Below are 72089 nucleotides of genomic sequence, written 5' to 3'. Positions count from 1 at the left end.
ACATTAAATTTGTTAATGGTTTGTAATATCCTTTCAAAATTACTCTTAGTTTTTTTTTTTTGAAAAAAAACCAACTTTCTCTTTTCACCTAGTTGCTTCTTCTCAACTAATTGCCACTCATCTTCTCTAATCTCAAAAAGAGTGAAATAATTTATCTCATTAATTTTAGAATTTATTATTTTTTGCTTAAAAATTTTGTCAATTAATTAAGGGTACTAATGAAATAAAAAACAATTAATACATCAAAAAATTTATAAAAAGAGATAAACAATTTTTTTTGAAAAGAGTCTTATAAAAAAATGGAGGGAGTAAATAGTACTTCCTTCATTCCAAAATAATACTCTTTTTAGGTTTTTGTTTTAGTTTCAAAATAATAGTCTTTTAGCTTTTTTAAGCTATTTTTTTTCTAACAATACCCCTAGATATAAATAAAAGGATAAATTAATACTTACATTTGGTAGATAATATAATGTATTTGGTATTGGTGAATAATAAGATAATTTATGAAGAGTAGTTAAAAAAAAGAGTATTTTTGTCTAAATTTATATCACTTAATATTTTTCAATCAATCTATTATAACCTTAAAAAATTATAAATTTGGTTTCTTACCTGCTATAGCTAAACCTGTGTGCATGCACTGAATTGCACGGTTCCACCTATAAACTACATGAAAATATCCAGATTAAATAATTTGTCCCTATCAAGTTGCTACATTTTATTAATCAAACCAAATGATCGTCAAAACTTCTACAGTATCTGATCACTTCTTCCTATATAACTTCTCCAACCCCACATGTGCTATCAGATCTTCATTCATTTTTCTCACCTCAAGTTCCCGTGCTAAACATTATTCAGGTAATTAAAAAGATGAGTGTATCATGTGCCTTAGCTTGTTTAGTTTTTGCATATTATTCTTTGTCAATTATAGCGCAATTCCATGCACTATTTCTTTTAGCATATTCAGAAATGATATTTAGATTCTTCTATATATTATACATTCCATCTGTATTTAGTATTTTTCTCTAATTCTTTCTTCCTCTCAGCTTATATTTTATATATATATATATATATATATATATATATATATATATATATATATATATCATATTTACACTTTTCTCTCTACATACTAAGAGTCCATCCGATGGTGTAAAAAGAAATAAAAAAAATTGAGCTGAAGATTTTAAATTAAAGTAGAGTTTATAAAAAGTGTGTGTTTCACATATCATTTTAATATTTATTTTTCTTATATTTTACTCTTTTTTTCTACAAACCAACACATGCTAAAGCTATTAGGTGACTCGAAACTATCATAATCTCAGCTAATTTTTACTTTTACATTACACATAATTTTTGTATCATCATGACATTAGTGTAAAATATATATTAGTTTTACTTACATTTTCTACTAAAAAAATCTTATTGATTACCATTAATAAAATCTCTTATTCCAAATACATTTTTTATTTTATTTTGAAGACTTGAACCCAAAACAAAATTGAGTCTTATTAATTTTTTTCTCATAAATCAAAAACAATTACTTGGAATAATAGAGGGATAGTTTCTCATTAACTAGGATTTTGCGTCCAACAATTTCTACCCTACATTTTTTAGGATACAAATCTCTCACTCTTCACATATATATATGTGAAAAATGTATGATAGACACTCTAAATGTTATCTAACACTTGGAGAAAAAAAGAAAAAAGAAAAAAAAATATGATGAAGTTTATGATATTATAAAAAGAGAGGAGAGAATGAAAGAAATGAGAGATGTATATATATTGGGGTTGTTGGAAGGTTCTTACGTGATGGCAATTGCAGGCATGTCTAGCATTGAACTTAACGTAAAGCAGCAAGGAGAACCAACCCGGGTTCAGCCTGCACAGGAAACAGAAAAGGGACTCTACTTCCTTTCAAACCTAGACCAGAACATTGCTGTTCCAGTGCGCACGGTTTATTGCTTCAAATCCGGTTCTAGAGGAAACGAGGATGCTGCACAAGTTATCAAGGAAGCCTTGTCGAAAATTCTTGTCCCTTATTACCCCATGGCTGGCACGTTGATGATAAGCTTGGAAGGGAAGTTAATAGTGGATAACCCTGGGGAGGGTGCGGTGTTCGTTGAGGCTGAAGCAGATTGTGACATTGAAGAGATTGGGGACTTGACAAAGCCTGACCCTGATGCTCTTGGGAAACTGGTGTACAATGTTCCTGGTGCTCGAAGCATTCTTGAGATGCCTCTTATGACTGTTCAGGTTTGACCGTTTCACTTTCTTTGTCACTAGAAGAGACAAAATAAGACAAAAAAGTGATTGAAGAAAAGTTGAATATGTATGCATATATTAATAATATTATAAAAATTAGATTTTTATGTGAGTAACACAAAATTTAGGTGTAGTATTTTAGAGGCTTTTAATTAATATTGTTATCTAATAAAAAAAAGAATTTCACCTATTAATTAGTCTCCTCGATAAAGGTTAACATAAACGTTTTTTAAAGGTAAAATTTTAATTTCAAGTTAAGAATAGGAACCAATAATATATTTTAAGATAATGTACCTAAGTTTTCCTTATACATAAATGAACAATTATAAACGTTCATCCTGTTTGGAGTGGATTGAGATAGAGGAAGTAGAAAAATAAAGAAAAGAAAGAAAAAAATGGAGAAAAAAAATGATAGATGTAAGATGTGATATGATGAAAAAGATAGAGAGATGAGAAAAATTATGGGATAGAAACGAATTATAAGACGTGAAATATATTTTTAGTTATACTAAAGCTTGTGTAAATCAAAAGGAATCAAATAATTCATCATCATGGTTTTTTCTCCATCTCTAAAATTAAATAAATAACCTATTAGCTAAAAAAATCACCACTATAAAGAGTGTTAACTTTTTTTTAATTATGTGTCATCACTTTTTAATTCAGTAAACTACTCTACTTTAGTTTTTGGAGAATTGTGTGGGGCACCATTATAGTAGTCACTGAAATTAAAAAAAAAATTGTCAAATAAATTTTTTAAAAAATTCATCTATATTCATTTAAGTTTATAAATTTAATCACTTATGTTATTTTATTCCCTATACGTGTGACTTAAGTGATAATGTTAGGATATGTCTAAGAAACAAAATAACAGTTAGTGATTAAATTTAGGACTTAAATTGAAATATTTAAAATTTGACATTTTTCTAATTTCATAAACTATTACAATAACATCTCATAATTTGAAAATGATGTATCTTGCAGGTGACAAAGTTCAAATGCGGAGGATTTACATTGGGGCTATGCATGATCCACTGCATGAAAGATGGACTATGTGCCATGGAGTTCGTGAATGCATGGAGCGAGACAGCCCGAGGTTTGGACTTGAAGACCCCACCATTTCTCGATCGAACCATAATCAAAGCACGCGACCCTCCCAAGATAGAGTTCCAACACAACGAATTCGCCCAAATAGAAGACATATCAAACACTAAAAAACTCTACGAGGAAGAAAACATGCTCTACAGATCCTTCTGCTTCGATTCTGAGAAGCTCGACATGCTCAAGAAAAAGGCCACGGAAGATGGGGTTCTGGAAAAGTGCTCCACTTTTGAAGCACTCTCAGGTTTTGTGTATTTTTCTTTATCCTCACATGTTGTGAAAGATTAATTTGTTAGTTTTTATTAGGAATCCAACTCAGTGGTCAGTCGCAACCTTTTTTTCATTTTCCTTTTTTTTTAACCATTCAACAAACCTTATATCTCTTCTCAGGTTTTGTATGGAGAGCTCGAACTGCAGCATTAAGAATGCAACCTGATCAACAAACAAAGCTTTTGTTCGCGGTAGATGGAAGGTCAAGATTTGTGCCACCAATACCAAAAGGGTACTTTGGGAATGCTATTGTGCTGACAAATTCGTTGTGTAATGCTGGGGAGTTATTGAAGAACCCTTTATCATTTTCTGTGGGATTGATTCGTGAGGCTATTGAGATGGTCACGGATAGTTACATGAGATCTGCCATTGACTATTTTGAAGTCACAAGAGCTAGGCCTTCTTTAGCAGCTACCCTTTTGATCACAACTTGGACTAAGTTGTCTTTTCACACTACAGATTTTGGCTGGGGAGAACCTCTTTGTTCTGGCCCTGTGACCCTGCCAGAGAAAGAAGTTATCTTGTTCTTGTCACATGGTCAAGAAAGGAAAAGTGTAAATGTTCTTCTGGGTTTGCCAAGTTCTGCTATGGAAATTTTTGAAGCATTGGTGATGATGCAGGTGTGAAGGTGCAGTAGGGTGGTACAAGTGTTAATGAGTAGAGTTGGTCGGGAGAAAGACATCCCTAATGAATAAATCTGACTAATTAAGTGGTTCAAGTATATCCTCAAATTTGTAATAAAGGCATTTTAGTTTGATTGTGTGTCTTGGAATTAATGTGAAGCGGGTATTTCCTATGCCCACTTCTTCTGTTGTTTCCTTGGCTTTCTTAAAAAACAAATAATACACTATATATTGTTTCACGTTCTCTTATATATATATATATATATATATATATATATATATATATATATATATATATATATATATATATATATATATATTAATTAATTAATATTCTAAGAACACTGATTAATAAGATTTTTTAAAAAAAAATTAAAACTTCATTTTTGAAGTGTATTAATAAAGATTCTAAAACCAAACGTCCTTGCATTAATGAAACACAACACGAAGTAAGAGCTCCAATCCGTTTGCAAGCATAATTCTGAGTAACTCAAATGTATACTCAAACATACCTTTATTTTTTCTTATTCAAATATAAGCAAAAAATATCTAATTTTATACTCACTCTATTTCAAAATAACACTCTTCTAAAATTATGACACACTACTGTTGTCATAAATTAATTATTCTATAAATTCTCATATTTTTTCAACCACTCACAATAACAAATTAATACTATAGGACTAATTAAAAAGTAGTTACAACTCTCTCTCTATATATATATATTTTTTTTCTGAATAGTAGTTACAACTATATAATACCGTAGGAGTAAAAGAGAATTCAAAGGCTCCCATCAAATATTAAATACACTCTACTACAGTACTGCCCGCGGATTTATTTTTTTGACCGTGTGTGTTTTCAATGCAAGTGTTAATTTATCTTTTTAAAAAATAACTTTAAGAGGTTAAAAGAACTATTCATTTCTCCTCAGTTATATTTGAAAAAGAAAAAAGTTTTTTCAAAATACGTGTTATATTAATTTTTTAATATAATATTAATTTTGATTTTCATCGATATCCTAATAAATACGTATCGTTTAAATTTTTAATATAATATTAATAATAAGATTAGTTTAATAAAATTATTTTTTCCCTCCATTTATAGATTTTGTGTGTGTAAAATTACATAAACGAAAACCAAAGAAAAGAAATTAGGGGTCTAAAGCAGAAATCAATACTATAACGGGGACCAAATGATGGTAGAGTTAAGAAAGTATCATTTGATATTTTTTTAGTTATTATATAAAAAAAGAGAGAACAATTAATTACAATATCCAAATTAAAATTGATGATTCAAATTGATTCTTTAAGTGCATATACCATCCAATTTTTCACAAATCTAACATGATATTTTTTTAAAATTCATGGTAATTAAAATCTTTGCCTTCTAGGTATGATATCTAGGCATTCACATAAACTTTGGTCCTCTGAACTAATTATTTGACTAATTTTTAATTCAGAACTTAGACACACTAAAAACTTTTCATTTCTCAAATGATCTAACATGGTATTTAATTTTAAAAAAAATAAAAATCATAAGACTTGTAATTAAAATAAGCAAATCGAACTGTAAATTTTAATCTAACCGTTGTAGTTAAATATTTTTTTTTATAACAATCAAGAATTTTCTCTTAATACTCTCTATATTATGAATAAATAAAAATATAAAAATTTTAATTTAATTGATAAAATATTATTTGTTGATGATTATATAATCAATCTTGATTGATGATAAAAGTTGAGTATTAATTAAAATAATTAAGAAAGTTAATATTTTAGTTTAATCACATGATAATTAACTAAGAGAAAATTATTAAATTAAGTAGATATAAAAATTCATAAAAACATGTGTCATAAAATAAAAGAGAAAATATGTAACTATAAGGGAAGAATCTAAGATCGAATAATGAGTATAAAGATTATTTCATTTTAAAGAAATAAATACTTGAATTTATAATATAATATTAAATTTTATTTTTCATTCTTTAGTTGTTGAAAGTCTTCAAAATAAAAGAAAGATTTTAGAAATATATATCGTAGACAATTTTTAATTTTCTGCAAAAACTACTAAACAAAAAGAAGAGTTTTCTTCTAACCATTTTGCTTTTAGTTTTATTTTTTCTTTCGTCTATACCGGAGACTTGGTCGACGGCGGCGATGCTGAGTTGCTGACACCATCTTTGTTAGCTTAGATTGCTGACTCACGGATTTTGAATGTGAATTTCTAAAGAAAACAAAGTAGTCTAATGAAAATGAGGGGTCAATTAACCTCTCAAAATTTGATGCCGTTGACTTGGTTGCTTTAGTAATATTCCAAGTCAAGAAGTTAAAGGACAAAACAGAGGTAAAGCCAAATGTATACATTCTAGAAGACAGTATATTATATATTTGTCTCTTTATTTAGTCCGTTGAGGAACCGGCTTTAACTGATAATTATAGATGAATTTTCATGAGATAAAGTCAGAAATTAATTAATGTAATAACATTTTGAATATGTGCATACATGCACTTTTTCTTTGAAAAAAAATCATATACATGTAATATACTAGTGTACATTTAAGTTATGTTTAGTCAAACATCTTAATTAATTTTAAGTTTTTTTGGTTAAAAATTTTGTTTGATTTCGGTAAATAAGTTTTTTTAAGTAGTGTTTTTTAAAATGTTAGTTTAAGTAGTATTTTTTAAAATATTAATTTTTAATTTTTTATATTTTATTTTCTTTTTAATCTCAAAATATCTATTTAATTTTCTTATTATCCTTTTTAAATATATAATTTATATTATTTTACATTTTACAACTACTTTAACAATTAATTTTATTGAATAGTATGTTTTAATAAGTTAATTTTTTAACTTTCAATTAACAAGTAACTTTTTAAATTTTAGTAAATTTTTCAATTCATTTTGTCCAACATAACTTTACTTCTTTTTTTTCTTCTTGAAAGTGTGCATTATTAACCTCGAGCTACATATATTATTAAGTTATAATTTACTAAAATGTTACTTACATTAAAAATGTTATTTTAAAATCAATAACAGTCATATATGATAGTTTATCATTTAATTATCATAAACTATCATACATAATAAATTTGTTGATTTTTATAATAACTATCTAAGAAATTATATTAGAGATAATTTATGATTGAATAATAGTATTTTTATTTTGTCAACATAATTAAATGAAAGCATAAAATTATTTTATAACATTGTGAATGCATGAACATTAAACACTAAGTAATATTAATTAATAATAAGTTCTAATTATATAATATAAATATTAATTTTGTGCATTCATGTGTATAAGTCATGAATTGAGAAAAATGTTTCTTTTAAAGTGTGAAGAAAGGATTAGAATCATGATCAATAGAAAAACATAATCTTTTATCATTACACATAATTTCTCATAAAATGATAATATTTTATTATCTTTTAAAATATTTATATATGTGATTTAATGATAGTATTTTTTTTATCTATATTAAGATATTCTTATTATTTATTATAATAACATTTTCATTTATATTTAAATTTATTTAATCAGGTATATAATTTTTTAAGAAAATTAAATTATATAGTAAATATACGTAATTAAATAAAATGACAATATTTTTATTTTTTAAAATATTTATATATATAACTTATTGATAGTATTTTTCTTATTTATATTACAATAAATAACAAGAATATCTTAATATAGCTAAAAAATATATCACTAAATCACAAACATTATTTTAAAAGATAAATATAATATATAAAAAAAATAAAACTTATATAAATATATATATATATATATATATTCTAATTTATGTTAAAATAGAATTTAATCTTATATATTATATCTTAAAAAATAATATATGAAATTATAAAAATATAATAAATTAAAAAAAAATAAAATTTAAATTTTAAACTATTTTTACGTAAAATCTATATTAATATTATATTTTACCCAAAATATTATTTAAATGAACAAAGAAGGTGTTTCTCGTATCATCATTATAATAAAATGATTCTCATTTGAAATTATTAATGCCACTAGTCTAGCAGCCTTTCATTCAAACATATCTTTCAAATTTTTAAAAGGTGGATCATGTTTCAGAGGCTGATGTGGTCCCGAGACCATGATTGGATCATGTAACAAAAATCCATGATATATATATTTAGGAAATATGAGCGATGCAATGATATTAGATACACATGTGTAAATAAATAATCTTCTGTCCCTGCTGCAGGTCTTCACCCTCTCTTGCTTGTTGATGATTTAGGAACTGAGTATCTTACTACTCTTTTATTTTCTTCTTTTTCTCCCTTACTGTTTATTGATTTTCAATTCAACATATAAAAATCTTCGCAACAAACTAAAAAAGGCTAACAAATTTATTGCATTCTTTAGGTGCATGATGCATGTGAATATTTCACGTTGGATTTACAAGCCAGAAATATTCTACAACAGTGTATAAAAAAATATACACATTAATTACGAACTTACAAGATACTAATGGAATCGGTTTATTCTGAGCAATTCCGAATCCATAACGCTGCATGACCCATGACCCTTGTTCATGTGACAAAGAAGACGTGAAGGGCTGCGAAGAACGAAAAAAGGAAAAACCTTAGCCATGGTAGTGAAGCTTCTTCGAGAACCATGGAAAATGATGTTATTATTATTATTATGATTCTCTTCTCCATCCATCTCAGCCAACACTTTGTAGAACAAATCAACGTTGCAAGGAAGCCAAATGGGGCCATCACTCTCGAACCCATATTCATGTTCTGCTTCTTCTAGCAGCATCTGAAAGAGTGGGTGGTTAACGTATTTGGTCTTCACAACGAACCTTTTTCTCTCTGGTCCAACATGCACTGAAAAACAACCATGAGGGGCTATTTGACTATTCTTCTTCTTCTTCTTCTCATGATGATCATCATCATCATTCTCTGACAGTGATTTTAGTTTCAAGTGTGGCCTTGAAGTTAATCGGCAACGCTCCCACGCCTTGAAAATCATGTTTTGCTTCCACTTTCCCTTTGCAAGGTCCATTAGTATTCTTGACAAATCCTGCAATAACCCTATTTGGAAACTTAGACAGATAGTTATTATATGAGAAAATAATAAAACACATGTATATATATTCAACCAAGGTCTAGTGGAGTTTTATTTAGCAGTTTGTTTGAGTTGTTATAAACCTAATACCTGTTTGATTCCTAAGAAAAGAAAATATATATACAAGAAATATAGAAGGTATGGAATTAGATATGCATGTCATCCAATAAGGTGTTTATGAAGAGAATGGTTGAATTTATATGGTGTTATTATCTCTTCTCTGATCTTGGTCATCTATGGGTAGAGTATCGAAAAAGATGGCTCGGGTCACTGTGGAGTGTGCACATAATGTATAAACGGTCGTTGGTGTTTGGCACTTTGTCAATGCCGTAAATTTTGAAAAGGGAATTAAACACCAAAGTCAATTTATTTGGGTTTTTCTGCAAACAGCTGCACAAGATGCCAACTATAAAAGAATAGAAATTCTATTAGTTTATTGCAAAAAATATGAAAACTGAAGAAATATGTGGAGCCTAATTGCTTTTATAAACTGCAGTTTTTTCAAGTTCTTTTTTTCGGTGGAACCCTTGTAAGTTGTTTTTAAAGTGCAAATGATGGTATCCGAAGTCTCTATATATATATATATTATAACAAAAGAAAATCCTCAAATTCTTATTTTCTATCTGGATAATTAGATATTGATTAATTATGATGGATTTTGGATATAACATAATCTTAGTATTCAAATCAATTTTTAGGGACAATATAATTTGAAGGAAAAATAATTTGTAGATGTGAAATTGGGTTAAAGAGGAAAAAGGTAAGTTATTTTTAAGTGAAAGTTGATGTTTTGGTTGGTGAGTATTGATGAATGTTTAAAACTATTTTATTTGATTTAATTTATGAATACTAAAGTATAAAATGAGAAATTAACCATTTTATGTGAAAAAATTAACAAAAGAATCAATTTTACTTAATTTTAATAAAAAAATTAAAAATAACTACACATAATTCAGATTGTATGTCCCAGACAAAAATATAATGCAAACATTTTTGTTCTCTTACCTTGAATGTGAATGCTAATACCTTTTATTCTTTTAAGGATGTTAGTTTTGTATGCATGAGTCAGAGTCAAAACCTCCAGCAACTTGTATATTGTATAAGTGCAATTTCGGTCAACGGTCCTTTTGCAAGCGATACACGAATGGCTACCAATGGAATTGAACTAATCGCACACACCACTGAGTGCAATTTTTCTAACGCTGCATGTAATCGGAAGATGCGTCTAGAAAAAACACAAATATATATATATATATATATATATATATATATATATATATATATATAAAGTAAATTTGACTAAAAAAATTTAAATTCTATATTTTTTTAAAGGCTAAAAGTAGAATAATGTTAATGAAAAAGGAGCATGAGTACAAGATGTATCCATACCAAAATGCACCAAATCTCTCTAGCTCGCTCTCTCTCTCTTTATATATATATATATATATTAAATATAATATATAATTAATTTAACAAAATTATTAAATATAAGACATTTCTTAAGTTTATTATTGAATATATAAGGACAGATTATGTATCAAATGAGAATTCATTCTATTGTAAGAGGGAAGAATTGTAAATATAAATTAAACTATTAAACTATATTTAAATAATTAATACTAAAAGAAAAATACACGTGACTTCTTTAAACAATCATGTGACCGCTAAATGACTAAATAACATTAAATTTTGATATTCTCATATATGCTTATATTCCTTGTGGTGTGATCGGTGACAATTCAATTGATACGTGATTGTGATTTTAGATCCTGGGAATTCAATTTGTGGGAAATTGGGATTTAATTGTCAGTATGAATTCTTCAATTCATTTATTCAAAGAGTATGAACCAATGTAATGGCTATATGAATTCTGAACTTTCAGTCTATATTATCAGCTTATATATCATGACTATTAACGAGATCGGAAAAGTATATTCAGCCGGCCTAGTGATTGTCGAGAGAGGAACTGAGCAATTAGAAAAGAAAAATAATATTTGGCTTCAATTTGGATAAATCAATTAATCATTTGGAAGAACAAATTACTAATTTCAATTGACTTCAATCAACGTAGGTGAATTAATAAATTGAATTAGCGTGGTTAGGACAAAACCTTTACATTGAATTACGTGAGTGTTGAATTGGGGAATATAGAGAAATTGTTGTGATAGCCTAATAGGGTTCTAAACGATGATACTTCAGATCACGTGTGTTTGTGTTTTTCTTTTTCTTTTTAGCTGAGACATTTGTAGCCATTGGATTAATTAATTAATTTTAATGGATGAATGAAATTTAGTGTAAATTTTTTTATTTACACACATATATGAGATGTTTCAAATGAGAAATAAGAAAAATTTATTTTAAATCGGATTATAATTAAAAAGAATCAAAGAAATTAAGGGCTGACATTAAAGATTGGGATTTTTAATCTCCTTTAATCCTTTTAATTACAATTTGACTGTTAAAATTAATTTTTCTCATTTTTTATTTTAAATTTTTTTCATTTGAAACATCTCCTATATGTATATATAAAATAATTCCATAAAATAAACATATTTACTTTAAAGAGTTGATATAATGATAAAAGATTTTTATGCGTGATTTTTAACTTAGGACAAAAAAAATTACCGACAAAAAATTATCAAGAGAATTTCAGTTACCAAATTGTTGCTAAGACTTAAAAAAGTATAAGTCTTTTGCTAAGAGAGTGTCTGTATCGTTAAAAGGCAAAACAGGGATTTTAATGACATTTTCTAGGAACGTCAAATATCAAAAGTATAAGTCTCATGACATGTAAGCAAGACTACAAAAAGACTACTTCTAACAGTTACTACGGCTTTGTTAAAAGAATTTTTATGATGACTTCATATCTTCTTATTATATGTTGATAACATGCTTATTGTTAAGAAAATATTTTTAGGATTAACCTGTTGAAGAAGCATTTGGACAAGTCTTTTTCATGAAAAACATGTGTTAGCTGTTAAACAATTTCTTAATATAAGAACTATGAGTAGGAGATTACCTTGGGGAAGAGAATGAGAAGAAAGTAAGAGATTTGAACTAGCAATCCAGGAGAATAGTGTAGGAGATGAAGAAATCATGTTTGGAAGTTGGCATAGAAATGGTGTCTTTGGTTGGGGGAGAGGGTGCTTTGGCCAACTAAAACTAAAGGGAGTTTTGAAATAATTATGCTTGCTGGCATAATTAGTTATTAATTATTGTTTTAGTAATTTGTTAGTTTCTATTTGATTTAGGATCTCTAACTGCCATAAAATTTGATATGGGAAATTAATTTGTTTTTGTTTGACACATGGTGGCTGCTCCTATTCACTGGTGGTGAGTGAAATCTTTAATTTCATGGACGACCTCGTGATAATGTACCTTGTTTTGTAGAGAGATCTCCTAATTGTGTTCCAGAATTTCATCTGGGTCAAATATGAAATATTCTGTCACACATTGACATAAAAAAACCGTATTCACAATCAAATGTGAATCAATGGGAAAAGAATCCAAAAGATACCTGAATGGTCATAAGTTGGCTTCTTTGGAGGAAATATTAGGATAAAAATCTGAATAACCATCACCAACTGCTAAGGATATTTAAGATAAAATTAATATTGTCTTACCTATCAAGCAAGCAAAGAGCATAGTCAGAAGACATCTCATGCTGATAAATCATTTGAAATCATCAGGTGGAAAAGTGATGCAGTATATCCAAGTCAAAAGTCATCAACTTGCTAGTTACCAACGGGAATTGCAACTTGAATAAGTGTTGATGATGCCTAAAGTCTGAAAGGACTGATTTGAAAATGCACTCCACTTTCATTAACTTTATCCTAATTTTATCAAGAGCAATGAATAAAGAAAGAGATTAATTAATTGAGAAGAGGAGGCTTTTTCAGATATCATCTCAAGCATAGCTTAGCTCTGTTTTTTTTTTTTTTTTAATGATAAGGTCTGAAATTAACGAGTTTAGTGAAAAATTAAATTTTAATTTGTGTACAGCGATATTAGAATAATTAAGGAGTTTAACTATTGATTGAGTAGGATAATTAATGAGTTGATCTTAAATTTTTTAGTATCTATTTTTATTGTTATGACAAAAAAAAGTTTTGGAATAAATGGGTTTCATGATTAGATAGTGTATGGAATAAAAAGGTGGAAGGTATTAAAGTATACATAATTTGGAAAGAAACTCTGAATGCTTTTGGACAATTTGGGCTTCTTGGATACATATTACAAAGTGACGAGGAATTGATGGATAAGAATGTTACACAAGTTTGAGCAGATGACAGACAAATTATTATGTGAACATTAGGCTGTGTTTGATAGAACCTGAAAGAGAAAGGAAGGCAAAGTGCGGGGAAGAGCGCATTCTTCCGTCGTTTGGCAGCAGTGAGATAGCCTCGAAATATTCAAAATATCAGTGAGTTCTATGCTGCAGATTTTCTTCTCTAGAACGCCAAGAAATAAGTATTGTGCTTGCAGTGTTACGTAAATACCCCTCGGTCCCGTGTTTTTCTATTGTTTTTCGTCCGATTGCTTTTGGGTGTGCTTTTTTTTTTTTTTGGGTAAAAATGTATTTTCCACCAAATTATTTTAATTTAAATATTTTTTTTTTTATTTTTCTCCTATCAAACAACTCTTATTATTTTTCTTTATTTTTCATCTATTTTTTTCCTTCTCATATATCTACTTCCTCTCCTTTATTTCTTCTCCTTCTACCCAACACACTCCTAGTCATTTGTCTTTATGTTGGAATATGTTAAATCCATTTATATATTTCTTGATTACTGCATATTAATAAACTTCAATTGATATATGCGCACATATAAAAAGTTCGTCTGAACAAATATTTTTTAATAATTTCTAATGTTTTTTTTAAACTTTACTTCAAGTTATATTTTAAAAAAGTGAGCTTTTAGTTTTTTTAATATTTTTTATTTTAATCTTTAATAAATTTATTAAATTTTTTAATTATTATTTTAAATAAATCATAATTTTATTATTTTTTATGTGATTTTATATTTTTTAATTGCTTCAATGTTAGTTTTATTTAACATTTAAAATTTGATAAATTAATTTTTTAATTTCTAACGGTCAACTTTCAACTTTTAACTTTAAGTTAAATTTTTAACTTTTAATTAATTTTATCAAACATAAATTAAGTGTAGAGTTATCTTGAGCTTAGATAAGAGACAACAATCTAGAATCAAGGAGCAAGGGATTAAAAAAGTTAGATAAGATTGAAGAAAAAAAAAATCAATTCATTTGCATATTTATCTTCTTAACTAATAACATGAATAATTTACAATAAGTTTGTAAAACTTAATGATTTTAAACTTTTGATTTTGTAGTATTTTTAATTTTTCATCTAACAAATTATTCAATTGTAATTGTCACAGTATTTTTTTGTTTTTTCTTAGTTATATAGTAAAAAGTTTGATAATTATGCAGTAAAAAAAGTTCAATTATTAATCATCGTTATTATATGAATTTATTGGTTACTCTATCATATCTCTGTATTCTTAAAGGAAGAAAAAGATATTAGGATAAGATATAAAAATATAATTTATGCATTTACTAAAAAAAAAGTATTCTCTTATCACCTAATTTTAATGTTATCATAAGTGATTTTTCATCCTAGAATCTTTGAAGAAACCACTTTTATGATAATCTATGACAGGAATAAAGTTAACTTTAAATATTTTATCTCTATATTTTTTTAACTCAAACATGTCTTGTCTTTACGAAAATAGGGACAGAGAGCGCCAAATACATTATCTACTTGTTCTATTGTTATACCTAATACTTAAATAATAATAATAAATTAGAATGCAAAGTCTTATTAAACACTAGTGCAATTAGTAATCAAACACAATAAAGTATTATTAAAAGTAAAAGAGTAAATTGTACTAACATCCTATCCTTTGAGATTTCTTAAAATTATAAATTTTATGTTTTTTTAACATTTACAATAACTTCTCTTATAGGGATATACATAAAATATTTTTCAAATAATAAAAAGGTTAATGCAATGTATAAAAATAGTGTCAATATAATATATTTTTTTCAGGAGATAAAAAAAGAAATTTAATAAAACTTCATGAGATATTTGTCTAATTGAGTCAAAATAAAAGCAATCTTAACTTTCTAGCGACGGCCTATCTGTGGGTTAAACTTTAGTAAAATTAATATTAATAGAATTATTTTTTTACGTAAGAATTAAAGACCGATACAAAAAAAAATTATAATAATTAGCACATCTATTCAACTAATGAGCTAACTTTTTTTTTAATCGACAAAAGATAAATATAGTAAAAGATATAAGGGATGCTCAAAACCAATGCAGTTAAAAGCTCTATACCATCTATTAAAGGTTATAAAATATTTTACTATCCCAAAGTAAAATATCCTATAACCTCTTTGTTACATATAGCCTCCCCTGTTGCAAAACTTTTTGGTTGATATAATTGATTCTGAAGTGTGTTGATGAATATAATCGAGTTATATATTTATCAAAACTTATTAATAAAAGCATATTTATATAATACTATAATAAGTATTTTTTATGATATAAAAATAATCTTTTTACTTGAGAAAAAAAATGGAGATTAATTCCCCAAAGCTAATGAGGAAACTTGGAAAAGGAATCCGAAAAGCTTTTGGAGGGGTGGGAACTAGGAAGTTCCCTGCAGTGCAAATGATCTTTAAGAAGGAACTACTGCTGGGAAGTGTTCACTGTTCATCGTTAGGGCGAATGTCAATAAACAATGAAAGACCCATGGTTAGGTTAACAAGCATTCGATTGTAATCAATTGTTTTGAGAAAGCATATTCATGGCGCAACATTGGTGCCATTTCTCTTGATTTCAAGTGGAGTGAGTGAACTTGGGACCCGGTGATTCTAATTGAGGTTCACTATGTCACTCCAATTGGAAACACTACATTGTGGAAGTCACTTTCATGTCTGTTAGGTTTCAAACTTGGAGGGTGGAGCCCTCTCCTCTCAACCCAAAACTCTAAGCAAGAGCCATAACATAAATGGGAATTTTTCATACAATATTTGCATGTTCTAATTTTCAAATTTCTTCAATTAATGCAACATGTATTAATTTTATCGAAAACGATGCACATATGCCTTTAGAGTTTAGACACCACACATAAGGGGAGCCACATAGAGTAAAGAGGGGGGGAAAAATAATGATAGATAAAAAAAAAGGTTGTGTCAATATGTAAGGTTGTTAGGCAGCATAAAGAATAATTAATATAATAAAAAAACAAAATACAAATGTGCCTTGACTGGAAGAAAATCTTACATATTTCATCCAAGTGTATTGCACATATGGACGCATGTAACAGAATTTTAATTTATGCTATTTTTTAAATTAGATGGACGATGTTATTGGAGTATGCAAGAACATCTCGTAGTCATGTTATGTGATGGACCATGAAGGTATATAGATTATTTATATTTTAGGACATAAGACGGTGTTTTAAACGAGTGTTTTGAGAGAAGGGTAAACGGAAAATGTACTCTTGGTAGGCATTAGAAGAGGCATGTATAATACCGAGTGGTACTATTGGGAGAGGAATATGAGGAATTACGTAATTAATGTTGGTAGGTATTAGCTAGTGTCTAAGACTCTAAGTCATTCTCAACTATAGTACTGTTATGGTAGAATTTGCATCAGAGTGCCCTTCTACTAGGTTTGAATTGGTTTAGTAAAATCTTTTTATATACTATTTATGGCATTGAGATTACTGGTGGTGATGATTGATGCACATTTGTGTTATGATCTCAATGTAAGTTCACTACAAAAAGAAAGAACAGAAATGAGCATTGCCCCATAATGTAATACTATAATCATGTGATAATTGCAAAATGTAAAGATACTTTTCTCCGGCAACCATGATAATTTACGAAATAAAAAAATGACAAAGTTCAGCTGTCATCTTTCCTCCCTGGTAGGTCATGACATTAATTGGCACCGCTTATCAATTACGAAATGATGTCTTCTCAATATTTTCTCCACCTGATATTATCTATTTTTAAAAAAATGATTACATACTTTTCTAAAATTTCTTTTTTTCTTACAAATGTATTATAATAAATTACAAATTAATGCAAAAAGTAATTAATGTTTTCTTAATATCAAATGTATTTTATTATTAAATTGTATAAATACATCCTTTTTATGCTACTATAAAATATAATTAAATAATAAGAACATATTAAGAAAATATAATGTTATTGAAATTCAGGCCCAGTCCAAAATGGCAAAATGGGGTCAGGTTTCTGGCTGTATAGCATTTTATGCATGTACGTGCACACAAACAAACAGAATATGTCCGCTTGCGTACGTAAAAAACACGACTCTTGGATTGACTGGAATTCGGATCATTAATTCACCTCAATTCTGGTTGGACCGCGTTAACTTCACTCTCCTTTTTAAATACACTACTTTACAATATTCTCCTTGTTTGTTATCTCTCATTATAAAATAACACTTGAGAATATATATATATTTTGCTCAATTCTGAAATGTGTCTTAAGAGAATATTGATAATACAATAACATAATACTAGCGCGACATAATTTTCTTTTCTGTAACTAAGCAATGCTTATGTGACGTGATTCCCAAAAGAGAATCAAGGGACGTTACATTACATGGCAGCGAAATTATCTTGCCTAGCCAAAGACCGCAATTGGATTTTGGAAGGTAGATCGGTATTCTCTTTCCACATCTAATCTTAATAACACGTAATGATTGGTGTAAATTCTTATTAAGCATTTGGTTAAAAATACAAAAAGGAAAAAGATCTTATAGTAATAGAAAAAAAAGCTAATGTTGACAAAAATATAAAGATATGGGATTATTATTTGTAAAATTCGTTAATTAAATTTTTAAGAATTGTTTAAATTATGAATTAATTAAATTAGGAAAAACTATATATAAATCATGTGAAACAGTAAAACCCGTCTAAGAAGTCAGGGAGAAAGCAAAAGGTACTAGACCGGAGATGGCCCAAATATAACTTATGTTTAAATGGGTGAAATTCAATGAATACATCATTTTACTAATTATGTAAAGTTCTTCTGTAAACCATTCTTTATTCAACAGAAAAAAATGTAAACCATTATTTTTAATCTAAATTACACTTTTAATATTTTAATGATTTAATTATCCATTTTAGTTCTTAGTGAATTTTTTAGTTTTAACAATAGAAACTAAAATAAATAAATTTAAAAATTAGAAAAACTAAATCGATAATTAGATTGAAACAATGTGAGATTTTTCCTACACCTAGAAAAGTTATGAATGAGATGGCCCGGTGAGATTATTGGAGAAACACCTGGGATAGAAGAAAGGCATTTAGTTTGTTTCTTTCTGAGAGGTGAATGAAGGAGAAGGAGGGATATGTATAATATAGTAGCTAGGTAGCTGCTAATGATTAAGAAAGGAGAATGAGAATGATAATAATCATATCATAGAGTGATATCCCAGGACCAGGGTTAAGAACCCCACGTGCAAATGCAATGACTAACTCTAACCATGGTTCACTCAACCAAAGTCCTCCAAACCCAGCTAGCGCAGCGACACTGACATGTAGACCGTATGCATAAAACCTCCCCGACACAGAAAAAGGCATAAACACAGCGTCTCCGCAGAATATATCCACGCCTTCCATTTACAACACCAACAAAAAACAAAAGCGACCAAAACCTACTCACCACCACCACTGTAACAGTAAGTAGTTACTATTCTCTCTCTCTTCTCTCTAGTGTGTGTGAGCCTGGTCTGCCATATATAGGGAAAAAATACCTAATGTTTAGTGTTACCTCATAAATGCGTTTCTACTTTCTTTTGACGATTCTCTGCCACCTTGGTCGCTTCACACCCAAACCCTACAACCACGCAGTAAATCACAGTAAATTCCTCTTCCTCTTTTCCTTTTTACTGTTCCCTCTCCTCACTCGTCTTTCCCTTAAAACGCAAACGACACGGTTACCGGTGAAGAACACAACAGAAATGCATGGAGCAATGCAATGCAATGCAATGCAATGAATGATTGTCGTTTTCATTTTCGCTTTGATCGCGAACAAACCGTGTGTGTGATGATGTAGGTTTAGATACTCTAGCTAGCTAGCTGGCTTTTGATTGAATAATAGGAATAAGAATGAAATGAAATGAATGCTTGGTTTAATCGTTTTTCTCTTTTTAGGTCTCACACTCTCACCTTAGCCCCGTGACACTGACTTCATTTTCCCTTTCTTCTTTCGTCTTTTTCTCGAATCGACGGCTATTCGTGCCTCGTTGACTCCTTTCTTCACATGATGTGATGTCTTTATATGAATGTGACCCTTCCTTTTTCTTCTTCTTCTTCTTCTTCTTCTGCAGATCTGTGAAAACTAAAAAGACTCCTCTCTTTTTTCTCTCCTTCACCACCTCTTCCATGCCGTGACTGCTTAGATACTTCCAACCTCCAACTTCCCAACGACGAGCCGTCTTGTTAGTTTCATGGAACCGCGTTCGGTTCGGCGAATCGTCGTCTTCGTAACCATAACCGTCTTCTCCCTCGCACTCCTTGCCGTTTTGACAGGTGCGTGTCGTTCACTTACAGTATGTGTTCGTTTCATTTTCTTTGTACAGCAATAGGTGCATTAATTAATGTTATGCGAATGATTGTTAATAATTTCTTTAATTGTTGTCTTTTTTTTTTTTTGTTCTTCCTTGTGTTGTTAATCGCGTTTGTAGGTTTTGGTGGTGGTGGGACTCTCACCGTAGCCATGGCGGTGTCCGTGACGCGTGGTTCGGAGAAAGGAACCGTCGCTAGTTCGCATCGCAAACTTCTTACTAGTGGTAATTTATTTTTGTTAATTTTCATTTGTAGTGGTAAATTGTTTTTGTTAATTTTCATTATTAATTTGTGAGCAATTACATGGTTCTTATCATTGGAGAACGATTTTGTGTTCCTCTTTTGAGGTTGCCCCCTTTGTCTTGTTTTGTTTTCTTGAGATTATGCCTTTGCCGTATTTCTTTGTATGTTTTCTCTGAATGGGAAATGACCGCTCAAGATCCTGTAATCTAATCATATCATAAGGCGGTGTAACTAAAAAATTTACCCATTAAATTGCAATTTCACTTCAAATTTGGTCACCACAGGATGCTCTTCTTTTCCTTCAAGATCGTCAATTTTATTTTTACGCCATGGTTGGATCAGATTACACAAAAGAAAGGACAAAAATTACTGATAATACTAATAGTGTATTTTTGTTATTCAGTTGATGAGAAAGGAGAAAAAAAAAGTTCAATTCTAAAAATATTTTTTTTTTCCTTTTCATTGTCCATTTAATAGATTATTTTTATTGTTTTTTCTTTCATACTTTTTCTTCTTTTTAACTCCACTATAGGGTTGAAAATAATACTTGGCTAGCTAGTAGCTAGCTAGCACTAGCCTTTCGAATAATGGGCTTTTCACCCCGGTTGAACTTGAAAGTTGCTTTTGAGCTTGTGTAGGGTATTGGTTTTTGGGTTGTGCCTTTGTGGAATGTTTCACTTTTTGTATCTTTTTCGTTCATTATAAAAACCCCTCAATAAAAATAATAATACTAAGGTTTTGTCTCGGTGTGTGTTCCTGCACCGATGGACGGGTTCTTCTGTTGATCTTGTTTCCTGGTGTCTTATATAGCAGCCTGTCATTTTCCTTGTACTATCACATAATAAATCAATATGTAGAATTTTGAAAGGACGATTTTGTATGAAAATTTTGGTGCAGACAATGGAAATGAAAGAGTGGAACCGAACCGAATATGGGGTGAGAAATGCAGCAAGTCTGATATAGTGATCAACCAAGGCCCCACAGCACCTCTTCCAAGTGGCATTCCAACCTACACAGTAGAGATAATGAATATGTGTGTCAGTGGTTGCGACATCTCTAAAATACACCTCAGATGCGGCTGGTTCAGCTCTGCACGCCTCATCAACCCCAAGCTCTTCAAGCGCCTCCGTTACAACGACTGTCTCGTCAATGATGGCAGGCCCTTGATCAACGGTGCCACCATTTCCTTCCAATATGCCAACACCTTCCTCTACCCTCTCTCAGTTTCCTCTGTTGTCTGTGTCTGAATTCTGAAAAATCATGATGACACCCTTAATTCTTTTGACTTGTATATACACATATTACTATAATATAGGTGTATATGATATGAGGGCATCTATCACTTGTGCACGTGATGGGTCTACATTTGAAATTTGATCAGCAGGGGAATGGGAATCTGTTTAAATTTTTTGATAGAAAGGAAATTGGCAGGAGTGAGGACATGGCTACAAACAAACAAAACCCAATTTGCCTTTGCTGTTTTTTTGCTTATGTTTGTGGTTTTTGGGCATGATGATGAGATGATGATATGAAGACTACTACTACTACTTTAAAGTCATTTTCCAATTTCCCGTTTGTGTGAATTCATTAATTGAACTGCACAAGAATCAGCAGGTCTTACCTTACCACTGGCTATATATATAAAGTCATTGCATATATATTGCATTGAAGCATAGAGGATCTTTAAACGTTATTTTTCGTAGTACTGGTCCCCCACCCTTTGTTCGTTGAAGAATTGGATTATCAGGGAGGGGATTTATGAAGCATGTATAAGGTGTGATTGCGACCTCACCTCAGAATGTCCGTGATTTGTCATTATGTCAACCACCGAAATTTAGTTCCATTTCTTAACTCGGAACATTCATTCAATATTTCATCGTGATGACGCCTAAGACAAGGCCGAATATTAGGTTCCACCTTTTAATATTCACAGTTCAATTAATATTACATCAATAGTAGTAGTATTTCTTACCCATTTTATTAGAAAATAAGTATAAGTACTAAATATTAATTTTATATTATAATTTGTATTTCTTAATAAAAAAAAATACTGTAACAAAGTATTGATTTAAGATTATTAAATAAGTGCCATTGGTAGGAATTCGATACTTCTTTGTCTTTTTCGTCCGGGTGGGGTGGGGGTGGTAATGCCGTGGCGTGTTTTTGGCTTCCAAAAAGGATGTTAAAGTCATTGACTTATTAATTGTGATGATAATTCTGTCGCAGCATTAATTATTATAAAGAATCCAAGTTGGATATTTTCTTATTAATTTAATGTATGTTTCTAATGAAGTAGAGAGTTTTATATTAGTGTTTAATCAAATCAATCATATATTGCACGAGTACCTAGACGAAAATTTAGATATATCCCTAAACGTCTTTAACATAATGAAGCAAAAGTCATCCTGTTAAAATACTTAGTTATTTTTGTTCTTGTTGAATATCTAAATACGAAATATGGCAATATGCGAAAACCCTAAAAGTACTCAATACGCAAGTACTTATAGAAGCAGTTATCTACAATATTTGTCAAGATCCACGCTTAAGGTATTCGGCCTAAACATCCTTAAAACTATATTTGAACATAACCAGTGCTTGACATAGTGTTCAAAGTACTCGGCCAGTAGAGTATTCAACCTGACCGAGTATGTGATCACCCAAAGGAAGAAAACCACAGTTAAAAGTATTAAAACATAATTACTTTGTGTAAAGACTATTAAGGCTATTCAGAGAAATCTAAATGATAATTATTAGAACATTCATAATATGATAATGAGGTACCAAGGTTCATAGGTGTGACCCATTAAAATATGTATAAATAGTTATACAAATGTCAAAGTAAAACATTGTTCATTAATATTAAATATGTATTTATTGTTCTAAGTCGATAATTTAACTTGAGCCTCCGAATATCTTTTGTAGGTATCTTCTCCCCATGGACCATCAAATACCAAATACTTAAGGAAGAAGCCCGAAAGAAGAAGTAGGTCTATAAAAAAGATTACCTATCTATCCTTGTACAAGTAGAAATGATATGTTATTTTTTTAAGAGAATAGGAGGACACGCAATTTTGTTTTTCTTTGAAAGAAGTATAATTTTTAAAGTTTTTTTGTGAGATCAACATGTAATATCTTTTATTTTAATTTTAATTTAAGGAAAGGAATAGTTTTTACTTTGTGACTCAAATTGATTTACAGAGTTTTAAGGTCCTATAATTATTTTTAGAACTTTAAAAATGAATACGGGAATTCTAATAGTATCAAGCTAGTATTTTTATTTTGTAACTAGACTAGATAAAAAAATTAAAAACGAGATTCACAGTCCTGGAAACATAGTATATAAATGACAAAGAAAGCAGCATCTCTGTAGCTTGAATGTACGATTGGGCCTTAGGCCCCGGCTGTTTCTACATTGCACTACTGCAGTCTATTATTAATTGCTTGTATAAAAAATACAAACAAATAAAAATGAGAATTTATAAAGTATAAACCATTTCCCATTTTCCGTTGCTTACCTACCAATTTAAAAGGTAGAATTTGACACCTGGGGACAATTGAGGGAAAACACATCTACCTTTCCCTTCTTTTACCTGGGTTTGGTCGTGAGAAAAGAAAAGGAGAAAATGGAAGGAAATTGATAAGAAAAAAAAAAGAGAGAAATAAAATAAAAATATAGTGAAACTTAAGATTGTTTGATAGAAGTGGAAAAAAAATAGAATAAAAAAAAACATTTGAATTAAAAAATTTAATTGGTAAAAAAATACTACATTTATGAAAATATCATTTTCCTTTAAGTATAAAAATATGTTTTAGAATTTTATTGTTTACACAGAATTTTAGAAGAGAAACTATTTTTATTTTACAAAACATTTCCTGGCTTACCTACATTGGTGCTTATCAAACATATATCTCTTTGGGTTTGGAAGGCCAACCAAGGAGAGTTGGTAAATACGACAAACAATTTACTATATTGAAAATGTAACATCCTATTTTTTTAAAATAAATTAAAAAATAATAATAAATAAATAAATAAAATTTTAGAGAACGGTGAAGTTTTATAATTAAATAAATAAATAAAATATTTATAATAAAATAATGGTTTAAGGGAATATATATATATATATATATATATATATATATATATATATATATATATATATATATATATATTTGATTTACTCATTTGTTAGGAGATAAAATAGAGTTTATTTTTATAAAATAATAAATAAATAAATAGAGTAAATAATAAGTTGTAAGTACCCTAGGTATAAATAACATGTTAGGTCGGTTTTCAGACTGACTCTTCATCCTTCTCTTTTTCTCAATTTCTTTTTTTTTTCTTTTCTTCCTCTCAAAATTCTCTTTTTTCCCATAGATCACCAAATATGTTTCAGAAAAATAATGATTTTGGACTCATTCAGCGTTGGATGGTCGTGAAATTTAAGCACCAGCTTCGCAACAAAATTATAAGAATTCTCACCATTGGGAATTTTGAAATCATGTCTGAGCTGAGAGAAATACCCTTCGCATCGTAGCCTTTAATTTTCCTACAGAAACTCAAAACTGTCTTAGTAAAACTACGATCCCGGATTTATTAACCATTGGATTGTCGTCCAATTTTGATATGTTGTTAGAGATTCAACTCCTCACACCTTCACCGTTGGGATTAGCAAGATAATATGCATCAAGAGAGGAAACAGAATCGAACGAAGATAGTACAAAATAGAGACTTCAATCTCTTCTCTTTCTCTTTAGCATTTGGGAACCCTATCAGAGCAATCAAAGGAAAAAAAATTGAGGAATCTCAAGAAATTGATAGAGATGCCACTATTGTTGTTGGAAGACATGTGAGTCCACTTAGAGATAAGGGATGAATTATTCACAATTGAGAATTAGTGATAACATGTGTAGGGATACTTAGAGGATTAAACTAAGGTTTATTTTGGGGTGTTTATTTAAATTATAATTTTTACTTTACAATTATAAATACAATATTACTGTCTTTACGTACCAATTGATGTTCTGATAAGAATTAATTGATAAACTTGGGTGCTCTTATGTTTTTGCATTTTGACCCATGATTTTAATATAATTGTGTGAAATTATTTAAGGAATTTTACTGTCTATGTTGTGATAAACCTTTTGTATAAATTATTATATTGAGATTATGAAATGGTGATTCAAATTATGAATATGTGATAAATTGAACCTGTGATAAATGGTGAAATAAATGTGTATTGAGATATGTGTATTGAGTTGTGAGCTATGAACTATGCAATCACACAATTGTAAGACCCTTTAAGGACAATGAGTATTGTGATGAGATCTACTATGGGAACCTGACGGATTAAAATGATTTTGAAAACAATTGAGTAATTGTATGCATTGCATAGTTCATAGGTAAAGTGTATATGATTCATGAGGTGTGATAACGTGTAAAATTGAGATTATACCATTGTGATTGAGATCAAGTGTATGTGATAAATTAAGTATGTATATGATTGAGATATATATGTGCATTGAGATGTTGTGTGCATTGAGTTCTGAACTATGAATTGTACAATCACACGACCATAAGTCCCTTTAAGGGCGATGAGTTAATGCTAAGTCCCTTTAAGGGCGACGAGTTAATGTTAAGTCCCTTTAAGGACAACGAATTAATGTTAAGACCCTTTAAGGGCAATGAGATAAATTATTTTGAGAACAATTGAGGAGTCGTGTGTTTTGTACAATTCATAGATAGAGTTTGTGTGCTAAAATGTTTTATGGGTTGGATCTGAATCAAGAGGGAGAGGCCCTGACGGACTCTTTGGAGTGTAAGCCTTGGGGGTCACCCGGTTTGAGTGCTCCTTTAAGTCTATGTTGATCCCATATGGTTGAAGCATTCTCGCAAAATACTGTGACCCTAACTGATCTCCCTATGATATTACCTAGTGAGAGTGACTTGACTTGCTAGTGTGTGGTTTGTCTTGTCATGTACTCCTAAGCGCCTGACGAGGTTTTTCACTAACATGGTATCACATTGCATATAGGATTGAGTCTTAGTGTATATGTTGCATAATGTTTGTGTATTGATCGATATTGAATGACTTGGTGATATTGTGAGTTGATCTTTAAGTACGTGAATGTTGTGAAAATGAATGAGACGTGTTGTGTTATGATGTGATGTTGGGTGACAAAGTGGTGAAATGATGTGAGTTATGTTTAAGTAAGTTATATCTCATTTATATGATATGTATATCTAGTTGTCTTGTTTCTCTATTAGTTAGGAATGTGATAACTCACTCCCAGTGTGTTATTTGTGTTTAGATCCTGTAATGATCTTGAACCTTGTGTTTGGATCCTGTGATGATCTCGAACCTTGTGCTTGTGGGAGTAGATGAATAAGTGGATGACTATGAAGAACCTAATGCTAGAGGACATGGTATAAGTTCTATATTAATTGTATGAAATTTTAGACGACCTTGTTTTGAGTCAAAGTGAATTTATTATTTATTTGGACAAGTTTTATTATGATGTTAAAAAGGTGAATGCCAATCTTTTACCCTTTTGAAAGACTTGTATTTAAATGTCTTTTGAAAAAATTTAATTAAGTTTGATTTCTTATTTATTTTATTATTAGTACATATATGTATGAGGTAGAGGGTGTCACAAAAAGTGGACAGGAGGAAGGGGATATTTGATAGTCGTGTTTCCATTTTTTATAGGAAAAAAAACATATAAATGAGAAACAAATCACATAAGAAGTGTCAAAGTTTGGTCAAACAGATACAAGAGAACATATAAAGAAACGTGAATGCGTCTTTTCTTAAAAAATATATTTCAAACATTTTTTTATGAAATGTTACTCAATTGTGAATTTTTATTAATTAAAAACAATAATATTGAAGATAAGATCGAGGCATCGATCGGTTATAACAATAAAATTTTAGTAACTTTTATCATTGATAATTGATTATGTTTATTTTTACATTTGGACAAAATACATTGAATGAATAATACATGTGATGATTAATTTTTATTGGAGAATTTGTTGGACACCTTTTGTGGAACTTTCTTTCAACTATGTTTTTTTTTTTATTTGTACAAATCCAAAATCTTACTTAAGAGGATAAGTTGAATACCACTCAAACCAATAACCTTTTAGTATTTTTTTATGATTTTACATATTTCAAGACAAATATTCTTAATAAACATCATTCAAATGTTATAACATTAGATAAAAAAGGAAACAATTATCACATTCTTTGACATATGTATATGCCTATTTTCATAGTTAAATAAAAAATTTAAATCCAAAAAAGAAATACTCATGCTTTACACTAATAAATTTCAATAGATTTGATATTTTCTTAAGACAAATTCTATTGAATTAAAAGTATAAGCAACCATCTTCTTCTATTTTAATATGATAATATTTAATATGTTATTAAATATTTTTAAAATTTATATATATATACTAAATACTAATATAATTTAAACAACCTGCATAGCACGAGTTTAAAATGTAATTAATTTTTATTTGTAGATTAAAAAATGTAATTCCATGTCGGAAAAGATTAGTGAAGAGTGAAGACCAGGTGATCGTATTGATGGACCGTACAAGATTTTATGAAGGTGTGTATGTCGTGTGTCAGGGAGAACCAATCGTCACACATTCACACCAAAAACTTAAATCCTAAGTCCGTTTCTCTTTTTTCCCAAAGAACATGGCCGAAATTTATGTCTCCAATATTGCTGCATCACTGTTAGGGAAGCTTGCTTCTCACGTTTATGAAGAAGCTTCTCGGGCCTATGTTGTGTATGAGGATCTGCAAGGGATCAAAGACTCTTTGTCAATTGTCAATGGTGTACTATTGGGTGCTGAGGAGAAGAAGGAGCTAAGGCAAGGGCTTCGGGAATGGCTGAGGCAGATTCAAAACGTCTGCTACGATGCTGAAGATGTGTTGGATGAATTTGAGTGCCAAAAATTGCGAAAGCAAGTTGTCAAAGCTTCAGGCAGCACCAGCATGAAGGTAGGACACTTCTTTTCTTCGTTAAATCCTCTTGTTTTCCGTCTTAGGGTGACTCGTCGAATCAAAGATGTTAGGGAGAGATTGGATAAGATAGCAGCTGATGGAAACAAGTTTGGTCTTGAGAGGATTGGTGGTGATCATAGACTTGTGCCTAGGAGAGAAATGACTCATTCCCATGTTGATGCTTCAGGGGTGATAGGAAGGGGAAATGATAGGGAAGAAATTATCAAGCTTTTGATGCAACCTCACCCTCATGGTGATGGTGATGGAGATAAAAGTCTTTGTGTTATTCCCATAGTGGGTATTGGAGGCTTGGGGAAGACCACACTTGCAAAGTTGGTCTTCAATGATAAGAGGATGGATGAACTTTTCCAATTGAAGATGTGGGTGTGTGTTTCTGATGATTTTGACATTAGGCAGATGATTATTAAAATCATCAATTCTGCTGCTTATGCTTCAGCTCCAGCTATTGCTACCCAAGAAAACATTAGCAGCTTAGATATTGAGCAGCTACAAAGTCGTCTAAGATATAAGCTTTCGGGTCAGAAATTTTTACTAGTCTTAGATGATACGTGGAATGATGATCGGGCAAAATGGACAGAGTTGAAAGATTTAATAAAAGTTGGTGCCGCGGGAAGCAAAATCATAGTCACAACGCGAAGTAACTCAATTGCTTCAATGATTGGCACTGTTCCCTCATACATTTTAGAAGGTCTTTCCATTGAGAATTGTTTATCTCTGTTTGTCAAATGGGCATTTAAGGAAGGTGAAGAAAAAAAATATCCAAATCTAGTGGAGATCGGAAAAGAAATTGTGAAAAAATGCCAAGGGGTTCCATTAGCCGTTAGAACTCTAGGAAGTTCCTTGTTCTTAAATTTTGATTTAGAAAGGTGGGAATTTGTAAGAGACAATGAGATATGGAACTTACAACAAAAGAAGAATGATATTTTACCTGCCCTTAAGTTGAGCTATGATCAAATGCCGTCCTATTTGAGGCACTGTTTTGCGTTCTTTTCTCTTTATCCTAAAGATTTTGGCTTTACCGGTGCTCTTATTGCTAATCTTTGGGCAGCACTTGGATTGCTTCGATCTCCAGTTGGAAGTCAGAAGATGGAGAACATTGCAAGACAGTATGTAGATGAGTTACACTCAAGATCATTTCTTGAGGATTTTGTGGATTTAGGTCACTTTTACTATTTCAAAGTACATGATTTGGTACATGATCTTGCCCTGTATGTTTCAAAAGGAGAGCTTCTAGTGGTAAACTACCGGACACGAAACATACCTGAGCAAGTAAGGCATCTATCAGTTGTTGAAAATGATCCACTTAGCCATGTTGTGTTTCCCAAGTCCAGAAGGATGAGAACTATATTATTTCCCATCTATGGAATGGGTGCTGAGAGTAAAAATCTTTTGGACACATGGATAAAGAGATACAAATACTTACGGGTTTTAGATTTAAGTGATTCCTCTGTTGAGACTCTACCTAATTCAATTGCTAAATTGCAGCATCTGCGAGCTCTTCATCTTACAAATAACTGCAAAATAAAAAGACTTCCTCATTCTATATGCAAACTCCAGAATTTGCAGTACTTGTCACTCAGAGGATGCATTGAACTTGAAACATTGCCTAAAGGATTAGGGATGTTAATCAGCCTTCGAAAATTGTATATAACCACGAAACAATCTATTCTCTCAGAGGATGATTTTGCAAGTTTGAGCAATCTTCAAACCTTGAGTTTTGAATATTGTGACAATTTGAAGTTTTTGTTCAGAGGGGCACAACTCCCTTACCTTGAAGTTTTGCTCATTCAATCATGTGGGAGCCTAGAGTCCTTACCTCTTCATATTCTCCCTAAACTAGAGGTTCTGTTTGTAATACGGTGTGAGATGCTAAATCTGTCGTTTAACTATGAAAGCCCAATGCCAAGATTCAGGATGAAGTTTCTGCATCTTGAGCATTGTTCAAGGCAACAGACATTGCCTCAATGGATTCAAGGAGCCGCTGACACTTTGCAGACATTGTTAATTTTACACTTTCCCAGTCTAGAGTTTCTTCCTGAGTGGCTGGCAACAATGACTCGTCTTAAGATACTCCATATTTTTAACTGTCCTCAACTGTTGTATCTTCCAAGTGACATGCTTGGCCTCACTGCCCTTGAAAGATTGATCATAGATGCTTGTCCTGAATTGTGTCGAAAATGTCACCCCCAATTTGGTGAGTACTGGTCCTTAATAGCTCACATCAAACACATTTCCATTGGAGAAACAAAAGCAAGGCAACGACTTTTCCGAATACAGTCCCAGCTGCGGTTGAGATTGTGATTAGTAAAACTTGAAATCTTGCACAGCCAAGGAGACCACAGTTTAAGACCTTACCATGTATGAAATCATCGACCCTGAAAGTTTAAATATTATTTTCTGGCTAAACTTTTCAATTCATTCAGAATATGTTTCGTATGGATCAAGATTCAAGAGGAGAAATCAACGGTTCACCGGTTTTAAAGCCATTCTTATTAGGTATTTGCATTTCTAACCTTGGTCTCTTGAATATTTCAAACTCTTATTAGGTAGTTTGGGAAAGAAAAAACATTATTTTTTTACTTGTATTTGTAGTTGTACTATGCCTATCAATTGCTTGTTACTTACTAGAAATTACTCCTTATATCTTACTCAGCTTGCTTGATAATAAGGTTTGAAATGATTCATGTTCTGAAGTTATTTCATAATTGCTTGCTTGAAAATAAGAAAGTTTTGTCATATGATATTATTATCCATTACGTTTTGATTGATCTTTTCCTTTGGTCCACATCTCAGTTTACTTAAAAGTCTTTACATTTTCTTTTTTATGTAATTTGAAATTATCCATATTTTGACATTGTATTAAAGAATGTTGCCACGTGAATTAAAATGTAGGTATCATGACTCATGAGAATTGTATGCCAAGAAGTTTTATGACTCAAAGTCCGAAAGGTGTCGTATAGATTCTTGGTAATTTGCTAGAATCATAGGTTTGGTGCCTTGCCATATCTGGCCTAGGTACTTTTTATTTATTTATTTGCATAGTAATAATTAAGTTAGATGGTTTGTTCTGAATGTCTGTTCAAAATACAGATAAATGCTACTGGATCATGCTATTTTATGACTCAATATGGGTTTATACATATACAACTGTAACTATAAATGTTTAGTAATGGTACACTTTCTTTCTGAGATTGTTTCTGCTAGCGTTTTGTTTTTTCATTCCAAAATCTTCACAAGAATGTTTGAGTTAAATCCTTTGCTGTTTGCAGATTCTCCGAGTTCATGTTCTTGTAATTTGTTTTCTGTCTTCTTTTTTTTCTTTTCGTTTTGCTGTTTCTTTAGTTGGGTTTGGACAATAGGGTATCTGGCTTGTATTGTTGAGGAGAGCGGAAATCGCGTAGATGAAAAATGAAAAATGGGATTGAAAACGGCATAGACTATGATTCAAAGTTATGAATGACCAATTTTACATGGTTAAAATTTAACTGATTTAAAAGCTTTCAACATTCTACATTGGCATGATCAACATCTTTTAATTTGTTTTTTTTAAGCATCTTTTAAGTTTTAACTAATGTTAAATGTGCTTCCTTCATAGTGGGGGGGATGGGGTTGGGACTTGCAAAAATGACGATGCTATCAGTATCATAGCTTCTCTCTGTTTCGAATAACTCACATTATTTTTTTTATTGAATATGTAAGTTTCAGAAAATGTAACGACTTTTGTTTGTAGTCATTGTATATTTTTTTTTTATGATTTGTTACCTAGTCATTACTTATTTTGGTCCTCATCTTGACTGTAGAAACTAAAAATAGAAATCACTATATTTTGCAACGACAATAACTTATGAAAATAGCTTATGATATGTCCATAATTTGTTTTTGGGATATTTGAATAAGATTTTAATAACTTATGAAGGGAAAGATTATTTCTAGAGATTTCAGCAATATTTGGCTAAAAAAAATTATTTGCAAAATAAGTTATGTGTGTTTGGAACAACAATTAAAATTTGTAAAAAGCCTTTTTTCTTTTGAAAAATATATTTTTTTCTCGAATCTAAATTTGTAGCTTATGATTATTTTTCAAGAACTTTTTTTTTATTTTAACTCTCAAAAGCTTATGATTTTTTTTGTTTCATCCATACAAAATTAATTATCTTAAAATCACTTTTCAACAAATTTACTCTAATTTTGATGATGATAATAATAATAATAACAAATTATACATATAATTGATTATTTAAATAATATAAATTTTGTAATGGTCTCAAACACACTCATATGAAAATAATTTAATTTTGTTTTTCTCTTCTACCACAAAAACAAATTTAACATGAGTACTTATATGATGTGCACTTATTTAAGGGTTTCTACTGCTATCTCTTCCGTGGTCGCCGATGGCGAAATTCATGCCGGAGAAAAACAACTTGAAAGTGGTGGTGCGATGATCTGTTGCTTCTTGTATTTTTTAGTTGTATTTTGTTGCAGGTTTTGGTGATGGACTTTTGGAGTAGACAGTGGTGTTGGGTTTATGATGAGGAAGCTAAACATTTTGTGGTAATTTTAAATCGGCAGAAAACAATTTATAAGCTATATGCCTTCAGTGAAACAATTATTGACAATCCTAAAAATGGCATTTTGGATTTTTTTAACGTATGATGTTAGCTCTATTTAAAAAAAAAATCATTTTGACTCTGTTTAAAAATACTTAAATATTTTTTTTTATGTAATTTAGTAATATTTTATTCTTATATATATATATTTTAGTCCTTATAAATAATATTTATTTGTTTAAAATATTTTAAATAACGCTTTTTTTTTTTTTTACTTTTGAAAGTGAAAACGACAGAACATGCAAACGCGTTCCCAATCCCAAAAAACGACGTCGTTTAATATACTGGCCACAGCGACGCTGTGAAGAGTGTCGTTTTGGCAGCCACTACCTTGGAAATTGCTGCAATCTTATTGGATTGAAAGCGGGAAGATGAAGAGAAAGAGAGAAGGCAAAGAGGGCATGGATAATATCGTGTGGCAGACTCCAGCGAATCCCCCGCACCCTAACGATTACGTCTTTCGAAACGGTAACATCCATTATCGTTAATCGTAGATGTTCCTCACATTCCAGTGATAATGTCGTACCGTGAAAATGTAACCACTGTTTTATTTTCGCTTTTTGGAATTTGTGCAGGGATTCGATACGTTAGACCATACTACTTCGAATTCATCGCTCATGTTAGTTAATTTTTTATTTTTATTTTAAATTCTCTCTTCTACATGTGATGTAAAAACTCTGATTAAACCCTAGAAACGGTCAATTTGTTGTTGAAGGTTAAAAATCGGTGGGCAGGGAAAACCATTGTGGATTTGTTCGCTGAGGAATTCAAAGGTCGACCTTATGAGTATTATGTAAGAATCACGCCTATTCATTTGTTTGATTGCTTTTCGAATTGTAAGCTTCGGTCATTTTTAAGTGATTAAAAGTCTAGAACCCTGAAGTAGTCATTCTCTGTTTCATTAGTTAAATGAAATTCTATCCATAATCAAAATAGAACCTTTCATAGTTCATAATCTCAACAAAAAGTCACATTAAGGTAGTGTAAGTTGCTAATTGTTATGGTTCCTAGATGGGTTTGGTACCCTTTGTGAGCTATGAAACACGGACACCTCTCTTGTTTGAAGGGTGGCTGTGTCGGATACGTTTCAGACACCGACACACCCATATACTTCTTATTAGGTGTCTAATTTGAATTTTTTTTTTATTGGCTTGAACACTTAAGCTGTCACTTTCACACAACTCATACACTTGAAATAACATAGAAGGTGGCTTAAAAAGATGAATATACCATCAATTTAGATATTTTGTTATTTTTGTTATATGTTACTCATATTTTATTTAATTAGAGTCTCTCTCTTTGTGTGTGTGTGTGTGTATGCAGTGTCTATGTATCCTAGATTTTAGACATTAGTCTGTCAAAGTGCCCATGTCAGAGTCCATGCTTCATAGTTTGAGTCGTCAATAATTTATTGAATATTATCACCAACCAATTAAATGCACTGCGGGTACTGTACCTATAAGCAAAGGATGGGTACCAGAGTAATGTCCTGTGATGGTTATTATTATTATTTGCAATAGATGGTTTTAACACTTTTTTAAACAAATGCCATCACTGACTTACACCTCTTTCTTGTTGAGTTGAGCTCTGTGAACTTGATGTTGGCCCAGAGTTTAGTTAATTGATGGTTTATGTTTAACATTGTAGGTTAGTGCAGTGAAATGTGGAAGGATTCAAGTGGATGGTGAGATGGTACCGGTTTCATACATAGTTAAATCATCTCAAAAGATAAGCCATTTCTTACACAGGTTTTGCTTTTAAACTCTATGCTTCCATTTTAAGGATTTGGTAAACCTTGCAACTGATGCCTCTGAGGTTTCAGGCATGAACCACCTGTGATGGCTTGTGAGGTTCCTGTTCTTCAAAAAGATATTGATGTGCTAACTGTTTGTAAGCCAGCATCTGTCCCTGTAAGTATGCATTAACAAGTGGACTAATGTAGTGCCTATGTTAGAAAGCTGTCATGTTAAGTGGCTAACAAAGTGCCTGACAGGATAGGTCATAGGGATGGTATTGCTTTGTTAATTGCTACCACATCACAGACCAACTATCCTAAAAGCTTATTAGGTGAAGACACATAAATGGTTTTATATTAGATTTCTTACAACTCATCCTCATCCTCATTTCTAGCTGTTTCATAAATTTTATTTTTGACATGATGTGAACAGTGAACTATATTTGCTATTCATAATATGCTTTCTTCTGAATTTGTACTACCAATATAAATTCTTGTCTGGACCTTCTATGGATATGTAATTTTGGACTGGGTTCTCAATTAATGTAGCATCTGCAGAAGTAGAAGACTATAATCATAATTCTAATTGTTTGTTTGTTAAACTCAATGATATTAACCACTGATGCTTTTATGTCATTTAAATTATTTTCTTCAGTTCTATGAAAAGAAGTCCTTAATTTTAAATGAATTTTCTATTAAATACCTAACTAATGGTGATATATTAATGATAGTTTGCTCTAAATTTCATATATGCTAAAGCTGTGAATTTTAGTAGGTGCACCCATGTGGTCAATATCGTAAGAACACTGTTGTTGGCATTCTTCAAGCTGAGCATGGGCTGACCCCTCTATTTCGTATCCAAAAATGCCTTTTGGAAATACATTCTGTAATCATCATAAAAATTAATGTCATATGCTGATAAAGTTTACAATTTCCAATTAGCATAAAATATAGCTTCTCTCTTGCCCTTGATATTTTTGCATACCCTTATCTCAGTCTCACAGTCTATCCATTTTATACTTCCATTTGTCCTTTATCTCTCAAAGTTTATCCATTTTGTATTTGCATTTTTACCTTGACACGAACATCTCAGCTGTTCATCGACTGGATCGCCTTGTCTCAGGACTTCTTATTTTGGCCAGAAATGCTGCAAAAGCTGACATTTTTAGGCAACAGGTGACTTTAGGAAGGGATATTCCTTTTGCTCTTCACTCTTTTATTTTCTTATAATATTTAATCTTTAATATTAAATAAAGGTGAATCTGTTTGATTGTAAAATTTAAATGACATATCTAATGAGCAAGTTTGTTCATTACTTCATTTTTGCTTAAGCCTTTGAGCTGTGTAGCTCATTGACATCTTAAATATAAATATTTTTTAATAAAGTAATTTTTTTAACTAAATAAAGGAGGTTTCATTGTTTGTTTAATTATAATATTGTGACTGAAAAGTTTCACAAAAAAAATAAAAAATGAGGTATATTCAGTTGGTACTATTCAGTATTATTTACTCATTACTATGAATTTATTAAAGATAATTTATTTGCCTTCTTTTGGCACTTAAGTTCAATTTCTTGTTCCATGTTATCAATATCTTGACGTGCTTATAACAAGACAGAATTTATTTTGTTTGACATACAATGACTGTATGACTATACCTATTTATAGATTTTTTTTTATACATTGTAAATATAGAATTTGATTGTTACAGATAGAAGCCGGCTTAGTCCACAAACAGTATATAGCAAAAGTAGGTGGAGAATTTCCTGAGGATGAGGTATCTTTTATATGGTCTGGATAAGATATGTTACACATACCTATACTTAATATTTATTGCTCTTTCCTCCCATTTTGTTTGATGTTTAAGGTTTCAGCACATGAATTAAGAAATGGCATTAATATTTTACATTTTAATATTTTTAATTTTATAAAAATTATTATGCTATTTCCTAATATATCCCTCATCTTTCATATTAATTTGATTCTCATTTTTATATATATATATATATATATATATATATTTATTTATTTTCTCACTCCATAATAAATGGTTAAAGATATAATAAGAAAGAAGTATTTAATGCTTCATTGATATTGTAAAATGATTTTCAAAATGGAACATGTTTTTTTTTTGTTGCTAAAACGTCAAATAAAATAGGACTGAGGGAGTATATTGAAGAAAATCCCTGCAATTATTTCATATATGAAAACAATATCAAATCATTAATTTTCTTCTTCTTTTGGTTAACATTGTTTGGTATTATTAGAGGGTGAACCTTGGTGCAACCATAAGGTTGCTGTCTTTTTACCTGGAGGTCACAAATTCAAATCTTGAAAATAGTCTCTCTGTATGTGGGGTTAAGGCTAACATGCATCTATTCTTCCCAAACTCTACCTAGTTGGAGCATTGTGTACTGAGTTGTCCTTTTTATAGTATGGCATTGTTAGGGCTATTTACTGACTATCTTTTCTTGGGCATCCTTAAGGGTTACATACTTACTTTGACATTTGAAGAACATAATGTGAAGTGTTCTTTTTGTAGCCAGTTCAGTATTTGGAATGGTAGGTTCATAATCACAAACTAAAGGAAAAGTAATTAAAAGCTTGAATTTAGCTTGCCAACATAAGTGACTAACAAAATTTGCACATTTTGAAGTTGTACTTCATTTGATTTTAAGATATTGTGGGCATGTTGGTTTCTATTCCTGCCTTTTGGGTTTCCGACATAGTTTTGCAAATTGCAATTCAAGAACAATTTTCAAGGAAGCAAAAGCTATATAATTTAACGGGACCCAAGTATTTTCACAACAATTTTAAAAAGAAAAATAAAATATGTTGGGAATATTAGTTTGCAATCAATTTAGAGCAACTTGCTCAGTTTCAACCATAAATGCTTAAAAACATTTCAAATGGTAGAAACCATGGAGTGACATGATACCAGTGTATTATGGTTCATATTTCATAACAAGGTTTGCTTATAATCATAAGGATGATATATTTGCTACTCAACCAAGTTTCTCACACCTGTTTGCTTGGAGTAAGTGGTTACTTTGTGAATGTGTTGAGAAATCCTGTTATATACTATTGCACATAGAAACATCCTACATTAATATATAACTGTCATATTGACAAAACTGAGCAAGCAGTTGATCTTCTGAGTAGATCTGTTTCTTGGAGAAAGCAACTGATCACATATGGGATGTGTCTAGCCATGGGTCTAAATAGATTAGCTCTGTTTGAGATGCATAAATTACCCTCTTATAAGAAGCTTTGGTCACTTAGGTGTCAGAGTTTTAGATATGGGATGTGACTAAATAAGTGGATGCAGGTAACTGCAGTGTAGCATATGAAGAAGCAATGGTTTTGGCAAGCAAAGTTGTTTATTGTGAAATTGAGAAAAGCGGTGCAGTATTGCTGTTCATTATAAGATTACCATTGCTGGAAAGTGCTAATTCCAATATTGCCACCATGGGATTGGCTGTGCTGGAAATGTTATTTTTGAAAAGTATGAAACATACTTGGTTTGAGTTAAAGAAGTTGATGTTAACATTTGAGTTATTTTTCTAAATCTGAAAACAAGGAGCAACAACCAATTCCAAACAGGCCATGGTTAACTAAAATTTCTGTCTGAGATGTCTAGTCATTTCTTTTTTGTATTTTGAGTGAACTTTCATATGCATAATATGTTGATTTTATCTATAAATAATTAAGTGCAATTCTGTCAGTTAAGATTGTGATAGTTTTCTCGTTTGACCAAGTTTTTACTTTTTAGGTAATTGTTGATGCCAATATAGACTATAATGCAAGAGAAGGAAGGAGCACAGCAGAGGTGTGGCCTTTGGTTCCTATTGTTATTGAGTTTTTGGGTGCATTTAGTTTGTATTTTGTATTCATTTTCAGTTAATATGTTTTCACTAATAATTATAAAAATGTCACTTTGTTGTCAACCCATTTCCTATATTGAATAATTTGCAAAGGAAAAACGATGAAAGCTTTTCTTCACCATTTCCTTTGCAAATTCTCAAAAGCAGGAACAAAGTGCTATATGTATAGTTGTAACTTATAATATTAGTGCATTGAAGGAAAAACACTTTTATGATGTAGCTATTTTTTAGAAGCTACTTTTTTTATCTTCTAAGAAAAATGCTTAAGCAACTTTTTTTTTTTGGATGATTTTGCATTTTTTTTGAAATATAGTCTATTTTTAAGCATTTAATTTTTTTCTCTATAACCTTCATCCAGTTGATTAACAACTATTTAGGACTGATATAGAAGCCTTCCTTCAAGTTCTTAAGCCATAAAATCAGCCATGTAATCAGTCAACACTTGTGCTCATTTAACTCATGTTACTCGTTTGGAAAAATCAGCTTTTCAACTTTAAATATGGCATAACTAAACTTCAGCTGAAATAAATTGTCAGATGCCTTTTAATATCATTGCCAAGAGTTTCACATACTTTTTGAGAGTGAGCCCTGACACAACAGTAAAGTTGTGCCATGGTGTGATTGGTTGGTGACGGGCTCAAATCCGGAAGCAGCCCCTTTACATATATGCAAGGGGAAGGCTTTATACAGTAGCACTCCCCCATAACTTTACATATGAGAATTCCTGCCTTTTGGCACTGGGGTACATTAGTTTTTTATGCACAACATTGCATTTGTCACAGTTCAAAATATATATCTTGGAATCAGAGCAATAGGTTACAGAATTAAAGTTCATGGCAATTATATATTCCAACTTAACAAGGTTAGCATTATAAAAAACACAAATAGAACCAACACCTGGGTTCCTTTGTCTTTGCTAAATGATCCAACGTGTAAAACTTTAAGAGGCATGACAGCACTGCCAAAACAAGCCGACTTTGGTGATTATATTGGCTATTATAATTTTAAAATGTTTCAGTAGTAGCTGACATTGTAGGAAGAAAAAGGATGTTGATACTTTTGTACTTGATAAGTGAAAAGACCAGAAGTATCATGTGGGATAATGTCTTTGTTAATGAAGGTCAGAGGCTCTGCAAAGGGGAAGGCTGCCTCTACAAAATTTACCCGGATTAGTACTAATGGAACTCAAAGTATTGTTTTATGTGAACCAATCACTGGCCGTACTCATCAGGTAAGGAAAATGTTGGTCGTTTTGGATTGATTGTTTCTTGCCATTCAAAAATTCGGCTGCATATTTGAATATGATTTCTATTTTTATATATTTTTTTCGTTTGATGAAGAGAATGCTTTTGATCTTAATAGCATGCTACTTATATATCTGATATTTGGTTTAAACATTGCTATCTTGTGTAAGCCTCACTCCCTGCAGAAAAAATATTCTATTATCTCCATCTTCAATGTGTTGTTTTTGGAGGCTGAGATCTAGCATTAGATATTAATACCATGTGGTCTATTCACTGACACATGCTAGCATGGAAGTGATGTGTCACAACAGTCAGTGACCGCACATTTTTAAGTCACTCGCTAGCCATGCTGTCACTGTATAGGCAATACAGGAAATGGGATTAAAACCGCAGATTCAGTTGAAAATATTAAGTCAACTATGACCAAAGACTTCCTGCACTTTATCTTTGTCCAATTTATTATAATTTAGATATGGTGCTAACAGATACTCACCTCTGGTGTAGATACGCGTTCATTTACAGTATTCAGGGCACCCAATAGCCAATGACATGCTGTACATCTCAGAACAAACTGTTGATCGATCTGTTAAAGGGTTGAGTGCTGATAGATCAGCTCGCATTTCTGGTGTTTCACTGACATCAAATTTTAATGAAAAAGTGCTCAATGAATGTGAAGAAAATTCCAATGGAGACTTTGGCATCGATCCCATGTGTACAAATTGTCCAAATTTGGCACCCAAAGGGTAAGTAACTCATTATCTTAGGAAACAAATTTGCTGCTTGTTTGTATTGTAAATTGTAAAAACACAAGATGCATGGATGACTTGAAGAAAGTTAAGAGTAGATTTTCTTCAAAATTTTTTTGCAGCTGTCTAAATTCTAAAGTAAAATGGGCTTCATAACTATTTGGTTTTTGACTTTTGAGGGTAGATCTTCTTGTGGTCAAGCCTTTTCATTATTGCATCACAGGTAACCATACTTAGAGAAAAATAAAACAGACCTTTATGATTCAATGCTGCATAAAAAATGTGACGGGATTTACAGTTTATCTGCTGTGATCTCTGGACATGAGGAAATTAGAATTAGGTTAAAAATTATTTAGCGAAGTAGGAGCTTAAAGTTGATGATAGTTGTTCATCTTTGCTTGCTTGTGTTCTTGTAGCAAAAAAGCTCTTTCTGTATGAATATGACATAGCAGATGCCATTGTTGATCTAAATAAATATTTATTATCTGTTTGGTGCAACAAATTGACCATTACGAGACATATTAGTTAAAGTACACTTATACTTGTGTCTTGATTTTGTTTTTGTGATTTTTCTTCGTATTTGTAATATGTGGAAACAGTGAGTTTTTTTTTTTTCATATATCAAACGTTCGGTGACTTGAAACATGTAATTTCTGAGGGTTCTTTTCTGTCTAGTAACTATCCTTGTGGTTTTAAGTCTCGGATAGCTTGACCACTAAATTTGCTTCTCTCGGGATTTAATAATTGCAGATATGATAGTGATGAAGAAGGTCTGTGGCTACATTGTATTCGTTACTCTGGACCTGGATGGACGTATGAGTGTCCATATCCTGATTGGGCAAAACTTGGCTAGACAACTTGATATATTTTTCATACGACATTTCAAACAAATATACAACGGCATGTTATCTTGAGATTAAAATTTGAGTTTTGATGGTTAGTGAAAGTTATTTAATCTTTTGCTATTATTCAGGGACACTGGATTGTAATGATCAATGATAACTATTATTGCTATTATTATTTGGTTCACTTAGGGGGGAAGGACGTAGAATAAACAACAGATGTATTCTATTGTAAGATGACTAAATATTTTGTTAGTGCATATGTACTTAACCTTTTTGGTGTTACTTATCAAACAATCTTGAATGCTTTGCATTTACCCACACTGTGAGTGGAACTTAGCCAAGTTTATCAAGTTAAGACGTATGTTTTAACGGCTGTCTGGACTCTCGAGTATGGACTGATTTCGAAAATTAGGTTGAGTGTTTTAATGATTATCTTTTATTTATTTGCATTTTGTGAAAATGGTCGTTACCTTTTTTGTTTACTAGTATATTATATATATAATGCCATACAGAAAAGTGGATGCAGCAATAGATATAACATTTCGGCAACAAGCATTAGTGCTTTAACATTCTAGTCAGGAAGTTGTTTTACAGTACTTTGGGATTACATTGTATAGTTTTCTTTAAAGTTTAATTGCATTTTTGTTACATCTATTATGATTAATGTGTGATAATGGTCTTTTAATATATTTTTGAATTAAATCAAAGTTTTTAACTATTACAATAAAGTCTTGTTAGTTTTCACTTTATATAAAACCATCAATTCCTTGCTCGTATCACCTTAAATAATTGAGGGTTTAGAAAAAAAATAATGGGATATGAAATGAATTGAAAGATTCAATAGTTGGAAATTTGAAGGATCTTAGAGTATGTGACCAGGGCTTCAAAGGAAAATCATTGGGAATTTATAAATGATCCATTAATTGGTGATAGTTGTATTCCATTTAAGTTTATATTTTCTTTAAATCTAGGATTGATTAATTGGTGATAGTTGAATTAAACGTTTATGAATTTGACGGAAAATTGTGTATAAATGTGACATTTTTTCTTCTTCATAAGATGGAGATCAAAACCGTTACAGGGAAGTTCTAAGCGGTAATTGAAATTTAATCCCTACAAAATCAGCCCATAAAGGAAAAGTACAATTTGGTGCTAACACATAGCAACGGAATTTTATTGTGAAAGCTGTTTTAAATTGTATATTTTTAATTCTGTCTGAATTAAATTGGAGAAACTTTTAAGTAACGGTTTGATGGGTATTTTAAAATCGAGTTAAATTTTGTAAACAAGTAGCTTGGTTGTTTTTCAAGAAGAGATATGGTTCAAGAAGAGATGGGAAATATTCTCAATATCGTTTAATTGAAACAATTCCTTGTTTAAAGAAACGTTTCACTTTCTTCAGTATTTGTTTTTCATAAACAACAAACATGAAATAATAAATAGTCTTTTACAATGATTTCGAATAGTTATCTCGAGTTCAAGTTGATTGGTATTTATTTCATCTTATAAAATATCAATTGCTTTAGAAAACTTGTTTTCGTTTCAATTTGTTTATTGCTATAAGCCTATAAACCATCAAGAAAACATGATTGCTTATGATTTTTTTTTAATTTTATCTTTATCTTTAAGTATTTTTAATAGGAGAGAAAATATTAATAGAGTAATAATACTTTGAATATTATACTGAAGAGTAACAGTAAAGATGCTTCCACATTTTTTTAAAATTTGAATCTCAATGTTGTACATTGTTTTAACCGCATATATTTTGAAAGCGTAATAAATTTTAATTTTATGAAAATGTCACTTACAATTTTTATTTTCTTTCACTAATTCCAATTATTCATAATCACACTTAAAGTAGGTATTATTATTTTTGTTAATGTTCAGTTTTATTTAATTATATTTTATTAATTTCTCATGTCAAGTTTGTTAAAACTTGAATTGATTGAAGTCAAAAGGGGTACGCATGCTACTAAAACTTGAATTCATTTATTGAAGTCCCAAAGTCTTTGCCGTAGGAAATAAAACTTGAATTCATTTCCACCTTCAGACCAGAAAGTCCAAAGTCTTTGCATTCATATTGAGCCATTGCACGACAAATTGACAACTGTATTATACTTAGTACGTTGTTTGTTTGCAACAAATTTTGGTCAGGGATCGATGTGATACAGTGATAGCAAAAATGAATGCTAGTGTCTCTTCGCGCAAGCTGTATATAGTAGAAACAAATTCATTAATTAGCGATATGCCTGAGACCGAATTGTCTATCGTTTGAGGATTCTTTTTTTTATGTTCGGTATTGATATTTTTGTACTCAACTAAATAAAATCTAATCATGCAATAATCATTAGGCATCCACATTAGTGCGTTCTGTTCAAATCTACAATTTATATCTTGCTTGATACCATAGGACATGTGCATCTCGAGGATATCTGATATTCCGAAATTAACAAGGTTTCATTAGATTTGTTAAGGATTGAGTGAAAAAATAATGATAAAACTAATGATGCGCTCACTTTCAATTTAAAGTAGATCAAATTTATAAAGATACCTTTTATCCCTTAACTTGAGACTAACAAGGTACGTAGCACATGTCATTGGTTCACTTACTGTAAACTAACAAATTACTTTTAGCTGATTAAAAAAAAAACTTTTAGCAACATAAATCTTTCATTGTTGATGTGTCACAAAACGAGTTGAACAGAACCCACAAATCTCTTGTCACGGTAACAGTGTACGGCACAAGACAAAAAAAGGTAGGAACAATAGTAAGATATGGTTTCTTTAAAAAAAATATAAAAAAAAAATAGTAAGATATGGTGGAATTAAAGCATGAGGTAAGCTAGGCCCGCCCCAAAGTTTATGCATGCCACATGGTATATCGCTAGTCCTTGAAAAATCAAATCAATTATCAAAATCATATATATCTAGGACACCATTATGAGGCAATGATTGGCACAGAGTTAAGGTTAGCCACTAGAAAACATTAAAAAGCAAAAAAATGTAATCATGTATTATATCTTAGGCCTAAGTGGCAGCCCCATGCCCATATGTAAAAGAACAGCGATATTTCATTTCATTGACGTAATTGAATAGCAACAGATAAAGCATTAGAAGAATACGGGTTTGATAGATGACATAGACGGTAAGGGAGGATTTTAGGGAGCTTTAAAAGTCTTCCAAAACAAAGTGGTTTGTTGCATCACCCTTATCTCGGTTTGTAAGATTATTGAGCACGGGAAAAAACCACACCTAACCATGTTCATATTTTTTGTTGGTGCATGGCATGAAGGTTATCTACATCTCAACACAATCATAAGCAGCTTTTATTAAGAATGACATTGTTGTTGGCTCATTCATGATTTGCGTAATGCCCTAGAATGCTTATCTTGAGACGCATGAGTCACCTTTCTTTTGCATTATTATTCTCTCTGTGTGGCCCCATTCTTTGGTTTCACGTTTAGCTAGTGCTTCTTAATTATTAATCTTGCATTATCCTCCGCCTACCGTTTTTTTTCCCTTTCTTTTCTGATTGAGTTTATCCCCACTTCGAAACTTCAATTCAATATTGTGAGACATTTGGAACAAACTCCTTCATATTTTTTTCTTTCTTTTTCATATCTTGTTCAGAACGCGACATCTTACTAAAAAGCGGACGCAGATCAACCGCACAAACATATGTGATCAATCCTTTTCCCACGGAATTAATGTTGATAGACAGAAAGAAAAAGAAAGGAGGGAAAAAAATTCAGATTGTCTTCTTCTACTGTCCACCTACTTTCCAATTCTGAATATATATATATATATATATATATATATATATATATATATATATATATAATGTTGTTTTCAAGATATTGAATAATGTATTTGCTTGTTATTCAATAAATACTTTATAAAGTACGAGAAAAATTATTAAAAAGGGGTTTAAAGATATAACAAAATTATTTTCCTTTGGGATGATCACTATACCTACCCTGTATATTATCGGAAGCTACCATGAAACTTTATATGGTGGGTGTATACAAATCCCCTGGTTTCAAGTCACTTGATATTATTGATAAAAATATCATGTTTCCTTTCCTCTGGGAGGCTTAAATATGCATAAAAGAGTTCATTAGTGGTTACATTTATTTTGGTTATTTACGATATGATGGGTTGGTCAATTGTCTACATGGTGTGCGCATGCACCTAATTAACCAAAGAAACAACTACCAAAATATCAGTTCACTATTCATAACATCTATAATAGATTCTAAAAGAATTGATATTTAAAAATGTTAAATAAATTAATTTATGTTTGTTGAGACGGAGTAATTAACAGAGTGAGGGAAACAGGGAAATGCCTCTCATCACTGAGATAAGGTGTTAAACTCCAAAGAAGTTCCATTATTGAAAGCTGCGGAGATAAAATGGTACAGGAGTATACTTTAGAATTTCAATCAACAACTAATCCACTAATAATAATCAAATGATAAACCGAAACGTCTAAACAAACAAACTCAACTATGGTACATCTAATCAGTGTTACAAAAAAAAATCAGTAGGTAAAAAAAAAATCAGTATTACAAAAGTTGGACAAGTCCATGACCTGATTAAGATATTGAATAGATGAATTATTGATCCAACTAGTAGGTCAGTAATTGAACAACATGAACCAGTATACATAACATAAAATATAAGTATATATATTATTTGTGTCAATTAATCATGGTGGTCTAGTGATAAATTGGTTTATTAAATAATTTGAGTCTTGGGTTTGATTCATGGGTGTGATATTTTTGTTGTATTTTTATTAAATTTTTTTAATATAATAAATAAATATTGGTTCATCGGTTTAACTCCAAAGCCGATTCGATCAGGTCAATGAAACATTTAATTTAATAAGTGACTTAGAGTGATTACACCACTTATTCACAGTTTAAGTGTTTGATCTTAACCAATTTTTACAACTATGCATCTAACTAACTATAATTCTTATAATATTTTGAGAGTTATGGTTTATAAATAAATACAAATTACTAATGGTATTTAAATATTAAAGTAAAACTACTTTACAACAATGTCATAAAAATCAAGTGAGACCAGTCACTCAAATCTATCCAACTGGAAATTAATGATATAAATATAACCAATCTAATAATTCGTCATTAGATCAAATTTTTTATCGAATCAAAATAACACAATTAGCTTTTTAAGTGAACTAATGAGTTGGTTTAACTGAATCGATAACCAAATGATTTTTTTGAATAAAGTAGTGTCTTGTTTTTTTTTTTTTTGGAATTTCTAAAAGTATATTATGAATTTTTCATAATTTGTTAAAAGTATGAATTTTGTAGGTCACAAATTTTTAAGAATTTTTATATACAAGTTCATGCAATTCAAATAGTGACTTACTGATCCAATATCTTGAGTGAATTAATAATGAATTTGAGTGTAACACCATTTTAAGGTATGTATGTTTCAAAATATAAAGTTCTCTTATTTAGTATCTACTCAATCAATTGATTTTTTCCCTCTGGGTCAATTTAATTAACTTCTCATAAAATCAATTTTTAAAATTTTTAATCTCTAGTAGACAACTAATGCTATTATGCCACTACATGTTTATAATGACCATACTATGAATTCAATGGTAACTAAACATTCATGCTTAATCACAACAAGAAAAAAAAGTAACGTTAATTAGAGTTGGTCAAAAGTTGACAATAATAATGAAAAATTGACACTAATAACTATTTAATTTTGCTAAGTGATGACCAAGAAATATCAACAAGTTATTAGTCTGAGTGTATTACATCAAGTGGATCTTAAGCAAGATTTTAAATAAAATCTTGTAAATGAAATTGAAACACTCAAATTTTTGAAAAAACCTAGATAAAGCAGAAAGATAAAAAGGACATCATATGTGCGTACCAATGTCTACCAATGTCTCTCTCTTCTTCCTTCACCTCCCCTCTATGTTTTTTCTCTGTCCTTTTCTTGCTACCATGTTTTTTCTTCTTCTTCTTTCTCTCTTTCTTGGTCATATCAGTGTGGCTTCACTATTCTGATTCTCTTCCTCGAACCACTTTCATTAGACCAAGTCACCCACATGAGCCAACATTGAACCAAAGATTATGGAGGGAGAGGAAGAAATTAGGGTTTTGGTTTGATGGTTCAAATTTAAGAAGAGAGATCGAGGTAGGGGAAATTTTTTGTTTCATGCTTAAATTAAAACTAGAGTAGGCTAACCGATGCTAATAACATAATATTTTTTTTCCAAAAATTAATAATAATTCTTCATTTTTGTTTTAAAAAATTATTAGTAGTTTTTGCCAACAACGTATGACATAAGTTGGAAAATATTTGAAAAAAAACATTAATGAAAATTAGTGTTGGTTTAGATTTTAGCGTTTGGTATTGAAGTCGACACTAATTTGTGTTTTTTATGGATTGCTTAATCTACTAAACATCAAAATTGTTTCAGGTTTGATTTTCCATACTATACATCGTTTTCTCTCAATGGCCATTTCTGCATGTATCCAAGAAACATATACATTATGCTTTGCACTATGTCACGGCTTTGCTTATAAAAAATTAACGTCATGGCCTTCAAATGCAATACCCTCTACTCTTTCTAAGATTTATCTGATAATAATACTGTGAAAATATAGAAAGGAAAAAAAAGGATCTGAAAAAAGTAATTGAAATGAATGAAATAAGCAAGAGGAAAAAAAAAACAGTTAAAAGACAACTAAACAAGTCGGTCTGTGCGTGTTTCAATTCCCTGCGCTTTGTCCTCTAATATATTTGACTTTTCCCCCTCAGGTTTAGCCATACATAGTATCTCGGTGTTGAAATTTAGAGTAAACATCGAAATTAAATAATGATAATCCTCAGATTTGGTGTTCTAATCCTCAGGTTAATTTAGCTACTAATTTCAAACAATAATTGACATTGATTTAAAAACGTTTCCTTTTGATATGATGAATAGAATGTAACGACTTCCGATTAGCATGTTACAATCGTAGTGTCAGGCCTTTTTGCCAATGATTGTTAATTAGCTTCCGTCATGAAGATGTGCATTTTTTTTTTTTTTTTTTACTTTTTAGAGTGATCTTTATATCTGTCCCCTTCTCTATGACATCATAAAAGAAGAGAGAAGACCTTCCTCCACTATCTACATCGCTTTGATGCATAATTTAATCATGATTTACCAATAGCAATATAAAATTCATCAACATTAGGATAACGATGATTGTAGCATATGAAAACAAATAAAAGTGTGCTCTTTAGTCTCATGGATTGCATAATTAGTAAAATAATAATTAATTAATTCCATCACATGAACATATATTACGCGTACAAGAATTGAGGAGTTTGACTGAGGGTACACACTGAAAAAGAAGATAGAGAAGATACGTTGTTACACGTTTTACTACAATGAGAGAGTGATGGAAAAGGCCAAAGAGAGACTCTCATGCTAACACAATTGAAAACCTAACATATTACAGCTACCCGTTCAGGCAAATACGTTAATCAAAAGAAGAACCCTTAAATATTAATACCAAATTACACGTACGTACGTTCTTGCGTTGAATGAGGCCCCACTTGGCAAAGTAATTAAAGTAATTGTACTTTTAGATTAAATATTTTGGGACCTCATTTTTTTTTTCCTTTCCTTCTTTCTCTTTGGACTTGGTACATTATTGCTTCTAGTTCACACATTGCTAGCTGTCTCAATCACAGGCACAGGACCATTTTTTGTTACATGATTCGGCTTCACAACGTCAATAATATGGCCATTTAGTTCCTGAACCTTCGTTGGCTCCTCTAATCCTTGTGGCTTGGCGTTTCTATAAATCAAATACAGCACCATCTGGATTATGCCGAATAGAAACCCAAGAGTATTTGGGAGCTGCATCATCCAAAAGCAAATATTCAATCATTATTTTTTCTTAACGAAATTATTTCTTTTTGGTAGGTCAAAACAAATTGAAAGGAATAAAATTAAATTGCCTAGCATATAAACAATTAAGCCTTTCTTAATTAAACAATAATATAGAATAGGGGCGCATGTTTCCTAATTGACTTTTTTTATTTCATGGGAACTCAACATTAATGAAGTGCGCACACATTTAATTAATTGCTCTAACTAAATTGCCATTATCACTTAATTATACGGACATAACGAAAAGTTATGGGATCTACAAATAATAAGAAATGACTAAAGTGGTAGTAGTAAAGGAAAAGTCTTGGTAGGAATAAGACAAAAATTTAATGGTCAGATATTATATGAATACTATACTCTTAATCGCACGTAGCAGTATCGAATTGAACTTACTGCGATGTAGTAGTCCTTGAGGAGAAGGCCATAGAAGAACCACATGACAGCATTTATGGTCAAAAAGAAGGACAAACTGAAAGGCATGAATTCCACACTCTTCGTCTTTATGACACGTTTCTGCATGTATCAATATATAAGAATTTAATTTATCTGAGAGCATATGAAAAACAAATGAAGAAGTTATAAATTATATTCTAGTATAATGTTATCAAAGGGATTTGTTTGATTTTTTTTTTAAAAGAATAGTTATTTTAAGAAAAAGTAAAAATCTAAAATAAAGTTTACACCTAATTGCGTTCTTTTATGATTTAGATATTCGGCTCCTAATTTTTTACCATGATGCAAAGAGGAGCAGCAAAAACGCTTATGTTGAGAACAAGGCAAATCCATCCTATCACAGAAAGACGTTTGGAACCCGTTGTAAGGTAGAGGGTTGAAAGAAGCATTGCTCCGAATCCAAAAACATTCAACATGAGAAGAAGCTTGATGGTCCAAAGCTGTGACATTTAATAAAAGGAAAATTGATTAACTTTTTATTATTGGAAAAAAAAAAGTAGAAAGAGAAAGAAATAATGACTAGAACATATAGGAGTTATTAGGAGTACCCTGGTTTTGCTTGGGGCGTAAATTAGGAAGATTGCAAGGTATATCGTCTCTATCACACATCCAAAGGAGTTAATAGTAATGAGAAGGAGGCTAGCATCCTTTTTGACGAGTGCGTAATAAATCCAGAGCATTGAACTGAATAGTGCAACAATATAAGGTAGTGATTGAAACCCATCCGTAGATTTTTTCTTGTAGATTTGGTAAAAAGTTGGTCTGCATTTGATCAAATATAAATAATATATAGTTAGAAAAAAATACTCATCAGATTACTAATCACAACGAGTATGCTAAAGTAGAAAATATCACTTACAATGGAGCGAGGAACACCATAAAGGAGATCACGTTGCCTATAAAAAAGACACAAGAAACATTCATCAGCAGTGGGGAACAAATAGTAATCAATTTTTATTATTATTATTATTTCTACCAACAGGTTTTGAAAATTTGAATTCACACCATGTATAATTAATTCTGAATGTTATAACTGTATTGGAGAAGCACACCGGTCAGTTGAATCAAATTGTTGCTATGGTAATGCATTAGTGTTGCTTTCAGATATTGTAATTGATCATTCTTCGAAAACTTGAAAAATGCCATGCAGTCTGCATGCCACATATGGTTCCAGTTTTCACCATATAATAAAAAAATAATACACACTTCCAAAGAGTTAAAAAATAATGTTAATTTCACGTATTTCCGATGTTGTGCAACTTCAGGAAGTTTGCTCAAACCAAACTTCCGTAAGTAGATGCATGGCAAAGGAGGATAGTGCAATGCTAAAACTGATGAAAAATATGATAATACGTGATAGAGATAGAACTATGCTAATTAAAAATAAAATAAAATAAAATAAAAGGGACAATATATATAAACTGGCATGGGGATATAGAGAGCTAGAATCTACCTAGAAGACCGAAAATGAAAGCCCAAGTTTCATGGTTGATGGCCATCTCTCTTGAATCTAATTTGAGTATCTCTCTTAATTTCTCTTCTCTCACTCAAAGTGGTCACCAAAAGGTGTAAGATACGATTTTCTCAAAGAGAAAACCCTTACTTGAGTTGAGGCTATCAAATCTCTCTTTCAATTGCACGAGTCGTTATGGCTAGAGTGGGAACTTATTTATAGTGCTCAAAAGAGAAGTATGGCAAAGGCAAGTTGCGTGGTATCATAATAATGTATGTAGCTTTAGTTTAAGAGTACTTTCCAGTTGTTGTTCCACCACCCAAAAAACACTATTTACTTTAACCCCAAATCAAATCCAAATTAACACTTCTCTTATTACCCTATTGCCTTCTCTATCCCCAATTTGGTTTAAGTCTCTTCCACAGGGACGCCCTCTCTATGGGTAACTCGGGTTGGCTTCTACCATATTACTGGTGCATGCACAAAACTCCTGTGGGGTCCACACTTATGAATCTTTATACTTTGTGACGTTTAACCCACGATGTGGTTTTAAGCCTTACAACTCATCATAGTTTATGTTCCAAGCGGAGTGAAACTTGCCACAGAATCTTATTAATTACTTTGATTAATTTTCTTATAATATATTAATTAGAGGTATGTACAAATATATATTTCTTAACCACTAAACGCGTTGACAACTGGTGTAGGATTGTTCGTACTATTTTAACTAAAGATTTCAGATTTAAGTATTAGATATGTAATTACATTAAAATCTTAAAAGAAAAACTTTGTCGTCCATAGTAATATTCAATTCAAACAAAATTACTTCTAAGATAAGATACCTATGTTCTAAAAATAAAAAAAATATTTATTACATAGTATAGTGAGATTTAGTTTTCAATTCATAATATGAAATTGAAAAAGAAAATAATATTTAAACATCTAAATGCTAATTAATTAACACTTAGTGAGAAAGAAATAAATGAGAAAAAGATATAGAAATTCTACATAGTAAGATACTATACAAAGAAAAAAATTTAGAAAAATAGTGTGTTAGATAGATGTTTCAAATAATTGAGTGTCTGTCCTAGTATCATAACTGAAATGAAAATATCTCCAACTTGGTACTTGCTGATTACCTTAATTAATAATTACCTCCTTGTTGATCCCAAAGGCCGGGTGTAGCTCCTATGCCTCACTAAACATTCTCTTCACCAAGTAAATGTTACGGCTGTAACCTTTATCACCATCTTTGGTGTTATTTAACTTGTTTAGTCAATAATTCAAGTTCACTTTGAAGTCTGGGTTGTCGCCTTTGGTCTACAGTATTTCCAGGCAAATGATTTGCATGGCCCTTAATCGATAATAATATAAATAAGAATAAATTAATTTGTTTGTCTTCAAATCATTTGAGGAGGGTTTTTTAATAGGCATGTAAACTTGATTTTTTTAATTGGATTCCTAAACTTATAAAGTTAGTCCTTGCCTAGAGTTTTGATAGGATTCCATCAAATCATAAATTAAGATATATTTAAAAATTTCAAATTGTTCAGGAGATTCCATTGACGTAAATATAATGATATATTTAAAAAAAATTCAAAAAGTTAGTAAGTACCAAAAATGTTTGAGTTTTTTTTAGATAAACTCCTTAATTTTAAAAGACATCTGAAATTCAAATTAAAATAATTTATAAAATCAGGTACTTAATTACAAAAATTTATAATATAGGAATTATTTAAAGTTTTTGCAAATAGTTTAAGGATTAAAAGATTAATTTAACTTATGAATAACAATGTCAACAACTCATTTTTATATACATACTTTTCATACATTTCCATTAAATAAATTTTATGTGGGCACAGTTAAAAAAGAAACTAAACTTACTCTTTTTATAATAAGATTTACATGAAATACACTTTGATTAAAAAAACTTATATTATCAATTAATTAAAATTTACTCTAAATATAATTTTCAAACTAATTATTATGTTACAAAAGTCAATGGTTTTGTCATATAATTAGATTATTATGACAATGTAAAAAATCTTTATATTGTAAATATATTCTAATCTACTACGGTTATGTCCACGCTAAAATTAAGCATTTTGAGTCTTGTTTTATGTCCGAATAAGAAAAAATATTAGGTAGTTCTGAACTATTTTGTGATATATAGTCTCGATCAATTTTCATATCATATATAATCAAGTGTCATTAATTATACTTTCTCTTATATTTAAAAACTTAAATACGTGTCATGTGAAAATTTGTTAAGATTATGATTTGGTGGTGGTTTAAGACTAACTAATAATTTCTCCTAAAATAAGATGAATTATATAAGATAAATAAAAGAAAGTGGGAGAGGAAAAATAGAGAAAAAATGTGATAGATATTATAAGTGATAAAAAAAAATGACTTAATATTTACAATTCAGGCCACCAACAACCTTAATACATTGAATGATACTTTCACCACCCAATTATTTTTTAATGATATTACTATCTTCTTTTTTTACCGGTAGTAAGATATTTTTATAGTTGAAAGTTATCAAACTAACCTCTAGACGTAGATATCATGAAAGTGAGTTTTATATCTCCCAATAAAATTTTCGTCATCATACATATGATCAGAAAGTCATCGAATTTCTCTTAACATGATTAAGAAATCTGATCATTTACCTATTGTGTTGGATCTTGTTGGTACTATCTCCTTTTATGATAGAGCAAATGAATTACTTGTAATTAATAACATGGCAGTAAACAACATTTTAAAATTCACTTAATTATAACTAAAAAATCTGGCTTTATCAATAAGAAATAGACCTGGGGTCCCGGACGCTACCTTTCCCTATACGTATTGATTTTAGTTCCTTTCGGGTTTTCTTTCTCACAAAAGGTTGTTGAATAAAATTCTGGCCTCAACTACCTTGGGAGGTCAAGTTGAGCCGAATAAAACAAATTCACCAAAGCCAAATTTGGCCAGCTGCACTGTATAACACCATGCAATAAGATGCATGAAACTCTATCTACATTATATATATATAAATAGAGATTGAACCCACTTTCTGCCCGTTCATAATTAATCCTTTTTGCATGATTAAATCAAGAGAAGTTTGAGCTACATGCATCGTTGAATCACTGAAAATTTCGCAATCGCACTAGATAGTTTGCTAGCTAGCTCTAGGTGGCTATAGGGAGAGCTTTTTCGATGCGTAATCGCATTTGGAGCTTCGGATCTTAACTAGTTTGGCATAAAGCTAGCAGCAAATGAAACACACCATCGATCGAGAATATTATGCTAACTTAAACAAGAAAGGCTTTTGCTTGTTGACCTATGCGAGCAGTCACAAATCACACTACTCATACTAGAGACTAATCTAGAATAATGTATACTAATAGAGAAGAGATACATGAATAGAGGGGTATGTAGGATATATGGTATTTATGTTGGTTTTTTATAGGTCCCTCACAATTTAGGATATATATATATATATATATATATATATATCTTTGGGTTGTTATGGCTTAGGTGTGTGTGTCACTTCTTCAACGCATTTTGGACTTTGTTTCATTTAGTGTTGTTTACGTGGATCAAGCGTACGTGGATTCTCAACCATGCATTCAATTCATTTATCCTAGTGGGTAATTTAATTGTGGCAACCAGCACCAATCATTTATCCAATTCATCATCTGTATATTCTAAATCTCAAACAAGTTGAAATCACCATGCTGAATGGTTAGGCTAACTCGTCTATCTATCTATCTTAATAAAATAATGTCCTCCCTAGGATACGTGTCGCTCTCTTAAAAAAAATTCCCTTCAAAAACTCTCTCTTCCTTTTTCTCTTTTTTTAAGTATTTTTTAAAACTATCTATTTATATAAGAAGGAATAAAATCTATTTTATTATCTATTATACTATTTAATTTCTTTATTTCAGATTTTTCTTTTAACATTTTTTTTTTCATTTCACACGTTTTTTCCTTTCTTTTCTTAATTTTTGTTTCTTTTCTCTTTCTCTTTTAATGCATTTTCTTTTCTTTTTCTTATTTAATTCTTTTTACGTTATTTTATGAGCTTAATATCAATTCTATTTATTCGACATACAAATTTATTTATAATAATATTATAAATATTTATATTATTATTATTTAGAAAAAAAATTACTACTCATTTTTTTCTTATTTCCTCTCAGACTTTTTTATTTACTTTTCTTTTGTTTTTTTTAATAGATTTTTTCTCTTTTCTATTTTCTAATAAACAAACACATCTCTTACCCAACTCCTTTTCACCTTTTTCCTCTCTATCATTTTCTTTTTATTATTTTATACTCTCAGTTTTATATTTGTTCCCTCTCTATCATTTACTTTTCTTTTTTTTTAAAGATTTTTTAATTTCCTCTTCTATTTTATAATAAATCACATCTCCTATCCAACTCCTTTTCACTTTCTCTGTCTATCATTTTATTTTTTTCCCATTTCTTTTCTTTTTATTATTTTATACTTACACACTTTTTATAATAATTATTCATTTATTTATATCATATTACTATTTTATGTCCTTTATTCATAAAAATTATATTCAATAGTTTATATTAGCATGTAAAATAATAACAATAAAATAAGAAATAATTGTGTGACTATAATTCGATATATTTTCTCAATTTGAGTACTCCTACTCTTTTTGCAATTTTGAAAATTTTAAACAATTAATTATGTTTTCTCAAAAATATATATTTAATCTTTTTATGAGATATTGTAATGAGTTAAGTTTATGTTATGAATCATTGTATTCTTGTGGCTTATGCATTTAGTGACATCTAATTAAAATTACTTTTAAATTTAAAATTAGACAAAAAAATCTACAACTATATTGTTTCAAAGTAGTAGTCATTTATAGTGGATAAAGATAGAGACAAGATAAATATATCTGATCCTAAATGGAGACCGGGAGATTGAGAATGGAGCTGGGGATGAGACACGACGAAAAATTACATACATGTCCCCGCCTTACCCTTAGTGCAATGCTTATTCACAATCATCACTTATAAATCTTTTTGTTATAAATAATTTTCTAAATTTTTGAAAAAAAAAATATTTTTATCTATTCATATGTCTTTATTAGAAAAATTTATTATATACCATTATATTAATTATATTTACACAATTCTTTATCCTGCCTGTCTTATATATATATATATATATATATATATATATATATATATATATATATATATATATATACACACTAAAAATGAACTCTATTTACGGCTACTCCTGTTTTGCATGATGTTGTGTTTTTATTTTATTGTTATGTTCTTACTTACCAAGAAAAAAAATATAATTTAGACATTTGTAAATAATATACTTGCTATATAAATATTGTTTCTTTTAATAACAATGACCTTAATAACTTAAATATGTATTAAGTTATTTATTTACTTTTATAATATGCAAAAGCAATTGAATTACCATGCGAAGGCAGAAGGCACAAATATCGTGATAGTTACCCTAAAAGAAACAGGAAATGCAAAGAAAATAAAACCCAAGATGAAAAAAAATATTAATTTTTTAATTTTGATAACTTTTACTTTCATATAATCGGATTTTGATTCAAATTTGAATTAGAATAATTAATATCATTAATCTGATTTTAAAATTGAAACAATTGTGTATCAAATTTTACTTGCAAGAATCGGATAAACACGTCCAGTCACATTTCTAAAAAGGATGTTAGCCACACAACTTTAAAAGCATTAACACTTAACTTCTATACAGTACATGAAATAAAAGAAATTTAATGGTTAAGATAAACATTTGAGTTAAAGTTATATTTCATAGTAGGGTGGATTGCACTAATTATATAATATATAATGGTTAATATGAGGTAGCTAGGATACTTCCCAAACTATGCGAAGGATGTGCTAGCTATTATCAAATATGCATGCATGAGATCGATCAAGGTTAGATATATGCTAGCTAGTCCAAGATCATGGCATGGGAGAAACATTAGATGAGAGTTTTGCGGTCTACATGCATTTGTGTTCAAATCCAAGATTGATGTAAACATAACAAGTTATCGGGTTAGAACTAATTGAGGAATCAATCCAAATCATCTCGTTGGAAATGCTCATAAACCATATACACAAAACCAAGACCCAAGTTAGTTACTCTGGTTGTGGCCGGTTTCCCAATTAAAGCGGTATAGTGGGCCCTATAGTCAAAGTAATAGCCAGGGATGTGCAAAAAAAAAATAACCGAACTTAAAATAAATTGGTTTTTTGTTAAATAGTTCAAGAAAAAAATAGTATTCTTTTATAAAATCAGTTCAGATAATCAAATTGTTTTTATAAAATCTGTTCAAAAATCAGTTCAAAATTAATTTTTACTTTAACTTTTATTTAAAAGAAATAGTTCAAAAATCAGTTTAAAATTAATACAATTCTTAAAACTAATTTAAAACCGGTTAAAAATCAATTCGATTCAAAATGATTTTTTTAAAACCAATTTGGTTCTGCAGATTTCCAAATCAGTTTGACTATTTGAATATAAAATCGAGTCGATTAAAATAATTTGAAAGTAATTTGATTCAATTTTCTTATGGAACTAATTTTTGCACAACCCTATTAATAATATATATACCTAATTAGTACAGTGGGCATCCTAGCTAACTTTATCTTATAATGGCTAATTTGAGATATAATATATATTTGACATTTTTCAAATTATGTGGAGGATGTGCAATATCAGATAGACTTGAGAATGTAAACTAGATGGTAGTTAATCCAAGGCCATCATGATTAAGGAGAAGATGAGACTTTTGCAGTCCCCTTGTATTTGTGCTTAACTACAAGCTAGATTGATGTACTCCGTGTGTTTATATACTATTCTCGTACTTATTTTTTTAATTAATTCATATTTTTTAGGAAAGTTGATTAATTTAATTAGTGACATTAAGTTTGTTAGAATTTTTTTAAAAAATTATCCTTAAAATTATTGAAACTTATAATTTTTTTTTTTTCATTTAACTGCTTTCTACCTAATTAATTAATATCTGTTAGTCATATTTTCCATTGCTTACAAGAGAGAGAAGGCTTTTATCTTTTCAATTCATAACATTTATTATAAAGTAATTAACATTATTTTGATAAAAAAAAATAATTAATGTAAAAGACAACTTGAAAAGAATCTTATGAAAATAGACAAATAAAATTGAAAAAAAATCTTATATTTAAAGACACAAATAATATTATGTATGGTTTCAAATATAAGAAGAAAATTTTCATCTTAAATATAAGAAAATTTTAATTTATTTTATTTTATTTATCGTTGTTATCTCTAAAATATATCCTTTATTTAATTGAAGTATTAGTTTCAATAGCTCTTTCTCATCCTTGATATATATCAAATTCAAATCTAGAGTAAGTTGAAAAAATTACCGTTTAATTGAAATTAATATAATTAAATATGATTATCTAATTTTCTTAATCAGTGTAATGTTTTTTTTTTCTTCTTATAAGATCAGAGGAATGATTAGATTAGGATTGCGGAATCAATACAAATAATCTCGTTGGGAATGTTCAAAAGTCATATACACAACCCAAGTTAGTCACTTAAGTTTTTTTTTTTCCTTCCATATATACCAAGTTACCGTGAGAGAGAAAACTGTAAGAAAACTTTTCCGCCCAAAGTAAGAGCAACCTTGACAATTTATTTCATAATTAAGACGAAACTGTGCAAGCAAAGTATTGATATTTTAACTATTTGAATTAAATATATACATACTATTGAGTATATTTTAATGTAGGAAAAATCACGTAATTAAAATATATTTTATTCACGAGTGACAATTCAAATTTATAATCTTAAAATCAATTATTTGAGTTAACACATGATATTTTCTGTAAAAAAAAACATGATATTTATTCTAAAAATTTAATTAATACAACACATTTTTAGTATTGACGGACAATAATTATAACAGTTAAAAAAAATTTAAAAGACAACTTTTAAAAAATGCATGGACGATATATCTTAATAATTTTTTTTAGAACAAGAAGGCAAAAGCATAAAAAAGAGAGGGAATGTTTTCCCAACTAGTTGCACCATCCTCCCTTCAATCCTATGCAAATACCAACCTAAATTTATTGATGAAAGAATAAACAAAACACATGGGTGACTAGACCAAGACCCATGTCAAGGAAAGGAGAACATATACTAGACCAAGACCCATGTCCAACCAAAAAGACAGTCTATTATCCACACACTAGAAGAAAATAGGTAAATAACAACGGATAAATAATTACTCAAGAGAAATCAGTCGCTACTTAATTCAGTGACTGATTAAGCAACCAACTATTTTGGTCGCTATTTCCTTGATCTCTGTTAAACAGTGACTAGTTCAGCGACTGATTCTCGGAGATTGGTTCAGTGTAACTAATCTTAATGACTAATTCGGTGACTGTTTTATCAGTGACTAGTATTTGGCGACTGATTTACTGATCGAATGTAAGAATTTGGGGATTGATTTAATGTGTTTCAGCAACTGATTCAGTATTTCAGTCGTAAAATAATCAGTCATTGATTAAATATTTTTTTAAATTTTTTTTACCAGATAAATATATAAAGTACATTACGAATCCACTTAAAAAACTTTTTTAAGATATTTTTAACACAAATATCAAGACTCTTCCAAACAAAGTATCAAAATATTTACAATACTAAGTAACTAATCTAGATATCTATCTATTAATAATACATCAATGCGTGATGCATATAACAAGTTTGTTTGATAGAATATATCAAAACAAGTATTAAGATTGATCCACACTAAGTATCAAAACATTTACAAAATAGTATAAGAAACTAGTTATTTAGATAATTACACAAAAAGCATCAAGACTAAACCAAACTAAGTACCAAAATATCTACAAAAGTAGTAAGTAACTAGCTAGTTATCTAGATAACTACAACAAAATTATCAGTCTACGCAATGATTGTCTTTCCTGTAACACTAAGTGACAGTCGTTTCCAAAATTTTCCGCCCAAATTAAGGGTAATATTGACCAATTCAAGTTAAAATAATTAAAAGGTCACTTTGCAGCTAATTTATTTCTTATACATTAAAAATTAATTTTGGAAAGAAATAATTAAAATGCACAATGTTTAAATTGAAATAATGGTGTAATTAGTTAAACATTATTTAAATGTTTTGTTTTAATTATTTTTTTTATAATATTTCTTGATCTTATTTAATAAAAAATATTGACGATTAAAAAATATTTAATGCGTACTGAAATAAAAATTGTGCAATGAATATAAAGTTGTATTTTTTATATCTTTTTATATATAAATTTAATAGAGTTGGGATCTCAAAAACAATTTTCTTTCCTCCCAAAATAGGGACATTTGTGTATTTTTTTATTGGGATCTAATAAAAGGAAATATTCTATCAACGAAAAAAAGGGCGTTTTGGTATATTCTTTTTTATGTCAATATTGTCAATTAATTAGCATTTGTCAATTACATTAAAAAATTCACTATTCACATTTTTCAGTCATCAATTTCAGGTTTCAACTTTGAATCAGAATTTATTTTTAGCAAGATTTCAAACTGTTCTAGGTCTTTTCTTTCATTTAAACGTGAGTGGGCCTAATAAGGCTTAACAATTTTTTTTTTCAGCAAATGCTTCAAATCATTTGCTTCAATGTTGAACCAAAAAGCAGTTATTTCATTTTTTTAATTTTGTGTTTTCGTTAAATGGGACTAATGATTTTTTATTTATTTTTTGCTTAGGATGTTATAATGACCGGAAATCATTTTTTGGACTTTTGATGCGACAGATTGAAGAAGCACAGTTTGGTGTAAACCATGGATATCCTAATGATAATGTCCTGCAAGTGGATTGAGTACATGCAGATGTAAACATCGTGAGGAGGGATACTTTACTCAACATGTTATATCTACAACATGATACTCTACTCATATTCAAGGGAGTATAATAATGTCTTTGTTCAAGGGAGTATAATAATGTCTTTGTTTGAGAATAAGGTTTTTCTATGTTTTTTTGAAAGGAAGGTTTTTCTATGTTACTCATGCAACAATTAGCCACTGAATAACAACAATTTTTATTTTATGTAGTTTTATTTAATTTTAATTCTTTTGTTTTCAATTATTGATTTGTATTATTTTCATTGAAATATTTTAAAATTATAATATACACACAATTACAGAATAAAAAAATTAAGGAATAAATTTATGTTTGTCATGGGTTCAAATTCAAATTTCATTTACGGTTATTATAATTGAAATTCATTTTTTATTATGTGAAACTACAATTAAGTATACTATTTTAAATTTTAAAATAAATCATCAATTTAGGACTGAAATAGAAATTGTAACCCTAAATAAATTACTCACGAAGATGAATTACCATTAATATTAGTTAATTTTAATAAATTTGTATATTAATAACTGAAAAAATATGAATTCATTTGTCATCTTATATCAATTATAAGTTTTATTGTAAAAGCATTATGATCAAAGTTTGGCCTTAATAAAGTTTTGCAAATATTATATCAAATTCTAGTGGTTTAAAATCACCATAAAACTTAATAAAATAAATATTATTTTATTACTTAACGGCTAAAATGAATAAAAATAAACAGAATATTGGATGGGGAAAAAAATTTGTAGATAGAGATCAGTTTCAAAAAAATTAAATTACCAAAATCATGTTTAAGAGTAGAAAAGTTTAAGGATCAAAATATAATTTACCATAAATTCTATAAATATAGCACATGTACACTTTTATTGTATTTTTTTAAAATTAATCAATTCAATGAGTTACTTTTTTTTTTATCAAAAAATATTAATTATTGATTTATATTAAAAATATCAATAAAAAATATTCAAATTCACAACTTCTTTTCCTTCACTCTTAAAATCCTCCTTTCCAATCACTAGAGCAACCTGTCCTTCAACGAGTGACTTCTATAAAAGCTCACTCTTATTCTTTAAACTCACTGATCTTTAATCACATCAAATAATAAACAGGTGTTACTTTGTGTGTCTTATCATTTTTCTTATAATTTTTAACACCTTTCTCTTTTATGAATAAATTGTAATGACTCTTGATTGGCATCTATGGTCCTAGTGTCGGGTATTTCTGCCAATGATTGTTAATTAGCTTCCGTCATGAAGATATGCATATTTTACTTTTTAGGGTGGTCTTTATATTTGTCCTAAATTGTAAGACCCCCCACTATCATCGTGGCTTTGATGCATAATTCAATCATGATTATTTACCACTAACCACATAAAATTCAACACTTGGATAATGATGATTGTAGCATATATGGAAACAAATAAAAGTGTGCTCATTAGTTATAAAATATTTAATTCCCACTACATGATCATAGATTACGCGTACAACGAAAAGAGAAAATTTATTATGAGGTTGACTGAGCGACACACTGAAACAAGAGAATTGAAGATACTAATGTTTCACGTTTTACTAAAGTCTGAATATGATGGAAGAGGCCAAAGAGATGATAATGCTAACATAATAACTAACCACTTAAAATATTACAGCTACAAACTGATGCAAATACATTAATTAAAAGAAGAACCCTAAACTCCAAAGTACACGTACTGTTCTTGGGTTGAGAAGAGGCCCCACTTGACCAAGTAGAGTGATTGTACTTTTAGGTTAAATATTTTTGCATCCCTTTTTTTTGTTTTTTTTTCTTTCTTGCTCTTTGGACTTGTTCATTGGTTAATTAATCACACATTGCCAGCGGAATTCATGATGTTCTTCAGATTTCTCTTTCAGTTAAAGTACCATTTTTTGTTAGATGATTCGGCTCAGAGGGTTCCATTCTGCTCAGCTTCCCAACGTCAATAGTATGACTATTTAGTTCTTGCAATTTCATTGGCAGATCAGGTGTCTTGGCGTTTCTATAAATCAAATACAACACCATCTGAATTATGCTGAATAGAAACCCAAGCGTATTTGGTAGCTGCAGCTCATCCAAATGCAAATATCGCATCATTATTTTTTTTCCTCATAATCAAATTAGTGGTTAAATCAAATTGATACTAACGTTAGTGACATCGGATGGAAGGATAATATTTTCATAAAAAAAATTAGCATTAAATTGAGCATTTCAAAAATAGAAGGAGAGAAAAAAATTAGCCAATTAAATAATACTGCATGCATTAGTGGTGTAGGCACACATTTAATTAATTGTTATAGTTAAATTGACATTATTACTTAAATAAGCATAAGGAAAAGTTACGGGATCAATAAATAAAAAGAAATGATAAAAGTGATAAAGGGAAAGCCTTAGTTAGAATAAGACAAAAACTTAGTGGTCAGTGTAATATGAATATACTCTCCGAAGTCCTAACCTCATAATATGAGTATGAATTAGTTAGCATTATTTAATTCAACTATCTCATAACAAAAAAAAGTATTAAAATGAACTTACAGCGACGTAATAGTCCTTGAGGAGAAGGCCATAGAAGAACCACATGACAGCATTTATAGTCAAAAAGAAGGACAAACTGAAAGGCATGAATTCCACGCTCTTCGTCTTTATGACACGTTTCTGCATGTATGAATATATAAGAATTTAGTTTGTCTTTGAGTGCATAATTAAGAAATGCAAAAATGTTGAAGATGAAATTTCTCCAGTATAGTAGATTACAACTACATACATAAATTGTAAAATTTTAATCGAAAAGAAATAGTAAATTATCTTCTACTAATATTTCAATATTCTTTTCAGTAGCTAAAAATAGTAGCTTCTGAAAAAGAAACACGTACTTTGAGTAAAAAGAAAAGAAAAAGAAACACTTACTGAAAATAAAAGTATACATAAGCATTTTCTTTTTATGATTTAATTAACCAATCTGCTCCTATATTCTTACTATAATGCATAGAGGAGCAGCAAAAACGCTTATGTTGAAAACAAGGCAAATCCATCCTATCACAGTAAGACGTTTGGATCCTGTTGTAAGGTAGAGGGTTGAAAGAAGCATCGCTCCGAATCCAAAAACATTCAACATGAGAAGAAGCTTGATGGTCCAAAGCTGTAACAATATTTAATAAAAGGAAAACTAATTAATGTTTTTTCTTGAAAAAAAAATCTAGAAAGGAAAAGAAAAGAATAATCACTAGAATATAGGAGTTATTAATTAGAAGGAGTACCCTGGTTTTGCTTGGGGCGTAAATTAGGAAGATTGCAAGGTATATCGTCTCTATCACACATCCAAAGGAGTTAATAGTAATGAGAAGGAGGCTAGCATCCTTTTTGACGAGTGCGTAATAGATCCAAAGCATTGAACTGAACAATGCAACAACATAAGGTAGTGATTGGAACTCTTCTGTAGATTTCTTCTTGTAGATTTGGTAAAAAGTCGGTCTGTATTTGATCAAATATAATTAATATATAGTCAGAAAAAATAATTATATGATGCTCATTCTTGAATTACGTAAAAATATCACTTACAATGGAGCGAGGAACACCATAAAGGAGATCACGTTGCCTACAATAACACAGCAAAAATACCATCAGCACTGGTGAACAAATAGTAATAAATTATTATTATTTCTACCAACAAGTTTGATTTCCTTAGTAATGTAAAATTTGAATTCACACCCTATAATTAATTCTGCATGTTATTATAACTATCTTTGGGAACAATCCGATTTGTTAAATGGTGCCCTAATGCAATACTCTCTTGCTTTCAAATTGATCATTTTTCGAAAACTAGAAAAATGTCATGCAATCTGCATGCCATAAGGTTCCAGTTTTAATCTGAGAGACTACCCATATAGTAAATTGATAATAACAAATTAATATACACTTCAAAATATTAAAAAACTAGCGTTACTTTTACGTATTTCTGAACTACAGGAAGTTTGCTGAAACCAAACTTGCGTAAGTAGCTAGATGCATGGCAAAGGAGGACAATGCAATGCTAAAATTGATAAAAATTAAATATGATAGTACGTGATAGAGATAGAAGTAGGCTAATTAAAAATAAAATATAATAAAAGCGATAAAATAAAGTGAGGATATAGCGAACTAGTATCTACCTAGAAGGCCGAAAACGAAAGCCCAAGTTTCATGGTTAATGGCCATGTCTCTTGAATCTAATTGGAATCTAATTGGTGTGAGATACGATTCTCTCAAAGAGAAGCCCCTCAGTTGAGGCTATCTAATCTCTCTTTTCAATTCCACGAGTCGTTATGGCAAGAGTGGGAACCTATTTATAGTGCTCAAAAGAGAAGTATGGCAAGACAAGTTTTTTTTGTTGATCAGAAAATAAAATATATATTTAATATATGGTACCAGCAGTACCTATAATGAAATACAGATATATGAGTCCACTAACCAAAATGCCCACAAAAAAGAGTCATGAGCTAGGTTACTAATTATTAATGCAAGTATGGTGACATAAATAAAAAATAACCACAAACTCAAATAAAGCATACAAATCCTCCTGACAGACCAGATCACAGCGCAGTAACTCCGAATACGCTGAAAAACAAAGCACCCAACAACAAAGTAACAATTTACTTTAACCCCTCTTCAAAAGGTAAGTCGACAAGAAAGTATGGCGAAGGCAAGTTGCTAAATAGGAATGCGTGGTTGTATGTAGCTTGCATTTATGTATATATTCTTAGACATAAGCTGCTTTGTAGGGGATTATTGTAGCCATTAAGGCTGTGTTATGTGTACCATCACATGTAATTGTTCGGTACCTCTTAATAAAATATCTTTTGATTTACCAAAATAATGTATGTAGCTTTAGTGTAAGAGTACTTTCCAGTTGTTGTTCCACCACCCAAAACACTATTTACTTTAACCCAAAATCAAATCCAAATTAACACTTCTCTTATTACCTTATTGCCTTCTCTATCCCCAATTTGGTTCAAGTCTCTTCCACAGGGACACCCTCTCTATGGGTAACTCGGCTGGCTTCTACATTCGATCCTGGTGTGTATGCACAAAATTCATGTGGGGTCCACACTTATATATGAATCTTTATACTTTGTGACGTTTAACCCCACGACGTGGCTTTAAGCCTTACAACTCATCATATATAGTTTCTGTTCCAAGCGGAGTGAAACTTGCTGCAGAATCTTACTTTGATTTTTTTTTTTTTGTAATATATTAATTAGAGGTATATACAAATATATATTTCCTACATAACTTTTAAATAGTACATTGAGAAATTAGTTGACAATTTATAATATGAAAATGAAAAAGAAAATAATATACTTAAACACTTAAAATACTATTTGACATTTTGTGAGAAAGAGTTAAAAGAAAAAGTGTAGATATTATGGATAATAAGATATGATAAAAAAAATTAGAAAAATAATGAATGTTCCATAAATGTTTGAAATAATTGAGTGTATGTCCAAATATCATAACTGAAATGAAAACATCTCCAACTTGGTACTTGCTGATTACCTTAATTAATATTACCTCCTTGTTGATCCCAAGGGCCAGGTGTAGCTCCTATGCCTCACTAAACATTCCCTTTACCACATACAGGTTACGGCCGTAACCTGTATCACCATCTTAAGTGTTACTAGTATTTAGTAATTTGTTTAATTAGTCAACAATTCAATTTCAATTTGAACTCTGCTTGGTCGCCTTCGTCTACAATATTTCCAGGCAAATGATTTGCATTGCCCTTAAATCCATATTAATATAAATAAGGATAAATTTATAATTTGTTTCTCTTCAAATTATTTGAGGGTTTTTAATTACTAGGCATGTGAACTTAATTTTATTTTAATTGGATTCGTAAACTTATAAAGTGATCCTTGCATAGAGTTTTGATAGGCTTCCGTCAAAGCTAGCATAAAGATATATTTTAAAAAATTCAAATAGTTCAGGAGATTCCATCTATGCCTATATAAATATTTAATGATAATGCGATAGATAATGTAAAATATTTTTTTTATTATTATCTAATTATAAATTATTATTAATATGATTTTTAAGATGATTTTAAAAAAGCAAACCAACTTACCATAAATTATTATTATTATTATTATTATTAAAAATAATATAAAAATATTTTAGACCGTAATCAGGGACGGAACCATAAATTTCTTTTAGGGGGCGAAAATTTAATATATGATAAATAAAATCGACAATGATTAAATTTTATTAATAATGTTTTTTAAAAAATTTAATTTAATTTAATTAAAAGTAAAATATCTTATGAAAATATATACACAAAGAAAAGACATACAAATAATGAAAACATTTTTTCACTAATATTAAACTTTGAAAAAGGTTGTTATAATTTATAAAGGTTTAATTATATTGTGAGTCCCTCAAATTAAGATTTTTTTTAATCTTCCAAATAAAAATTTGTAACTTCTAGTCTCTTAGATTTGACAAATCTTCTTTAATCTCTAACTCAAATAGAAATTTACATTTTTTTAGTTTCTCAAATTTTGGTGAAAGGAATAAAAAGAATATTTTTTGAATTTGAGAACTAAAAAATATAAGTTTTATTTGGAGGACTAGAAAAACAGACCCTAGATAGATTAAAAACATAATTAAACCATTTATGAATACCTAATATCAACAATAATAGTATACTAGTATGTTAATTCAAATTTTATTTAGAAAAGTTAGAATAATATTTAGTATTCTGAACTAATTATTCTATTATATATGGCCTGACTGATTGTCCTCGCAGTTTTGGTCCGGCGTGGATTATCTTTTTTTCCCCTTATTGCAGACTTGTTGTGCATATGATACATGCCATTATATATATATATATATATATATATATATATAAGTATATGTTTGGTGCTGGCTGGTGAAGCCTTGCTTAATGTATTGGCAGGTGGAGTTGAGTTTTGTTTATTAATCTGTGGTATCTTGAGGGATTCCTTTGTGTGTGCAATGTAATACGTATATATAATAGGATATTCTATAGTGCCTTTTGTATTTTCTGGTGGCCGTCAGGGGACAGTCTATCTATAGGACTGTTCCATCTCTTATAATTTGTCACTTCTTGTGCTGTTTCAGTTAATATATCTCCCCTTTACTTATAAAAAAAAATGATTATATATTTCTTAAAAAATCAAAGTCAGTTAGTATACCAAAATCATTTGAATTTTTTAGATAAACTCCTTAATTTTAAAAACCTCATAAATTCAAATAAAAATATTTTTTCTACCCAATAGAAATAATTTGTAAATTAAGGTACTTAGTTACAAAAGTTTAAAATATATATAGAACTTATTTAAAGATTTTCCAAATAGTTTAAGGATTAAAATAATAATATTTAACTTATGAATAACAACGTTAACAGCTCATTTTGTATGCATTCTGTTCATACTTTTTCATTAAATAAATTTTATGTGAGCACAGTAAAAATAGAAACTAAACTTACTCTTTTTATAAAAATATTTACATGAAATATTTTTACTATATAAAATATTTGTTTTGGAAAGATTTAGAGTTAATTTTGATAAACGTTAACAGCTCATTTTGTATGCATTCTGTTCATACTTTTTCATTAAATAAATTTTATGTGAGCACAGTAAAAATAGAAACCAAAATAAATATTTTTTATCATATATGATATTTCATAATTAGATTATTGTTTTTTACATAAAAAATAAAAATAGATCAAGATACAATATACTTAATTTTAGGGTGTAAACAGTGTACGTGGTAGATATTAGTCTTTGAATTGAGTCTTGAACTCTTGATTTATGTTGACCGTAAACTGGGAGAAATTAAATTCTTAGGTCGTCTTGATGATCCATTATTTTGATCGATTAATTATTATTAATCATTTTCTCTTAAATTTTTTAAAAATTAAATATATATTATATAAAAATAATTAAATTTATAGTCAGAGATGATGGTCAAAGATCACTTAATAATTTCTTGGTTGGCAGTCACCAAAAGCTTTTAACACATGGAATGATACTTCCTCCACCAAATTATTTTAATGATATCACTATCTCCTTTTACTATGATACAGCAAATGAATTATTTGTCATTAACAACTTAGCTGTAAAATAACATTTACAATTGAGTGAGCTAACATTGACTTAATTATAAGTAAAAAAATCTCATCAAGTAATAACCCGGCGGAAGATAACTTTCAATTGGTTTGATCTATAACAAATGGTCCTGGCCAGGGTCCTGGGCGTTACCTTTCCTCATACGTATTCATCTTTTTTCCTTTTGGGTTTCTTTCTCACAAAAGGTTGTTGAACAAAATTCTGGCCTCAACTATCTTGGGAGGCCAAGTTGAACCGAATAAAAACAAATTTACGAAATGCACTGTATAATGCACCATGCAATAGTATGCATGCATGAAACTCTACATTATACATAGAGAGAAACTGAACCCACTTTCTGCCCGTTCATAATTAATCTTTTTTGCATGATTAAATCAAGAGAAGTTTGAACTACATGCATTGTTGAATCACTGGAAATTTTGCAATCGCACTAGATAGTTAGCTAGCTAGGTAGCTATAGGGTGAGCTTTTTCGATGCGTAATCGCATTTGGAGCTTCGGACCTTAACTAGTTCAAAGCTAGGATCAAATGAAACACACCATCGATCGAGAATATACTAACTTTTCTTTCGGATCAACAAAGAATTATATGTATATTAAACCAAGTATATCAGACATCCTAAGGTTAAATACTATTTTATATCATAATGTTAATTAATGAATATAAATAGTTCTTAACCAGGTAAGCCACAAAGAAAAACCCACAGGAATGAGAGTAGCCGTATGATTAGGCACATATAAACCAGCTCCTCCAAAGTCCATTAGACACATATGCAACACACACCCCCCAAGACCAAAATATATACAACAAATTGTACGACCAGCTGAGGCAGAAACACCCAGAGACAATTGAACTCCTTTAATTTCTCGGTTTCTCAGAGCACTTCACACAATCTGCAGCCTTCGGCACCGGTTCCACGTGCCACCCCTTTAACAAAGACAAGAGTGCCAGCCATCAATGCACGCACTACCCCCTCAACAACACAAATTGTTCTTAGTACGGTGGGTACGTTGCCCTAATTTTATAATGTAATGGTTAAATATTTGAAATAGCTAAAATACTTTCCAAATTATGCGAAGGATGTGCTATTATCAGATACAGATAGGACTAATTAAAGCTTAATTTGTGCATGCTAATTAAAGCTTAATTTGTGCATGCTCTTTGGTGCCCGTGCATAATGGTGGAGATGATACACTGGTGGTTTCATGGATACTCGAAGGAGACGTTACTATTTGGTTGAGTGGGGCTTCAAGTTGGCACGTGGAGTTTTTTAAATGAAGCATAGTATTTGAAGGAATTTAAGTATGGTCTATTGAAAAATATTCATGTTTGTTGGAAGGAGGCAACATTATTTAATGTTTTTTTTTTCTTGCTTGTATTGTCTCTCTGGTACTATTCTTATGGGGGATCACATGCAGACGGCATCTTTTTGGTTTTTTCATGGGCAGTTCTTTTCTATTTGATAGTTGTATCTATCTTTTGTTGGGTAACATGTACACCTGGTTCCATAGGTTATTTCGTATTTGTACTTTTTTATGGTATAAATATAATTTAACCTGTAAGTTATAGGGTCTATATATCTTTGTACCTTTTTCTTTTTTTGTATTTGGGTTTTTGTAGTACCCCTGGTACTGCCTTTTATAATATCTTCTTCTTTGCCGATAAATAAATTAATTTAGGAGAAGATGAGACTTTTGCCGTCCACATGTATTTGTGCTTATATATATATATATTTTTCTGATATGTGAGTTCGAAGAAGAGAGGCAAAGAGATCAACAATGCGGTGGAACAATGGTGATTGATGATGTTCCTCAAGGATTGAGGTGGCGACACTTACAAACACTCTAACGCTTAAGTTTGAAAAAGTTTAAGGTGAGAGTGACAAAATGAGTTAGTTATATATCTTTAACTTAGGGAAGAACTTTATATAGAGAGATATATCTTTGATGGGAAATTTCATTAGGTTTCATTATGTTTGGCATGTGTACAATCACATGAATAATATTTTCTTGGATATTATGCCAATTCTAAGTCGGTATTCCTGGCTTAAGAGTGATGCTACTTTTATCCGAATTTAAAGTCATATCATGAATTAATAGTTAATCCCAAGTCAATATTACTTAGATATAAGTAATACTGACTTAAGATGCTAGGATGGATATTTTCTGGTAACAATATAAAGGAATAAGGAGTCCCATCATAGGCTAGAAATATGCATAATAATAGTAGACAAAGCAATCAATGACTAAATATGTATCATAAAAGACATGGGTATAACAATAATTCTTAATATCTAGGTAATTTATTTTCTTAAAATTTAATGGTTGAAATTAGTTACTTATATAATCATTAGATTTAAAAAAAAAAATGAGTAACTCACTTAGAATTAGAGTTATTATAAAATTACTTGATCCTTCAAGCACTACTAGAAAATAGAGTTTTTACATTAATTATTAAAGAGTTTCAATATTATTTATTAACCGATGTTAAAATTATCGACGTAAAATATCAACGTTAATATTGGTTGCTTAAAAACCGATATTGTTTTCTTCTCACCAACATCAATTTTTAGAAAAATCGATGTTATTTTTCATTGACAACATCGGTTTTTTAAAAAAATCGATGTTGTTTTTTTGGATTTTTTTAATTATCAACTTATAATTATTCATATGACAGCTTATCATTCAAAGTTGTATAAAACTAATAAAATAAGATAAATTTATAAACAAGATATACCACTAAGACTTATAAACAAAAATTTACACATTAATATATCACTTAGAGTTCTAAACAAAATATACCATGCACCAAAAGTACCTATAAACAAAATTTCCCCA

At 30.0% G+C, this 72089-nt stretch overlaps 7 protein-coding genes across 10 annotated transcripts; 4 read left to right on the top strand and 3 right to left on the bottom strand.

Annotated features, from left to right (window-relative positions):
- Positions 1 to 722: 722 nt before the first annotated feature.
- LOC100794490 (omega-hydroxypalmitate O-feruloyl transferase) lies at positions 723 to 4482 on the top strand. The gene is made up of 4 exons (XM_006581792.3): positions 723 to 855; positions 1825 to 2255; positions 3246 to 3606; positions 3753 to 4482. Exons 1-4 carry the CDS (start codon positions 732 to 734, stop codon positions 4256 to 4258), a joined length of 1422 nt encoding a protein of 473 aa, XP_006581855.2. The 5' UTR covers positions 723 to 731; the 3' UTR covers positions 4259 to 4482.
- Positions 4483 to 8389: 3907 nt separating this feature from the next.
- On the bottom strand, positions 8390 to 13277 carry LOC100793967 (auxin-responsive protein SAUR32). 2 transcript variants are annotated; one of them, XM_014777131.2, is made up of 2 exons: positions 9446 to 9577; positions 8390 to 9321 (listed from the first exon to the last, which is right to left on the bottom strand). In XM_014777131.2, the coding sequence occupies exons 1-2, from the start codon at positions 9516 to 9518 to the stop codon at positions 8750 to 8752; spliced, it is 645 nt and encodes a 214-aa protein (XP_014632617.2). In that variant the 5' UTR covers positions 9519 to 9577; the 3' UTR covers positions 8390 to 8749. The 2 variants fall into 2 exon arrangements, with proteins under 2 accessions (XP_014632617.2, XP_040872488.1); XM_041016554.1 differs by lacking the exon at positions 9446 to 9577 and adding an exon at positions 12979 to 13277 and having other exon boundaries at positions 8391 to 9310.
- Positions 13278 to 18688: 5411 nt separating this feature from the next.
- LOC100792919 (protein TAPETUM DETERMINANT 1) lies at positions 18689 to 21905 on the top strand. Of its 3 annotated transcripts, none has more exons than XM_006581790.4 (4): positions 18689 to 19103; positions 19755 to 19956; positions 20112 to 20216; positions 21133 to 21905. In XM_006581790.4, the coding sequence occupies exons 2-4, from the start codon at positions 19875 to 19877 to the stop codon at positions 21480 to 21482; spliced, it is 537 nt and encodes a 178-aa protein (XP_006581853.1). In that variant the 5' UTR covers positions 18689 to 19103; positions 19755 to 19874; the 3' UTR covers positions 21483 to 21905. The 3 variants fall into 3 exon arrangements, with proteins under 3 accessions (XP_006581853.1, XP_006581854.1, XP_006581852.1); XM_006581791.4 differs by having other exon boundaries at positions 18689 to 19284; XM_006581789.4 differs by lacking the exon at positions 18689 to 19103 and adding an exon at positions 19110 to 19476.
- Positions 21906 to 27884: 5979 nt separating this feature from the next.
- LOC100812584 (putative disease resistance protein RGA3) lies at positions 27885 to 32287 on the top strand. The gene is made up of 2 exons (XM_003526895.4): positions 27885 to 30770; positions 31167 to 32287. Exon 1 carries the CDS (start codon positions 27945 to 27947, stop codon positions 30573 to 30575), a length of 2631 nt encoding a protein of 876 aa, XP_003526943.1. The 5' UTR covers positions 27885 to 27944; the 3' UTR covers positions 30576 to 30770; positions 31167 to 32287.
- An 870-nt stretch (positions 32288 to 33157) lies between these two features.
- LOC100811500 (RNA pseudouridine synthase 7) lies at positions 33158 to 41623 on the top strand. Its single transcript, XM_003526893.5, has 12 exons — positions 33158 to 33352; positions 33460 to 33503; positions 33600 to 33677; positions 34532 to 34632; positions 34707 to 34794; positions 35395 to 35473; positions 35713 to 35795; positions 36330 to 36395; positions 38391 to 38447; positions 39623 to 39733; positions 40251 to 40489; positions 41243 to 41623. The coding sequence occupies exons 1-12, from the start codon at positions 33256 to 33258 to the stop codon at positions 41343 to 41345; spliced, it is 1146 nt and encodes a 381-aa protein (XP_003526941.1). The 5' UTR covers positions 33158 to 33255; the 3' UTR covers positions 41346 to 41623.
- A 6964-nt stretch (positions 41624 to 48587) lies between these two features.
- Positions 48588 to 51363, bottom strand: SWEET17 (sugar efflux transporter SWEET17). The gene is made up of 6 exons (NM_001255803.3): positions 51177 to 51363; positions 50583 to 50619; positions 50272 to 50485; positions 50002 to 50163; positions 49664 to 49783; positions 48588 to 49237 (listed from the first exon to the last, which is right to left on the bottom strand). Exons 1-6 carry the CDS (start codon positions 51220 to 51222, stop codon positions 49040 to 49042), a joined length of 777 nt encoding a protein of 258 aa, NP_001242732.2. The 5' UTR covers positions 51223 to 51363; the 3' UTR covers positions 48588 to 49039.
- An 11230-nt stretch (positions 51364 to 62593) lies between these two features.
- SWEET16 (sugar efflux transporter SWEET16) lies at positions 62594 to 65411 on the bottom strand. The gene is made up of 6 exons (NM_001250489.2): positions 65275 to 65411; positions 64685 to 64721; positions 64384 to 64597; positions 64104 to 64265; positions 63662 to 63781; positions 62594 to 63190 (listed from the first exon to the last, which is right to left on the bottom strand). The coding sequence occupies exons 1-6, from the start codon at positions 65318 to 65320 to the stop codon at positions 62987 to 62989; spliced, it is 783 nt and encodes a 260-aa protein (NP_001237418.2). The 5' UTR covers positions 65321 to 65411; the 3' UTR covers positions 62594 to 62986.
- Positions 65412 to 72089: the final 6678 nt, after the last annotated feature.

This window comes from Glycine max, chromosome 6, assembly GCF_000004515.6.
Source record: "Glycine max cultivar Williams 82 chromosome 6, Glycine_max_v4.0, whole genome shotgun sequence".
Lineage (NCBI taxonomy): Eukaryota > Viridiplantae > Streptophyta > Magnoliopsida > Fabales > Fabaceae > Glycine > Glycine max.
Note: the sequence above shows the minus strand (reverse complement) of the source record. Positions and strands in the feature narration are given on the sequence as shown.

Excerpts from the sequence above, each read along its gene's own strand:
- LOC100794490 (XM_006581792.3), top strand. The coding sequence starts at position 732 with ATGATCGTCAAAACTTCTACAGTATCTGATCACTTCTTCCTATATAAC. Across the intron at positions 856-1,824 it reads CCGTGCTAAACATTATTCAG|GCATGTCTAGCATTGAACTT; the intron begins GTAATTAAAAAG and ends TGGCAATTGCAG. Across the intron at positions 2,256-3,245 it reads TGCCTCTTATGACTGTTCAG|GTGACAAAGTTCAAATGCGG; the intron begins GTTTGACCGTTT and ends TGTATCTTGCAG.
- LOC100793967 (XM_014777131.2), bottom strand. The coding sequence starts at position 9,518 with ATGACATGCATATCTAATTCCATACCTTCTATATTTCTTGTATATATA. Across the intron at positions 9,322-9,445 it reads TTTTCTTAGGAATCAAACAG|GGTTATTGCAGGATTTGTCA; the intron begins GTATTAGGTTTA and ends GTTTCCAAATAG.
- LOC100792919 (XM_006581790.4), top strand. The coding sequence starts at position 19,875 with ATGGAACCGCGTTCGGTTCGGCGAATCGTCGTCTTCGTAACCATAACC. Across the intron at positions 19,957-20,111 it reads ACTCCTTGCCGTTTTGACAG|GTTTTGGTGGTGGTGGGACT; the intron begins GTGCGTGTCGTT and ends TCGCGTTTGTAG. Across the intron at positions 20,217-21,132 it reads TCGCAAACTTCTTACTAGTG|ACAATGGAAATGAAAGAGTG; the intron begins GTAATTTATTTT and ends ATTTTGGTGCAG.
- LOC100812584 (XM_003526895.4), top strand. The coding sequence starts at position 27,945 with ATGGCCGAAATTTATGTCTCCAATATTGCTGCATCACTGTTAGGGAAG.
- LOC100811500 (XM_003526893.5), top strand. The coding sequence starts at position 33,256 with ATGAAGAGAAAGAGAGAAGGCAAAGAGGGCATGGATAATATCGTGTGG. Across the intron at positions 33,678-34,531 it reads GTCGACCTTATGAGTATTAT|GTTAGTGCAGTGAAATGTGG; the intron begins GTAAGAATCACG and ends TTAACATTGTAG. Across the intron at positions 35,474-35,712 it reads TGGGCTGACCCCTCTATTTC|CTGTTCATCGACTGGATCGC; the intron begins GTATCCAAAAAT and ends CGAACATCTCAG.
- SWEET17 (NM_001255803.3), bottom strand. The coding sequence starts at position 51,222 with ATGGCCATCAACCATGAAACTTGGGCTTTCATTTTCGGTCTTCTAG. Across the intron at positions 50,486-50,582 it reads ATGGTGTTCCTCGCTCCATT|ACCAACTTTTTACCAAATCT; the intron begins GTAAGTGATATT and ends GATCAAATGCAG. Across the intron at positions 49,784-50,001 it reads CTGCTCCTCTTTGCATCATG|AAACGTGTCATAAAGACGAA; the intron begins GTAAAAAATTAG and ends TGATACATGCAG.
- SWEET16 (NM_001250489.2), bottom strand. The coding sequence starts at position 65,320 with ATGGCCATTAACCATGAAACTTGGGCTTTCGTTTTCGGCCTTCTAG. Across the intron at positions 64,598-64,684 it reads ATGGTGTTCCTCGCTCCATT|ACCGACTTTTTACCAAATCT; the intron begins GTAAGTGATATT and ends GATCAAATACAG. Across the intron at positions 63,191-63,661 it reads TCAAGGACTATTACGTCGCT|CTACCAAATACGCTTGGGTT; the intron begins GTAAGTTCATTT and ends GATGAGCTGCAG.